The 72,089-nt window shown below is 46.0% G+C and overlaps 2 protein-coding genes across 2 annotated transcripts; one reads left to right on the forward strand and one right to left on the reverse strand.

The window, feature by feature from the left end:
• Window positions 1-12,785: 12,785 nt before the first annotated feature.
• On the reverse strand, window positions 12,786-17,977 carry LOC143781366 (uncharacterized). The gene is made up of 2 exons (XM_077267937.1): window positions 15,167-17,977; window positions 12,786-12,915 (listed from the first exon to the last, which is right to left on the reverse strand). The coding sequence occupies exon 1, from the start codon at window positions 17,013-17,015 to the stop codon at window positions 15,666-15,668; it is 1,350 nt and encodes a 449-aa protein (XP_077124052.1). The 5' UTR covers window positions 17,016-17,977; the 3' UTR covers window positions 12,786-12,915; window positions 15,167-15,665.
• Window positions 17,978-19,869: 1,892 nt separating this feature from the next.
• Window positions 19,870-47,954, forward strand: LOC143781367 (uncharacterized). Its single transcript, XM_077267938.1, has 2 exons — window positions 19,870-19,989; window positions 45,415-47,954. The coding sequence occupies exon 2, from the start codon at window positions 45,550-45,552 to the stop codon at window positions 46,657-46,659; it is 1,110 nt and encodes a 369-aa protein (XP_077124053.1). The 5' UTR covers window positions 19,870-19,989; window positions 45,415-45,549; the 3' UTR covers window positions 46,660-47,954.
• The last annotated feature ends 24,135 nt before the right edge of the window (window positions 47,955-72,089 follow it).

A 72,089-nucleotide genomic window follows, 5' to 3' on the forward strand; every position in this document is an offset into this window, starting at 1 on the left:
CTCTAGGCGTACGGAGAAGCTTGATAAGTCTGTTTCCATTGGCACCATTCAGTCTAAGTTTATTTTGTCTGTAACCCTGATTTGCTCTTTGTCATCCATTGCCACGGACGCCTATGTTGACTCTGGCGCCGCTCTGAGTCTTATGGATTGGTCCTTTGCCAATCGTTGTGGTTTTGATTTAGAGCCTTTGGAGACTCTTATTCCTCTGAAGGGGATTGACTCCACCCCATTGGCTAATAATAAACCACAATACTGGACACAAGTAACCATGCGTATCAATCCGGATCACCAGGAGATTATTCGTTTCCTGGTGCTGTATAATTTACATGACGATTTGGTACTGGGATTGCCATGGTTGCAGTCTCACAACCCAGTCTTGGACTGGAGAGCAATGTCTGTGTTGAGCTGGGGATGTAAGGGTATTCATGGGGACTTACCTTTGGTTTCTATTTCGTCGTCCATTCCCTCTGAAGTCCCTGAGTTCCTCTCTGATTATCAAGACGTCTTTGACGAACCCAAGCTTGGGTCGTTACCTCCGCACCGTGAGTGCGATTGTGCCATAGATTTGATACCGGGTTGTAAATATCCAAAGGGTCGTTTGTTTAATCTGTCTGTGCCGGAACATGCTGCTATGCGGGAATATATAAAGGAGTCTTTGGAAAAGGGACATATTCGTCCATCTTCTTCTCCCTTGGGAGCTGGGTTTTTCTTTGTCTCAAAAAAAGACGGCTCTTTGAGACCATGTATTGATTATCGGCTTCTGAATAAGATCACTGTTAAGTATCAATACCCATTGCCATTGCTTACTGATTTGTTTGCTCGTATAGAGGGTGCTAAGTGGTTCTCTAAAATTGATCTTCGTGGGGCGTATAATTTGGTGCGGATCAGGCAGGGGGATGAGTGGAAGACCGCATTTAATACGCCCGAGGGCCACTTTGAGTATTTGGTCATGCCTTTTGGTCTTTCTAATGCCCCTTCAGTTTTCCAGTCTTTTATGCATGATATTTTCCGCGATTTTCTGGATAAATTTATGATAATATATCTGGATGATATTCTGATTTTTTCTGATGACTGGGACTCTCATGTCCAGCAGGTCAGGAGAGTTTTTCAGGTTCTGCGGTCTAATTCTTTATGTGTGAAGGGGTCTAAGTGCGTTTTTGGGGTCCAGAGAATTTCCTTTTTGGGGTATATTTTTTCTCCCTCTTCCATTGAGATGGATCCCGTCAAGGTGCAAGCTATTTGTGACTGGACTCAGCCCTCCTCTCTTAAGGGTCTTCAGAGATTTTTGGGCTTTGCCAACTTTTACCGCCGATTTATTGCTGGTTTTTCGGATGTCGTTAAACCACTGACTGATTTGACCAGACAAGGCGCTGATGTTGCTAATTGGTCCCCTCATGCTGTAGAGGCCTTTCAGGAGCTTAAGCGCCGTTTTGCCTCTGCCCCTGTGTTGCGTCAGCCTGATGTGAATCTGCCTTTTCAGGTTGAGGTTGACGCTTCGGAGATCGGAGCTGGGGCAGTGTTGTCGCAGAAAGGTTCCGACTGCTCCGTCATTAGGCCTTGTGCCTTCTTTTCTCGCAAATTTTCGCCCGCAGAGCGGAATTATGATGTTGGGAATCGGGAGCTTTTGGCCATGAAGTGGGCGTTTGAGGAGTGGCGCCATTGGCTCGAGGGGGCTAGGCATCAGGTGGTGGTATTGACTGACCACAAAAATTTGATTTATCTTGAGACTGCCAGACGCCTGAATCCTAGACAGGCGCGCTGGTCTTTATTTTTTTCTCGCTTTAATTTTGTGGTGTCATACCTACCGGGTTCTAAGAATGTTAAGGCAGATGCCCTTTCTAGGAGTTTTGACCCGGACTCTCCTGGTAATTCTGAACCCACAGGTATCCTTAGGGAGGGAGTAATTTTGTCGGCCGTTTCTCCTGATCTGCGGCGGTCCTTGCAAGAGTTTCAGGCGGATAGACCGGATCGTTGTCCGCCTGATAGACTGTTTGTTCCGGATGATTGGACCAGCAGAGTCATCTCTGAGGTACATTCTTCTGCATTGGCAGGTCATCCCGGAATTTTTGGTACCAGGGATTTGGTGGCAAGATCCTTCTGGTGGCCTTCCCTGTCACGAGATGTGCGAGTCTTTGTGCAGTCATGTGACGTTTGTGCTCGGGCCAAGTCTTGTAGTTCTCGGGCTAGCGGACTACTGTTGCCCTTGCCTATTCCTAAGAGGCCTTGGACACACATCTCGATGGATTTTATTTCAGATCTGCCTGTTTCCCAGAAGATGTCTGTCATCTGGGTGGTCTGTGACCGTTTCTCTAAAATGGTCCATTTGGTTCCTCTGCCCAAGTTGCCTTCTTCTTCTGAGTTGGTTCCTCTGTTTTTTCAGAATGTTGTCCGATTGCACGGTATTCCTGAGAATATTGTTTCTGACAGAGGTACCCAATTTGTGTCTAGATTTTGGCGGGCATTCTGTGCTAGGATGGGCATAGATTTGTCTTTTTCATCTGCTTTTCACCCTCAGACTAATGGCCAGACCGAGCGGACTAATCAGACCCTGGAGACATATCTGAGGTGTTTTGTCTCTGCTGACCAGGATGATTGGGTTGCTTTTTTGCCATTGGCAGAGTTCGCCCTCAATAATCGGGCCAGCTCTTCCACCTTGGTGTCCCCGTTTTTCTGTAATTCGGGGTTTCACCCTCGATTTTCCTCCGGTCAGGTGGAATCCTCGGATTGTCCTGGAGTGGATGCGGTGGTGGAGAGATTGCATCACATCTGGGGGCAGGTTATGGACAATTTGAAGTTGTCCCAGGAGAAGACTCAGCGTTTTGCCAACCGTCATCGTCGTGTTGGTTCTCGGCTTTGTGTTGGAGATTTGGTGTGGTTGTCTTCTCGTTTTGTCCCTATGAGGGTCTCTTCTCCTAAGTTTAAACCTCGGTTCATCGGCCCTTATAGAATATTGGAGATTCTTAATCCTGTTTCTTTCCGTTTGGACCTCCCTGCGTCCTTTTCCATTCATAACGTTTTTCATCGGTCGTTATTGCGCAGGTATGAGGTACCTGTGGTACCTTCAGTTGAGCCTCCTGCTCCGGTGTTGGTTGAGGGTGAGTTGGAGTACGTTGTGGAGAAAATTTTGGACTCTCGTGTTTCCAGACGGAGACTCCAGTATCTGGTCAACTGGAAGGGTTACGGCCAGGAGGATAATTCTTGGGTCAATGCATCTGATGTTCATGCTTCTGATCTTGTTCGTGCCTTCCATAGGGCTCATCCTGGTCGCCCTGGTGGATCTGGTGAGGGTTCGGTGCCCCCTCCTTGAGGGGGGGGTACTGTTGTGAATTTGGATTCTGGGCTCCCCCGGTGGCCGCTTGTGGAATTGGACTTGTCATCCTCTTTCCTGTTTCACCTGGTTCCATCAGTAGTGGGTGTCGCTATTTAAGCTCATTTCTCTGGTGGTTTCTTGCCGGTCAACAATGTTATCTGATGCCTCTCAGTGCTTGTTCCTGCTTCTAGACTACTACTAGATTAGTTGGACTTTTGTCCATGTTTTGTTTTGCCTATTTGTTCCAGTTCACAGCTGAAGTTTTGTTACTGTGTCTGGAAAGCTCTCGTTGATCAGGGATTGCTACTCTGGCGTTATGAGTTAATGCCAGAGTTTAAGGTAATCTCTGGATGGTGTTTTGTTAGTGTTTTTCTGCTGACCATGAAAGTATACTATCTGTCTTCTGCTATCTAGTAAGCGGACCTCAAATTTGCTAAGACTATTTTCCTGCTGCGTTTGTTGTTTCATCTGAACTCACCGTCATTATATGTGGGGGGCTACTGTCTTCTTTGGAATATTTCTCTAGAGGTGAGCCAGGTCTTATATTTCCCTCTGCTAGCTATTTAGGTCTTAGGCCAGAGCTGGGCATCTAGCGATAAATAGGAAATGCTACCTGGCTATTTCTAGTTGCGCGGCAGGCTTAGTTCATGGTCAGTATAGTTCCATCTTCCGAGAGCTTGTCCCTCTATAGGCTTGCTATGATCTCTGCCTGCAGAGATCATGACACTAACCCTAATGGGAAAATGGAAATAAATACATTTTTTAATTTTTTTATTTTTCCCTAACTAAGGGGGTGATGAAGGGGGGTTTGATTTACTTTTATAGCGGGTTTTTTAGCGGATTTTTATGATTGGCAGCTGTCACACACTGAAAGACGCTTTTCATTGCAAAAAATATTTTTTGCGTTACCACATTTTGAGAGCTGTAATTTTTCCATATTTGAGTCCACAGAGTCATGTGAGATCTTGTTTTTTGCGGGATGCGTTGACGTTTTTATTGGTAACATTTTCGGACACGTGACATTTTTTGATCGCTTTTTATTCCGATTTTTGTGAGGCAGAGTGATCAAAAACCAGCTATTCATGAATTTCTTTTTGGGGAGGCGTTTATACCGTTCCGCGTTTGGTAAAATTGATAAAGCAGTTTTATTCGTCGGGTCAGTACGATTACAGCGATATCTCATTTATATCATTTTTTTTATGTTTTGGCGCTTTTATACGATAAAAACTATTTTATAGAAAAAATAATTATTTTGGTATCGCTTTATTCTCAGGACTATAACTTTTTTATTTTTTTGCTGATGATGCTGTATGGCAGCTCGTTTTTTGCGGGACAAGATGATGTTTTCAGCGGTACCATGGTTATTTATATCAGTCTTTTTGATCGCGTGTTATTCCACTTTTTGTTCGGCGGTATGATAATAAAGCGTTGTTTTTTGCCTCGTTTTTTTTTTTTTTTCTTACGGTGTTTACTGAAGGGGTTAACTAGTGGGCCAGTTTTATAGGTCGGGTCGTTACGGACGCGGCGATACTAAATATGTGTACTTTTATTGTTTTTTTTTATTTTATTTAGATAAAGAAATGTATTTATGGGAATAATATATATATATTTTTTTCATTATTTTGGAATTTTTTTTTTTTTTTTTCTTACACATTTGGAAATTTTTTTTTTAACTTTTTTACTTTGCCCCAGGGGGGGACAATACAGATCGGTGATCTGTCAGTTTGCATAGCACTCTGACAGATCACCGATCTGCGAGAAGTGCAGGCTGCTTCACAGTGCCTGCTCTGAGCAGGCTTCTGTGAAGCCACCCCCTCCCTGCAGGACCCGGATCCGCGGCCATCTTGGATCCGGGTCTGGAGCAGGCAGGGAGGGAGGTAAGACCCTCGCAGCAACGCGATCACATCGCGTTGCTGCTGGGGGCTCAGGGAAGCCCGCAGGGAGCCCCCTCCCTGCGCGATGCTTCCCTGCACCGCCGGCACATCGCGATCATGTTTGATCGCGGTGTGCCGGGGGTTAATGTGCCGGGGGCGGTCCGTGACCGCTCCTGGCACATAGTGCCGGATGTCAGCTGCGATATGCAGCTGACACCCGGCCGCGATCGGCCGCGCTCCCCCCGTGAGCGCGGCCGATCGCGTATGACGTACTATTCTGTCCTTGGGAAGTAGGGCCCACCCCACATGGACGGAATAGTACGTCTAATGACAGAAAGGGGTTAAATGAGAAGGTGTGTCCAAACTTTTGGTCTGTACTGTATATATTAGATAGAAAAAAAAGCATAAGAATAGAATACATAGAATAGATATATACACATATAGAATACATATATAGATGTCAGTGACACACACATATACTGTATGTACAGTCATGGCCAAAAGTATTCACACCCCTGCAATTCTGTCAGATAATACTCAGTTCCTTCCTGAAAATGATTGCAAACACATTCTTTGGTATTATTATCTTCATTTAATTTGTCTTAAATGAAAAAACACAAAAAGAATTGTCCTAAAGCCAAATTGGATATAATTCCACACCAAACATAAAAAAGGGGGTGGACAAAAGTATTGGCACTGTTGGAAAAATCATGTGATGCTTCTCTAATTAGTGTAATTAACAGCACCTGTAACTTACCTGTGGCACCTAACAGGTGTTGGCAATAACTAATCACACTTGCAGCCAGTTGACATGGATTAAAGTTGACTCAACCTCTGTCCTGTGTCCTTGTGTGTACCACATTGAGCATGGAGAAAAGAAAGAAGACCAAAGAACTGTCTGAGTACTTGAGAAACCAAATTGTAAGGAAGCATGAGCAATCTCAAGGCTACAAGTCCATCTCTAAAGACCTGAATGTTCCTGTGTATACCGTGCGCAGTGTCATCAAGAAGTGTAAAGCCCATGGCACTGTGGCTAACCTCCCTAGATGTGGACGGAAAAGAAAAATTGACAAGAGATTTCAACGCAAGATTGTGCGGATGTTGGATAAAGAACCTCGACTAACATCCAAACAAGTTCAAGCTGCCCTGCAGTCCGAGGGTACAACAGTGTCAACCCGTACTATCCGTCGGCGTCTGAATGAAAAGGGACTGTATGGTAGGAGACCCAGGCAGACCCCACTTCTTACCCCGAGACATAAAAAAGCCAGTCTGGAGTTTGCCAAAACTTAACTGAAAAAGCCTAAAACGTTTTGGAAGAATGTTCTCTGGTCAGATGAGACAAAAGTAGAGCTTTTTGGGCAAAGGCATCAACATAGAGTTTACAGGAGAAAAAAAGAGGCATTCAAAGAAAAGAACACGGTCCCTACAGTCAAACATGGCGGAAGTTCCCTGATGTTTTGGGGTTCCTTTGCTGCCTCTGGCACTGGACTGCTTGACCGTGTGCATGGCATTATGAAGTCTGAAGACTACCAACAAATTTTGCAGCATAATGTAGGGCCCAGTGTGAGAAAGCTGGGTCTCCCTCAGAGGTCATGGGTCTTCCAGCAGGACAATGACCCAAAACACACTTCAAAAAGCACTAGAAAATGGTTTGAGGGAAAGCACTGGAGACTTCTAAGGTGGCCAGCAATGAGTCCAGACCTGAATCCCATAGAACACCTGTGGAGAGATCTAAAAATGGCAGTTTGGAGAAGGCACCCTTCAAATATCAGGGACCTGGAGCAGTTTGCCAAAGAAGAATGGTCTAAAATTCCAGCAGAGCATTGTAAGAAACTCATTGATGGTTACCGGAAGCGGTTGGTCGCAGATATTTTGGCTAAAGTTTGTGCAACCAAGTATTAGGCTGAGGGTGCCAATACTTTTGTCTGGCCCATTTTTGGAGTTTTGTGTGAAATGATCAATGTTTTGCTTTTTGCTTCATTCTCTTTTGTGTTTTTTCATTTTAGACAAATTAAATGAAGATAATAATACCAAAGAATTTGTGTTTGCAATCATTTTCAGGAAGAAACTGAGTATTATCTGACAGAATTGCAGGGGTGTCAATACTTTTGGCCATGACTGTGTATATATTGCATACATAGATAGAAGAAAAGCCGGTAATTCATCTGCCGGCTTCTGTAAAATCACTGCAGGAGCCGACAGGATAGAAGAGATGGATTACATACAGTAATTACAAATAGAATAGTTAGATATATAGATGTCAGTGACAAATACAATTAGTACAGTGTGTGGAAATTACTAGACATGTATTAAATTAATAAAAGATTAGTTTTCGGGAAAAAAATGGCGTGGGCTCTCGAGCAAATTTTCATAACCAGCAGAAGGAAAGCAGACTGCTGGGGGACGATGTTTATAGCCTGGGAAGGGGGTAATACCCATGGAGCTTCCCAAGCTATTAATATCGGACAGGCTATTAAAATGTGGGACCCTAAACAAAATGACGTAGGGTGTCCCCCTATAATTAATAACCTGCAAAGGCTATGCAGACAGCTGCGGGCTGATATTGATAGCTTAGGAAGGGACCATTGATACTGCCCCCCAGGCTAAAAGCATCAGCTCTCGGCCACCCCAGAAAAGGCGCATCTCTAAGATGCGCCAATTCTGGCACTTAGCCTCTCTCTTCCCACTTGCCCTGTTGCAGTGGCAAGTGGGGTGATAGTTGTGGACAGGTACGGACTGGGGCTGAAATTCATTTGAAATCACACAGGCCCATGTTGTCCCCGTTCCCATGAACCAGATGGAATATATTACTAATATTACCCTGGAAGGAGGAAAGGAAGATTTTCTACAAGACCAATATTTCTAATGATACCTGTGGCCTGCTTGGGTAAGTGACGGAGTCAGCGACTTTGTGCTCCATCACAACTCTTAACACTATGGGTGTCTTGAGAACAGCGATTCTGTTAACAACGTAGCAGACAAGGCAGCCCATGACCAGACAGGCCAATCTGGCATTTGCCAGAATTGCCAGATGTCCAGTCCGGCCCTGGTTGTGGGGTTGATGTCACCTTTGTATTGTCAGGTGACATTAAGCCCAGAGGTTAGTAATGGAGAGTAGGGTTGAGCGACCTTGACCTTTTTAGGGTCGAGTCATGTTTTGCGAAACCCGACTTTTTGAAAAGTCGAGTCGGGCGAAATCGGCCGATTACTGCGAAAAGTCGAAGATCGTCTGGAACATGAAACCCTATGCACGTCAATGGGGATATTTTTTTTTTTTCTCTCCTCTCTCTCTCCCCTCCGTCCCATATTCCCCTCCGTCCCATATTCCCCTCCGTCCCAGCACAGAAAATCTCGTGTTACCCTTTGCAAATCCCTACTGCGCACAAGCGATAAAATGATGATAGCCGTGCACGCCCCTAACCCCTATGTCATCACTCTGCCCACACTCCTTCATTGGCTGAAAAAATGGCGCTAAACGCGTCATACGAAACGCAACTTTGGCGCCAAGATCGCGTACCGCATGGCCGACCCCACACAGGGATCGGGTCGGGTTTCATGAGACGCCGACTTTGCCAAAAGTCGGCGACTTATGAAAATGAACGATCCGTTTCGCTCAACCCTAATGGAGAGGCGTCAGCAAGATGCCCCCATTACTAACCCCATAGTCACATTGTAAGAAAATACAGACACACAGAAAAAAAGTCCTTTAATAAAAGTATCGCACAGACTCTTAATAATCTTAATTACACCATGCTTACTACCTTGCCTAATTCCACCGAAGCGCTATGGTATGTAGGGGGCTATGTGGTGGCTCATACTGTATACAGGGGGCAGTATGGGGGCTCATCGCATGTAGGGCGGCTGTGTGGGGGCTCATATTGTATGTAGGGGGCTCATACTGTATATAGGGGATGTCCGCACACTTTATTCTCAATAATAAGTCATACAATTAATATAAAAAAATGTTAATTTTTAGCAGAATTTCAGCCTATTGATTCGGCCTTCACAACAGTCACGGTCTCTCATGTGGTCGCTTGGGAAAATTAACCTCCCCCTGCTCTATGGTGTATAGCGCTATGTTATGTATAATAAGGGGGGCCACATCTTGTAAACTGCCTGGGGCCCCTGGCTGCATCTAATCAAATCCTGCAGAGCTAGGACTTAACCCCGTCCTACCTGGCTCTGCTGCAGCCTCCATAGCACGTGATGAAACAGAATGGTGATTTTATAGTTTTCACGCCTCATTGAGGACTTTGTGGTGAGAATGTCGTTGCGGCCTCTGCTGGATGTGAAATAAATCAGAGCAATTTCCACCAGTGTTTGATCAGTGTGTTGGGCTCCTACTCATTACAATGTAATCGCACCTCATACCAATGACATCCGTGGGTTGTGTTTTCGTGGACCCACAGGGTGATGGGTGATTTTGATTTGTGACTCTGAGTAAAAGCCAACATGTCCTGGGAATGAATTTTGCAGATGTGTTCATGTCCACCTAAGTATAAAAACAGGACGTGACCACGTCTGATGTGGAGAATCGTGAGCCCGCATCTGGTGTCGCCGTGGCCTCGTCTAGGGTTACCATGGCCATGTCTGATGTGGAGAATCGTGAGGCCGCATTTGTTGTTGCCATAACAACGTCTGGTGTTGCCATGGCCTCCTCTGGTGTGGAGAATTGTGAGCCTTCATCTGGTGTTGCCCTAACCCCGTCTGGTGTCGCCCTAACCCCGTCTGGTGTCACCCTAGCCCCGTCTGGTGTCACCCTAGCCGTGCCTAATGTTGTTGTCGCAGGTCTCGACCTACTCTCTGATGAGTCCACTGTAGAGATGAAGTCACGGCACCGGAGAGATAAGACACAGTACGCCAGGGCTGTATTTGAAATATCTCTAGTTTTTAATGAGCTTACACACACTTTTATGCATTCTTGTGTTGGAGGCGGATTCCCCATGTATTGGCTAAGCATCGGAGTGTTTTACTCCCTAATCTCCCTACACTTTTGCAGACATATCTTACACAGTACATCATTCTTTATCTTACCAAGGACATTCATTCCTTTAGCTACATTTGTAGGGGGGTAGCCCAGCGCCAGTGTGTCTGTCTGTATTTTGCGCTCCTTCCATTAGTTCTTAGGAATTCACGATAACAGCACAATGAAGAATAGTGAATTGTATCTTACTTTTCTGACCTCTAATAACACTTATACAAAATGGAGGCGAGCAAGGTAAAATGGATTCTGCTCTAACATTCCCCCATTTTATTCACTATTCTGAATAAGCTGTACCCCCTTTTTTTTTTTTTTTGTTAGTATATATCATCATCATCTATGTGAGTGCAGAATTTCCCAGTACATACAGAGATACACTTAAAAACTATTTTAAACACTATATATGCAATAAGGACAATCGCTACTATATGCAACAGGCTTTGCAAAACCCCAGCTACCCAGCCCCCGATCCCCTTAAACCAATTGGCTGGGTTTAGGAAAGAGAAGGTATCTGACCACCAGCTGTCCTTAGTGCGATCATTATCTTTGTCATATCGGTCTCTGAGTCTTTGAACATCTTCTAACTTTAGCTTCATCTTTAGAGTGCTATTTGGATCTATATAATGGCAGCAAGCAGGTCCAATAATCTGACACATACCACCCTGTGCTGCTGTTAGATAGTCTAGTACTATAGTATGCTGGTTGGTTACTATAATGAGTTGATTTTGGACAGCAATGGTGGTATTTAATATATCCAATATATCCCAAATTTGATCATCTAGATAATCTGTGGCCCTAACCAGTTTATCCCACATTTGTGTAATCATAGGGTAAATGAAAATAGAACTGACAATTTTATTGGCTATACCCATTTGCACTATGTGTGGTCTCCCTGAAGGGCGGGGCGTGTTATCCGCAGCTCTTTTATATAATGTATGTTTAGGTATTGCCTGTGTATCTAATTGCTTGTTTGGAATTACAAAGGTGGCCGGAGTCAAACGACACAGAGTGCAGGTGCCCGTTACCCCTACTGGTAGCCATTTATATGCATTGTTTCCACACACCCAGAACATATCAACAGGTAAATCCCATAAGGCTGAATGTTGCAGCACTAATCTATGTGCTAAGTCTATGAAGGCTGAGACACTCTGGAGCATGCACCAAGGTGGAGACTGTCCTAGAGGACTACAATAACCCACATCAGGATTCCCACAAGTGGGGGTTCCTGGAACATATTCAGAGGACTCATTACAAGGTATATTACCTGAAACACTAGCGCAAATATCTTTAGTACCTTGTAAAAACAGACTAGAAAATTTCCATGATGTGTTATGTATCATTCTTTCTAATAGTATTGGTTTGAAAGCATCAGTAGAGTATGAAGTCACATCAAAACTAATTTGCAAATCATAGGTTGGAACTCGCCCTAAATCTGTTAGTCCAGTCTTATTCCTAGGTACCCAGGCCCCACCCTCATAGGCCAAATATTGTAGATGCGTACTACTTCCTGAGAGATTACCTTGCCACCACGGGTATCCCACCCATCCTACAATCGGTATACCCACTGTAGTGTTCCATAACTTAACATTATTTGTGACATTGTTGGCGAGTGTGTCAGAACAATCAGTCCAGGCCAACAGTTCCTCAGGTGACACAGGGATAGCTAGGAAGGGGATACTTGTGGCTGACGTGGGTGAGTGCGTACAGATCCAACAGTCTGATAAGGGCTGGGAATTTTCCAACAAGTCATCTATCAATTTTCGGTGATGTTGCACAAACTTATTATTCAAGGATGTTGGAGAATTCAGACTGTCCCATGCGATTACGCATAATATCATGGAAATCGAAACCAGCCAAAACATTGTTTCCTTTATCGGCTGTCCGGTTCTTTAACTCGCTTGCAGTGTGATGCGTGGATCCAACTAGGTTTTCCTTCGAGCTTGACAGCTGTGGCTGTGGTCAGGAGCACTTGGTATGGTCCGTCAAATCTTGGATCCAGGCTCTTCCGGACGTGCCGCTTTATCACTACCCAGTCTCCTGGCTCTAAGGGATGGTGTCCAGGATCCTTGTCTGGGTCTGGAAGAGAACTGAAGACAGTTAGATGCACTTTGGCAAGGTGTCCATGTAAGGCCTGCACATAGCTAGTCAAGTCCTGGTACTTGAGCTGCAACTGTTGTGGAAAGAAACATCCAAGATTGGGGCCCCTGCCAAACAGAATCTCATACGGTGACAGTCCTGTCTTCCTGTTTGGGGTATATCTTACTGAAAACAAAGCTAAAGGAAGGCATTCTGTCCATGGTTTACCAGTCTCTGCCATTGCCTTCTGGATTTTAAGCTTAAGAGTTCCATTTAGTCTCTCCACTTTTCCACTGCTCTGCGGATGGTATGGAGTATGCAATGCTTGACTTACCCCCAGTGCTGCCATTACCTCTGACATGATCTCTCCAGTAAAATGGGAACCCCGATCGCTTTCAATGACTTCAGGAACTCCATACCTGCATATGATCTCAGCCATCAGTTTCTTCGCCGTTGTCTTAGCCGTAGCTTTGGCAACTGGGTAGGCTTCTGGCCAACCTGAAAATAAATCAATGCAGACCAACACATACTCATACGTCCCTACCCTAGGCAACTGAATATAATCAATCTGCAGTCTCTGGAATGGGTAAAGGGGCCGGGGAGTGTGTTTGGATGGGGTTTTCACTGTCCTACCCTGATTATGTGTGGCACATATCATGCAGCTCTGTACCTGCCTTTCTGCGCAGGTGGAAAACCCGGGGGCAATCCATTGTTTCTGTAGGGTGTCACACATGGCCGTCTTCGAGTGGTGCACATTCTCGTGCAGAACCTGTGCCATCATTGGGTACAGTACCTGTGGTAGGCAGACCTTTTCACCCCTCCCCCATAGTCCGGTAACGGTATCAGAGCAAGCCCCTATCTTTTGCCACCTATCTTTCTCCTCCTTACTTGCCTGTTCTTGTAACCGGGCTAAGATGTCTTTTGACACAAATGGAGATGGTGGGGTGTCTAGGTGATGTACTTGAGAGGCTACAGGAGTGCTTGCTGCTTTCTTAGCAGCCTGGTCTGCCAGTGCGTTACCCTTTGTCCGTCCATCAGTGCCTTTGGTATGTGCCTTTACCTTTATGATGCCTGCTTGGGCGGGAAGCTGTAGTGCATTCATAAGTTGCTGGACTGCCTCAGCATGTTTAATGGGGTGGCCATTTGCTGTCAGGAAAGCCCTGGCTCTCCAGATAGGCCCATAACCGTGTGCAATGCCAAAAGCATACCTGGAATCAGTGTAGATATTTACAGTCTTACCTTCTGCTAGTTTGCACGCTTCTGTAAGCGCCTTGAGCTCTGCTTCTTGTGCAGACATATGAGCTGGCATTGACTCTGCCTTGATTACCTCATGTTCTGAGACCACAGCATATCCGGTACGGAAGCGTCCTTGGTCATCTTGGTGACGGGATCCATCTACAAAAAGCTCAAAATCAGCATTAGGTATTGGCACACTAGAGACAGTAGGGAGACCAGCCGTCTCCTGAGACATCAATTCCAGACAATCATGTGGTTTAGATATCTGATCTTTTTCCTCTGGATCCATTCTGGAAAGAAAAAGAGTGTCCTTTTCCATGTCACCTACCCCTCCCCCATTTGGATCCATAGGAACTGGAAGAAGAGTAGCGGGGTTTAGGACAGTGCACCTTTTCAAAGTCACATTAGTAGGCATGAGAATAGCACACTGAAGTCGCAGCTGTCTGGCCATAGACAGGTGGCCAGGTTGTACTTGGTTAAGGATACTATGTACATCATGTGGGGTATGGACCGTCAGTGGGTGATCCAAAACAATCTCTGAAGACTTGTGTAGCAACAGCTGGACAGACAACACGGCCCGAACACAGGAGGGACTTCCTCTTGCCACCGTATCCAAGCGGCCGCTGTAATAAGCAACAGGTCTCTGTTTGTCTCCATGAAGCTGAGTCAGCACACCCGAAGCATGTCCTGCATTCTCATGAAGAAAAAGGTTAAAAGGAAGGGCATAATTGGGGATGCCCAAAGCTGGAGAAGAAACAATGCACAATTTCAGAGAGTAAAAACAGTCAAGTGCCTCTGGTGTAAGACAGAAGGGGACAGGTTGCATACGGTCATATAGAGGTTGCATTAAGATGGAGGCAGACCGAATCCATGGACGACAGTAGGAAGTTAGTCCTAGAAACACACGGAGGCCCTGCACATTCCGTGGGGGCTGCATGTCCATGATAGCCTGTTTTCGCTCAGGGGTGAGGTGCTTTTTCCCTGGAGAGAGACAATGTCCAAGAAACACAACAGTACTTAAGCAAAACTGTAATTTTTGTTTGGATACCTTGCACCCCTGTTCATGGAGGAAAAAGAGTAAAGAGATTGTGGCCATTTTACACAGAGAACGAGAAGGAGCACACAGCAATAGGTCATCAACATACTGAATGAGAACTACTCCTTTAACATCCCAGTCTTGTAGGACTTGTGCCATGCACTGTGAGAAGATAGTAGGGGAATTCTGGGCTCCCTGTGGTAGGACAGTCCAAGTATACTGCTTGTTGCGGAAGGTAAAAGCAAAAAGATACTGACAATCTGGGTGCAATGGAACACTGAAAAAGGCATTTGCTAAGTCAATCACTGAAAAACAAATACTGTTAACAGGTATGTGTGCCAACAAGGTGTGTGGGTTAGGAACCAAGGGAGCAAGCAGTTCTGTTGTGGCATTGACTGCTCTGAGGTCATGGACCATTCTATAATTCACCGGCTCCCCAGGCCTAACCTTCTTCTTTACTGGATATAGGGGAGTGTTGCAAACGGACTGTGTAGGCACAACAACCCCTGATTCCAGCAATTTTTGTAACTGTGCGTCTATTGCAGCCTCCTGAGCAGCACTCAGAGGGTACTGACGCAATAGGGTTGGTTCTGCCCCTGGTTTCAATTTGACTATTATGGGAGGAACTTTGAGTTTTCCCACATCAGTTTTGCCTTTTGCCCACAGATCAGTGGGGAGTTGATCCAAGGCAGGTGCAGTGAATGGATCACTTTCTGCAGTACTTGCAGCTGCATCCAGGGCCATAATCTTGCAGAGGGTACTGGGTTTAAGTCGAGGGGTCATAGTCACTGTTCCGTCATCATGGTAAGTAATAACCGCCTGTAGTTTCCGTAAAACATCAGCACCTAGCAAATTGCATTGTCCCCTGGGGGCTACCATTAACTGTGTCAGAATGGTCTTCCCACAAATAGAGAGGGGAATGGGTTCTGTCAGCCCCAAGGTTTGGGTCGGCGCATTGAAAGGTGTGGCCATGACAAAGTCGGTGGTGTCACGGAAGGGTAATGGACAGTCTGAAAGCGTGATAACTGAGTTGTCAGCTCCTGTGTCAACCTGAAAGTCTGCTGTAGTTCCTCCTGGCAGGCTCACCTGTACTGTACAGTCGGGGGTGGGAGGTAGAGTGACTAGAGGACACAGTTGCAGGCTGCCAGTTACCTATTCGTCGGTCTTGGGGGTAGCAGGGGTGGGAATCTTATCTGGGTATGGGTTTGTGCGACAATCTTTCCTAAAATGTCCTGGTTTCTTACATCCGTAACACAATCTAGGACCCGTAGTGGGTCCTCCACCTCTCTGTGAGGGTCCACTCCTCTGAAAGTGAACCTTAGTTTTCTGCGAGTCCAAACTGACTCCATGTGCAATCTTAGCAAGATCGCCTGGGGGGCAGGATCTCCAATCTGGTCTACTTGCCATCACCTTCTCTCTCACATGCTTATCAATCCCTTGCATATATGCATGACTTAACAAACGTGTCGCAGTTCTATCATCTTCACCATAACCCATATCAGACCACCGTTGTTGCAACCTGTAGAAATAATCAATGGGGAGCTCCTTCGGGTCCTGGACACAGTCTTCTAAATGCACCGATACTTCTTCCTGTCTAATCTTACAGGCTTTTTCCAGTGCCTCAACAAAGTCAGACCCTGACCTGGCATTATTAGGTTCTCCGTCTTGGGGACCATTTCCCCCTGGGTACATTTTATATGTCTCAGCTGTCAGTCGGGTGGAAGGTGCTTCCCCCAGGGCTGAACGCACTAACTGTTGCATGTCCTGTCTGGTTGCCTGGTAAGTGTGCTGTATCACCCCACACTGTCTGGCAAAAGTCATAGGTCGTTGGTTAATGTCTGGCAGCTGTGCAGTCAAAGACATCTGTTCGGTGGGAGACCATGGCTGATACCTGCTAGCAACATGGTAAGTCGGAGGTCCACTGTCAGCTGCACCATCCTCCACTTTGGATCGCATACCACTTGAGACTACTGTCTGTTTCATGGGAAACAGTTTGGGAATACCTGTATACAATGTGTGGGAACTGCTTGGCTGGGGACTGCCACAACTTACACAATAATCAGCAGTTGGTGGGTTCTGTTGACCACAATGTGGGCAAATCCATTGTTCTGATCCTGCCTGTTTTCCTGTGGGGACATAACTGGGGGACACTGGTGGGGGTGGAGCACATGGAGGTAAGCTGGGAACGATAGCGGCTTTACAGTTCCCATCTAGACATCGGTATACAAGATTTTTACCTTGGATGAATTTTTCCACTCCCTGCTCTTCATAGTGTCGGGAAGCGTCTGCCCACATTCTAGCTTGCCTCAAGAGTTTTTTATCTTTAAGCCACCCTGTGTGGTTTTTCATGAAGTCATACCATTTACCTGAATCTAATTCCCCTGAGGGGTGGAAGCCTCCTGCCTTCAAGAGCACACTAACCTGCTTCTGGGATTCCTTCCCTTCTTTTCTCTGGACTAATTCTCTAGCACTATGGAACCCTGTACTCTCTTGGTTCCCCATTCTATTGCTAGTATACGTGCAGGCTGAAAACTTATCAGACGGACCTTTCCTCCTCACCTAGAGTAGGCTATATCCTCCTACGTTAGTCCTAAACCTAAACTATAGGTTTACTGTGCTTACAGGTTATTGTATTAGCTTGCTTCCAAGATTGATAACACAGGTATATGAACAGACAAACTACAAACACTCCACAAGCACACCATACAAAGATCATGGGGTCAATCATTTTAGTCTAACAGTGGAGTCATCAGTATCCACACAATGAGGGTTAACATCTGGGTTCAAGGGTACCTGAGCCGGGCAAAACCCGTGATCTTACCTGGTCCTGGTCGACTAGAAGAAGGGGAAAACCCGTCCACAAGTGGAATGACGTAGGCAGAATATAATCAGTATTCTCACCCCAGCGCTGTGTGATGCCACTAGTCCCGGGAAGTCCCCTGGTCCATTACTGGAGTCGGCCGGGTCCCAGATGAAGCACTCAGGTCCCTGTTCGGGCGCCAGAATTGTTGTCGCAGGTCTCGACCTACTCTCTGATGAGTCCACTGTAGAGATGAAGTCACGGCACCGGAGAGATAAGACACAGTACGCCAGGGCTGTATTTGAAATATCTCTAGTTTTTAATGAGCTTACACACACTTTTATGCATTCTTGTGTTGGAGGCGGATTCCCCATGTATTGGCTAAGCATCGGAGTGTTTTACTCCCTAATCTCCCTACACTTTTGCAGACATATCTTACACAGTACATCATTCTTTATCTTACCAAGGACATTCATTCCTTTAGCTACATTTGTAGGGGGGTAGCCCAGCGCCAGTGTGTCTGTCTGTATTTTGCGCTCCTTCCATTAGTTCTTAGGAATTCACGATAACAGCACAATGAAGAATAGTGAATTGTATCTTACTTTTCTGACCTCTAATAACACTTATACAAAATGGAGGCGAGCAAGGTAAAATGGATTCTGCTCTAACAATGTCGTCCTAACCCCGCCTGGTGTGTATCTGCCCGTGTCTGGTGTCGCCCTAACCCCGTCTGGTGACACCCTAACCCCGCCTGGTGTGTCCCTGCCCGTGTCTGGTATCGCCTTAACTGCATCTGGTGTCGCCCTAACCCCGTCTGGTGACACCCTAACCGTGTCTGGTGTGTCCCTGCCCGTGTCTGGTGTCACCCTAGCCGTGCCTAATGTCTTCCTAACCCCGTCTGGTGTGTCCCTGCCCGTGTCTGGTGTCGCCCTAACCCCGTCTGGTGACACCCTAACCCCGCCTGGTGTGTCCCTGCCCGTGTCTGGTATCGCCTTAACTGCATCTGGTGTCGCCCTAACCCCGTCTGGTGTCGCCCTAACCCCGCCTGGTGACACCCTAACCGTGTCTGGTGTGTCCCTGCCCGTGTCTGGTGTCGCCCTTAACCCCGTCTGGTGACACCCTAACCGTGTCTGGTGTGTCCCTGCCCGTGTCTGGTGTCGCCTTAACTGCATCTGGTGTCGCCCTAACCCCGTCTGGTGTCGCCCTAACCCCGCCTGGTGTGTCCCTGCCCGTGTCTGGTGTCGCCCTAACCCCGTCTGGTGACACCCTAACCCCGCCTGGTGTGTCCCTGCCCGTGTCTGGTGTCGCCCTAACCCCGTCTGGTGACACCCTAACCCCGCCTGGTGTGTCCCTGCCCGTGTCTGGTGTCGCCCTAACCCCGTCTGGTGACACCCTAACCGTGTCTGGTGTGTCCCTGCCTGTGTCTGGTGTCGCCCTTAACCCCGTCTGGTGACACCCTAACCGTGTCTGGTGTGTCCCTGCCCGTGTCTGGTGTCGCCTTAACTGCATCTGGTGTCGCCCTAACCCCGTCTGGTGTCGCCCTAACCCCGCCTGGTGTGTCCCTGCCCGTGTCTGGTGTCGCCCTAACCCCGTCTGGTGACACCCTAACATCGCCTGGTGTGTCCCTGCCCGTGTCTGGTGTCGCCCTAACCCCGTCTGGTGTCGCCCTAACCGTGTCTGGTGTGTCCCTGCCCGTGTCTGGTGTCACCTTAACTGCATCTGGTGTCGCCCTTAACCCCGTCTGGTGACACCCTAACCGTGTCTGGTGTGTCCCTGCCTGTGTCTGGTGTCGCCCTTAACCCCGTCTGGTGACACCCTAACCGTGTCTGGTGTGTCCCTGCCCATGTCTGGTGTCGCCCTAACCCCGTCTGGTGACACCCTAACATCGCCTGGTGTGTCCCTGCCCGTGTCTGGTGTCGCCCTAATCGCGCCTGGTGTGAGGAATCATCAACCTGGATCATGAGAGCTGGAAACAGAAAACCACAGAAAACAATGGCTGAGAGGAGTTTTTTCACCATTTTATCCACTTGGGTTTTTCCCCAGTGTCTAGTACATTACATAAAACGAAGACCCCAAGCCTCATACAGCGAGACAGAAAAATATCAAAATCACATCCATTGGACGAAAAGAAAAAAATAAGGAAAAGCACAACAAGGAGAACCGTCGCCATCCTGCCTCCAGCGGAGCCGTCCTCCGCTCACTGTCTGCCCTCCGCTCACTGTCCGTCCTCCGCTCACTGTCCGCCGTCCGCTCACTGTCCGCACGGAGCTCACTGTCCGCCGTCCGCTCACTGTCCGCACGGAGCTCACTGTCCGCCGTCCGCTCACTGTCCGCACGGAGCTCACTGTCCGCACGGAGCTCACTGTCCGCCGTCCGCTCACTGTCCGCCGTCCGCTCACTGTCCGCACGGAGCTCACTGTCCGCACGGAGCTCACTGTCCGCACGGAGCTCACTGTCCGCACGGAGCTCACTGTCCGTCCTCCGCTCACTGTCCGCACGGAGCTGCCGCTACCACCAAACCTCACACAGCGCAGTCACAACCAATCATGATAGAAGCAGCCGTAAGCCCCTCCCCTCTCCAGTCCTATCACGTGACCTACGCGTCATCAGTCCTGCTCCATTGTGGCCCGGACCGTCCTGATCCTCGCAGTGCAGTCGGTGGACGCCGTTATCCAGGTGAGTGCTCGGTGCGGCCGCGCGGATCACACACAACCGGTGCTCTCAGGCCACTGACGCCGCAGTGAAGGAGATGCCACCCCGGACAGTGAGGTGGTGCAGAGGCTGCAGGAAGAGGAGGGATCTGCGCCCTCACACCCGGCCGGGAGGAAATAACACCGATACTCCGGAATATTCTGTCACCCTCATCGCTGCTGTGCAAATATCACCCCTCAGTAGTAGTGGTGCAGCCCTGGTGACGTCACACAGCTGCCCCCCAGCTATCACCGCAGAGGCCCCAGCACTGCTCCCCCGCCTGGTGATGCGGAGAACTGCCCCCCAGTGATTTCTGCCCCCCCAGTGATTTCTGCCCCCCAGTGATTTCTGCCCCCCCAGTGATTTCTGCCCCCCCAGTGATTTCTGCCCCCCCAGTGATTTCTGCCCCCCCCAGTGATTTCTGCCCCCCCAGTGATTTCTGCCCCCCCAGTGATTTCTGCCCCCCCAGTGATTTCTGCCCCCCCAGTGATTTCTGCCCCCCAGTGATTTCTGCCCCCCCAGTGACACCTGCCCCCCCAGTGATTTCTGCCCCCCCAGTGATTTCTGCCCCCCCAGTGATTTCTGCCCCCCAGTGATTTCTGCCCCCCCAGTGACACCTGCCCCCAATATACAGCTGTATAGAATGTTTTCTGTGTGCAGCAGCAGGGATAAACTGTATGTAATATACTGAGTGTGTGTATACGGGGTCTCACAGAAGGGAGCACACCCCCTGACATCTTTGTAACTGTTTTATTCTCTTTTTATGGGACAACACTGAAGATCTGACTGTGAGACAATGTACAGTAGTCAGTGTACGGCTGGTATAACAGGGTGAACCCCGCCACTAATGTCTAACCCGCTGGCAACTAAAGTGAGTTCTCCCCTAAGTGAAAAAGGCCAAAGTGTGCCCAATTAGCCATGTCCCCTCATGGGTGTCATGTGACTCGTTAGTGTTACCAGGGGCGTAACATTGGGTGTTATTGCTCTCATACCGGTCACCGGCTCCTCATGGCAAAGAGCTCTGAGGATCTGGAAAAAAAGAATTGTTGCTCTACTGTAAGAAGATCACCGACAGCCTGACACTGCGTTGCTGCCTGCCACCGCCACTCGGGTCCTGTCCTGTTGCTGCCTGCCACCGCCACTCGGGTCCTGTCCTGTTGCTGCCTGCCACCGCCGCTCGGCTCTAGTCCGGTTGCCGCCGCCGCTCGGCTCTAGTCCGGTTGCCGCCGCCGCTCGGCTCTAGTCCGGTTGCCGCCGCCGCTCGGCTCTAGTCCGGTTGCCGCCGCCGCTCGGCTCTAGTCCGGTTGCCGCCGCCGCTCGGCTCTAGTCCGGTTGCCGCCGCCGCTCGGCTCTAGTCCGGTTGCCGCCGCCGCTCGGCTCTAGTCCGGTTGCCGCCGCCGCTCGGCTCTAGTCCGGTTGCCGCCGACGCTCGGCTCCAGTCCGGTTGCCGCCGACGCTCGGCTCTAGTCCGGTTGCTGCCTGTGTTTCACAGTAGCAGCAAAGCCTGAGATTTCATAAATCTCATGCACACACCTTTTGGGTTTTTTTCCCTGACAGTTTTGTCAAAGAATTGAGTTTTTGCAAAATACAGCATATCACTTCTTTCAACATTTTTACTAGGATCAGGTTTTGCTGCGTTTTTCGTGACACAACCTGATACTTTAGTGCATTAAAAAATTAATCTGATTCAACTTCATCAGCATGCACAAGAGACTAATGTGCCTGGACAAAAACACAGCAAAAACTAAGAAAAACCTGCTCTTTGCAAGCGGCTTAAAGGGAACCTGTCACCCCCAAAATCGAGGGTGAGCTAAGCCCACCAGCATCAGGGGCTTATCTATAGCATTCAGTAATGCTGTAGCTAAGCCCCCCTGATGTATCCTAAAAGATAAGAAAAAGAGGTCAGATTATACTCACCCAGGGGCAGTCACGGTACGATAGGTGTTGCGGTCCGGTCCGGCGCCTCCTATCTTCATCAGATGACGTCCTCTTCTGGTCTTCACGCTCCGGCGCAGGCGTACTTTGTCCTGTTGAGGGCAGAGCAAAGTACTGCAGTGTGCAGGCGCTGGGCCTCTCTGACCTTTCCCCACGCCTGCGCACTGCAGTACTTTGCTCTGCCCTCAACAGGGCAGACAAAGTACGCCTGCGCCGGAGCCGCAGCATGAAGACCAGAAGAGGACGTCATCCTATGAAGATGGGAGGTCCCGGACCGCGAAGCCCACTGGATCGGACCGCCCGCCCAGGTGAGTATAATCTAACCTCTTTTTCTCCTCTTTTAGGATACATCAGGGGCTTATCTACAGCATTACAGAATGCTGATGCCGGTGGGCTTAGCTCACCCTTGATTTTGGGGGTGACAGGTTCCCTTTAAACTTTGCATAACAAAAACTAGGGAAACAGAAATCCAAACCTACAGGGCTCTGTGTAAAAAATGATTGCCCCCTAAACCTAATAACTGGTCAGACCACCCTTATCAGCAACAACTGCATTTGTGATAACTGGCAATGAGGCTTTTACAACGCTCTGGAGGAATTTTGGCCGCTCATCTCTGCAGAATTGTTTTAATTCAGCCACATTGGAGGTTTCCGAACATGAACCGCCTTTTTAGTCCATCCCACAGCATCTCAATTGTTTTAAGGTCAGCACTTTGACTAGGCCACTCCAAAGTCTTAATTTTGTCTCCCTTAAACCATTCAGAGGTGGAATTGCTGGTGTGATTTGGATCATTGTCCTGCTGCCTAACTCTAGTTTGCTTATGCTTGAAGTCACGGACAGATGGCCGGACATTCTCATCACTTTTTCAGACAGGACCCTGTAGGTTTGGATTTTTTTTCCCTTAATAATAAAGATCTCCATTTATAAACTGCATTGTGTGATTATTGTGTTTTGTCTAATATTTACATTTGTTTGGTGATTGGAAACAAGTGTGACAAACATGGGAAAGAATAGAAAATCAGGAAGGGGCAAGCATTTTTTCACACAACTGTGAATATACAGGAGCTTCTCACAAAATTAGAATATCATCAAAAAGTGAGTTTATTTCAGTTCAATTAAAAAAAAAAGTGAATCTCCTATATTTTATAGAGTCATTACACACAGAGTGATCTATTTCACGTGTTTATTTCTGTTAACGTTGATGATTACGGCTTACAGCCAATGAAAACCCAAAAGTCATTATCTCAGTAAATTAGAATAATTAACAAAAAAACACCTGTGAAGGCTCCTAAGTGTTCATATACAGTAGGTCAATAGTCTGTTTCAGTAGCTCCACAATCATGGGGAAGACTGCTGACCTGACAGATGTCCAGAAGGCGTCATTGACACACTCCACAAGGAGGGGAAGCCACAACATTTTATTGCTAAAGAAGCCGGCTGTTCAGAGTGCTGTATCCAAGCATATTAATGGTAAGTGGAGTGGAAGGAAAAAGTGTGGTATAAAAAGGTGCACAAGCAACCGGAATAACCGCAGCCTGGAAAAGATTAAGAAAGGCCATTAAAAAAATTTGTGGGAGATTCACAAGGAGCGGACTGCTGCTGGAGTCATTGCTTCACCACACACAGACGTGTCCAGGACATGGGCTACAAGTGTCACATTCCTTGTGTCAACCGCTCATGACCAATAGACAACGCCAGAAGCGTCTTACCTGGGCCAAGGAGACAAAGAACTGGACTGTGGTCAGTGGTCCAAGGTGTTGTGTTCAGATGAAAGTAATTTTTGCATTTCATTTGGAGATCAAGGTCCCAGAGTCTGGAGGAAGAGTGGAGAGGCCACAATCCAAGCTGCTGGAGGTCTAGTGTGAAGTCTCCACAATCAGTGATGGTTTGGGGAGCCATGTCATCTGCTGGTGTAGGTCCACTGTGTTTTATCAAGACCAAAGTCAGCGCAGCCGTCTACCAGGACATTTTAGAGCACTTCATGCTTCTGCTGACAAGCTTTTTGGAGATGGAAATGTTATTCTCCAGCAGGACTTGGCCCCTGTCCACACTACCAAAAGTACCAATACCTGGTGTAAAAACAACAGTATCACTGGGCTTGATTGGCAGCAAACTCGCCTGACCTTAACCCCATAGAGAATCTATGGAGAATTGTCAAGAGGAAGATGAGACACCAGACCCAGCAATGCAGACGAGCTAAAGGCTGCTATCAAAGCAACCTGGGCTTCCATAACCCCTCAGCAGTGCCACAGGCTGATCGCCTCCATGCCACGCCACATTGATGCAAAAGGAGCCCTGACCAAGTATTGAGTGCATTTACTGAACGTACATGTGATAACATCAAAGACAGTTTTGGTGAACAACCCCCAGAGCCCTTCCTCTGAACTACCCAGCCCTCCTCTTCCAAAACCAACTTCTCCACCAATACAGAAGATCGATTCTCCACTCTACTCTCAAGATCGCATCTCACCACCTGTGCACTTGACCCGATCCCTTCCCACTTCATCCCAAACCTCACCACAGTCTTCATCCCAACTCTAACCCATCTCTTCAACTTATCACTAACAACTGGTGTTTTCCCCCTCAAGCTTTAAACATGCCTCAATCACAACTATCCTCAAAAAGCCCTCTCTTGACCCATCCTCTGTATCTAGCTATCGCCCTATATCACTTCTCCCTTATGCCTCAAAACTACTGGAACAACAGGTCCATCTTGATCTGTCCTCCCATCTCTCTTCCTGCTCCCTCTTTGACCGCTTACAATCTGGCTTCCGGTCACACCACTCCACTGAAACTGCCCTAACTAAGGTCACCAATGACCTATTAACCGCCAAGAGCAAGTGACTCTACTCTGTCCTCCTCCTCCTGGACCTGTCCTTTGGCACAGTGGACCATTTCCTACTATCGGGCTATTTGCACACGTTGTGGATTTTGATGCAGATCTGCAGCGTTTTTGGATGCGCGGAATTGCATTAAATCCGCAGTGTAGTGCACAAGCAATGTTATTCTATGTGAAATGAAGAATTGTTGTGCACATGTTGCGGAAAATAAAACTCTGCAAATCTGTGTGGATTTTTCCACAGCATGTCAATTCTTTTTGCGGATCTGCAGCGTTTCTGCACCCATTGACTTCCATTGAGTCAGGCACATCCGCAGCAAAACTGCATGTGTAAAAAAGATCTGCGGATGTGGGTGTGAAAAAAGCTGCAGATCGGGAGGAGGGAAGTATGTGGGCGGAGACTATGTCTGTCTCGTGGGTCTGCGTGTCTGTGTGTGCGCGTGTCTGTGTGTGTCGTGGGTCTGCGTGTCTGTGTCGTGGGTCTGCGTGTCTGTGTCGTGGGTCTGCGTCTGTGTGTGCGCGTGTCTGTGTAGGCATCCATTGTCTAATGGGACTACTCCCATTCGGCAATGAATGCTCAGTGACAGCGTTGCATGTGTTCAGTAGTAAAAAAAGGAAAATAAAACAAAAATAAAAAAACATACAGCAGACATACATTAGACAGTACATCCTCACCAATCACCTAGTCCCTGAAGCCCTCGATCTAATAAAAATAACATAATAAACCAACCTATACTTAACTTTCCACCATAGTCCAGTTATTAACGAGGGTCCCACAACGATCTACCGTGTAGAACAGTGACATCGGGCGATGTCAGCACTCTAGAGGGCCTCCGCGATGAACTGACAGTGGAGGTAATCCTCCGCGATGTATCCCTCCTCCGCTGCCGGGACAGAGGTCACCCAAGTTAATTCTCTCACCGGTAACGTTGTGTGAGAAAACTCCCACGCAGCATTGCCGTAAAGTGAGCCTGAACTCGGGTAACCTCTTTAGCAATGCACTGCAGGAGCCATTATCTCCTGTCAGTGCATCGTGGGAGGCCCTGTAGAGCAGTCACATCTCCCGATGTCACTGTTCTATAGGGGAGATCATCTTGGGACACTCGTTATTAATTGGACTGCGTCAGAACAGGGAGTATACGGTTGGTTTATTATTTTTTGCAGGTGATCGAGGGCTTCGGGGAATTAGGCGTGGTTGTAAGTATGGTGAAATTAAGAATATTAAAATAGTTTTTTTGGCTGTGTCTTTAACTCTATCACTACTACAGGATTAGTAATAGGTGTCTTATTGACGCCTCTCCATTACTAACCGGGCTTACATACTGACATTAACACCCCCTATTACCCCATATCCCACCGCTACAGGGCAGTGGGAAGAGAGAGGCTAAGTGCCGGAATTGGCGCTTCTTACAGATACGCCATTTCTGGGGCGGCTGGGGTCTGCTATTTATAGCCGGGGGGCAATATCCATGGCCCCTCTCTAGGCTATGAATATCAGCCCGCAGCTGTCTGCCTAGCCTTTCTGGCTAATAAAAGGGGGACCCCTAGTTTAAAAGCCAGTAAAGGCTAAATATACAGCTGCGGGCTGAGATTCATAGCCTGGGAAGATCCATGGGTATTACCCCCTTCCCTGGCTAGAAACATTGGCCCCCAGCTGTTGGCTTTCCCTCTCTGGCACAGAAAATTGCATGTGGGCCCATGCCATTTTTTTCCTTTTTTTTTTTTTTTTTTTTTTTTTTAACCCCTTCATGACCCAGCCTATTTTGGCCTTAATGACCTTGCCGTTTTTTGCAATTCTGACCAGTGTCCCTTTATGAGGTAATAACTCAGGAACGCTTCAACGGATCCTAGCGATTCTGAGATTGTTTTTTCGTGACATATTGGGCTTCATGTTAGTGGTAAATTTAGGTCGATAATTTTTGAGTTTATTTGTGAAAAAAACGGAAATGTGGCAAAAAATTTGAAAATTTCGCAATTTTCACATTTTGAATTTTTATTCTGTTAAACCAGAGAGTTATGTGACACAAAATAGTTAATAAATAACGTTTCCCACATGTCTACTTTACATCAGCACAATTTTGGAAACAATTTTTTTTTTTGCTAGGAAGTTATAAGGGTTAAAATTTGACCAGTGATTTCTCATTTTTACAACAAAATTTACAAAACCATTTTTTTTAGGGACCACCTCACATTTGAAGTCATTTTGAGGGTTCTATATGGCTGAAAATACCCAAAAGTGACACCATTCTAAAAACTGCACCCCTCAAGGTGCTCAAAACCACATTCAAGAAGTTTATTAACCCTTCAGGTGTTTCACAGCAGCAGAAGCAACATGGAAGTAAAAAATGAACATTTAACTTTTTAGTCACAAAAATGATCTTTTAGCAACAATTTTTTTATTTTCCCAAGGGTAAAAGGAGAAACTGGACCAGGGACGTTGTTGTCCAATTTGTCCTGAGTACGCTGATACCTCATATGTGGGGGTAAACCACTGTTTGGGCGCACGGCAGGGCTCGGAAGGGAAGGAGCGCCATTTGACTTTTTTAATGAAAAATTGGCTCCAATCTTTAGCGGACACCATGTCGCGTTTGGAGAGCCCCCGTGTGCCTAAACATTGGAGCTCCTCCACAAGTGACCCCATTTTGGAAACTAGACCCCCCAAGGAACTCATCCAGAGGCATAGTGAGCACTTTAAACCCCCAGGTGCTTCACAAATTGATCCGCAAAAATGAAAAAGTACTTTTTTTTTCACACAAAATTTCTTTTAGCCTCAATTCTTTCATTTTCACATGGGCAACAGGATAAAATGGATCCTAAAATTTGTTGGGCAATTTCTCCTGAGTATGCCGATACCTCATATGTGGGGGTAAACCACTGTTTGGGTGCACGGCAAGGCTCGGAAGGGGAGGCGTGCCATTTGACTTTTTGAATGGAAAATTAGCTCCAATCGTTAGCGGACACCATGTCGCGTTTGGAGAGCCCCTGTGTGCCTAAACATTGGAGCTCCCCTACAAGTGACCCCATTTTGGAAACTAGACCCCCCAAGAAACTTATCTAGATGCATAGTGAGCACTTATAACCCCCAGGTGCTTCACAGAAGTTTATAACGCAGAGCCGTGAAAATAAAAAAATAATTTTTCTTTCCTCAAAAATGATTTTTAGCCCAGAATTTTTTATTTTCCCAAGGGTAATAGGAGAAATTGGACCCCAAATGTTTTTGTCCAGTTTGTTCTGAGTACGATGATACCCCATATGTGGGGGTAAACCACTGTTTGGGCGCACGGCAGGGCTCGGAAGGGAAGGCACGCCATTTGGCTTTTTGAATGGAAAATTAGCTCCAATCATTAGCGGACACCATGTCGCGTTTGGAGAGCCCCTGTGTGCCTAAACATTGGAGCTCCCGCACAAGTGACCCCATTTTTGAAACTAGACCTCCCAAGGAACTGATCTAGATGTGTGGTGAGCACTTTGAACCCCCAAGTGCTTCACAGAAGTTTATAACGCAGAGCCATGAAAATAAAAATTAATTTTTCTTTTCTCAAAAATGATTTTTTAGCCCACAATTTTTTATTTTCCCAAGGGTAACAGGAGAAATTGGACCCCAAAAGTTGTTGTCCAGTTTCTCCTGAGTACGCTGATACCCCATATGTGGGGGTAAACCACTGTTTTGGCACACGTCAGGGTTCGGAAGGGAAGTAGTGACGTTTTGAAATGCAGACTTTGATGGAATGCTCTGCGGGCGTCAGGTTGCGTTTGCAGAGCCCCTGATGTGCCTAAACAGTAGGAACTCCCCACAATTGACTCCATTTTGGAAACTAGACCCCCAAGGGAACTTATCTAGATGTGTAGTGAGCACTTTGAACCCCCAAGTGCTTCACAGAAGTTTATAACGCAGAGCCGTGAAAATAAAAAATGTGTTTCCTTTCCTCAAAAATATTTTTTTAGCCCAGAATTTTTTTATTTTTGCAAGAGTAACAGGAGAAATTGGACCCCAAAAGTTGTTGTCCAGTTTCTCCTGAGTACGCTGATACCCCATATGTGGGGGTAAACCACTGTTTTGGCACACGTCGGGGTTCGGAAGGGAAGTAGTGACGTTTTGAAATGCAGACTTTGATGGAATGCTCTGCGGGCGTCAGGTTGCGTTTGCAGAGCCCCTGATATGCCTAAACAGTAGAAACCCCCCACAAGTGACCCCATTTTGGAAACTAGACCCCCCAAGGAACTATCTAGATGTGTGGTGAGCACGTTCAACCCCCAAGTGCTTCACAGAAGTTTACAACGCAGAGCCGTGAAAATAAAAAATCATTTTTCTTTCCTCAAAAAAGATGTTTTAGCAAGCAATTTTTTATTTTCACAAGGGTAACAGGAGAATTTGGACCCCAATATTTGTTGCCCAGTTTGTTGTGAGTACGCTGATACCCCATATGTGGGGGTAAACCACTGTTTGGGCACACGTCAGGGCTCGGAAGGGAAGTAGTGACATTTGAAATGCAGACTTTGATGGAATGGTCTGCGGGCGTCACATTGCATTTGCAGAGCCCCTGATGTACCTAAACAGTAGAAACACCCCACAAGTGACCCCATTTTGGAAACTAGACCCCCGAAGGAACTTATCTAGATGTGTGGTGAGCACTTTCAACCCCCAAGTGCTTCACAGAAGTTTATAACGCAGAGCCGTGAAAATAAAAAATAATTGTTCTTTCCTCAAAAATTATGTTTTAGCAAGTAATTTTTTATTTTTGCAAGGGTAACAGGAGAAATTAGACCCCAGCAGTTGTTGCCCAGTTTGTCCTGAGTACGCTGGTACCCCAAATGTGGGGGTAAACCACTGTTTGGGCGCACGTCGGGGCTTGGAAGGGCGGGAGCACCATTTGACTTTTTGAACGCAAGATTGGCTGGAATCAATAGTGGCGCCATGTTGCGTTTGGAGACCCCTGATGTGCCTAAACAGTGGAAACCCCTCAATTCTAACTTCAACACTAACCCCAACACACCCCTAATCCTAATCCCAACTGTAGCCATAACCCTAATCACAACCTTAACCCCAACACACCCCTAACCACAACCCTAACCGCAACACACCCGTAACCCTAATTCCAACCCTAATCCTAACCCTAATCCCAACCGTAACCCTAATCCCAACCCTAACCACAACTGTAACCCCAACACACCCCTAACCCTATCCGTAACCCTAACCACAAGCCTAATCTTAACCCTATTTCAAACCCTAGCCCTAATTCCAACCCTAACTCTAATTCCAACCCTAACCCTAAGGCTATGTGCCCACGTTGCGGATTCGTGTGAGATTTTTCCTCATGATTTTTGAAAAATCTGCAGGTAAAAGGCACTGCGTTTTACCTGCGGATTTACAGCAGATTTCCAGTGTTTTTTTGTGCAGATTTCACCTGCGGATTCCTATTGAGGAACAGGTGTAATACGCTGCGGAATCCGCACAAAGAATTGACATGCTGCGGAAAATACAACGCAGCGTTTCTGCACGGAATTTTCCGCACCATGGGCACAGCGGATTTGGTTTTCCTTAGGTGTACATGGTACTGTAAACCTGATGGAAAACTGCTTCGAATTCGCAGCGGCCAATCCGCTGCGGATCCGCGGCCAATCCGCTGCGGATCCGCGGCCAATCCGCTGCGGATCCGCGGCCAATCCGCTGCGGATCCGCGGCCAATCCGCTGCGGATCCGCTGCCGATCCGCTGCGGATCCGCTGCCGATCCGCTGCGGATCCGCTGCCGATCCGCTGCGGATCCGCTGCCGATCCGCTGCCGATCCGCTGCGGATCCGCGGCCGATCCGCTGCCGATCCGCTGCGGATCCGCTGCCGATCCGCGGCCGATCCGCTGCGGATCCGCGGCCGATCCGCTCTGTGTGCACATGCCATAACCCTACCCGTAACCCTAACCCTACCCCTAGTTCTAACCCTAGTTCTAACCCTAACCCTAGTGGAAAAAGAAAAAAAAATATTTTCTTTATTTTATTATTGTCCCTACCTATGGGGGTGATAAAGGGGGGGGTTTATTTATTATTTTTTTATTTTGATCGCTGTGATAGAACCTACCACAGCGATCAAAATGTACCTCTAATGAATCTGCCGGCCGGCGGGCGCACTGAGCATGCGCCCGCCATTTTGGAAGATGGCGGCGCCCATGATGGAGGCGGACGGGGACCGGGAGCCTCGGTAAGTATAAGGGGGGGGAGATCGGGGCACGGGGGGGGGCGTCGGAGCACGGGGGGGTGACATAGGAGCAGGGGGGGAGCGGGCAGGAGGACGGGGGAGCGGACAGCAGGACGGGGGAGCCGGCAGGCGGACGGAGGGGACCGGACCCTATAACGGAGCACTGGGGGGGCGATCGGTGGGGTGGGGGGGGTCACATTAGTGTTTCCAGCCATGGCCGATGATATTGCAGCATCGGCCATGGCTGGATTGTAATATTTCACCAGTTTTTTAGGTGAAATATTACAAATCGCTCTGATTGGCAGTTTCACTTTCAACAGCCAATCAGAGCGATCGTAGCCACGGGGGGGTGAAGCCACCCCCCCTGGGCTGAAGTACCACTCCCCCTCTCCCTGCAGATCGGGTAAAATAGGAGTTAACCCCTTCACCCGATCTGCAGGGACGCGATCATTCCATGACGCCACATAGGCGTCATGGGTCGGATTGGCACGGGTTTTCATGACGCCTATGTGGCGTCATGGGTCGGGAAGGGGTTAATGAAAGGTATTGCATGCAGATTTTGTGTGTGTCTTTTAACTATTTATGTACCATTTTATTAGGTTCATTACTAAACATCGGCCTTGGTATTATCTATTATCTTTCTCCTATCATCTTTCTCGTGTGTGTGTGTGTGTAAAAACATTATTCTTCAATGGAGTATGTATCATAAGAGGTTGGACAAAGAAATTACATCACAATTCTTTAGTTTTTTTGTTAAATGATAGATTTTTATTTAGGTTTCAAAAACGCACAAAAAATGCATCAAAACCACAGCAAAAACGTGTTAAAAAGACGCTGATTTTTACCTGCATTTTCTGCCAAGAGATTCAGATTTTGTGCAGAAAATTCTGCAGACGAATCTGCAACGTGTGCACATAGCCTTACACACCCTCTCATCCCTTGGCATCACAGACTTGGCCCTATCCTAGATCTCGTCATACCTAACAGACCGGACATTCAGCGTCTCCCACTCACTCACCACCTCCTCACCTTGCCCCCTATCTGTCGGAGTCCCGCAAGGTTCACTCCTTGGGCCCCTGCTCTTCTCCATTTACACCTTTGGCCTGGGACAGCTCATAGAATCTCATGGCTTTCAGTATCACCTCTATGCTGATGACACACAGATCTACATCTCTGGACCAGATATCACCTCCCTACTAACCAGAATCCCTCAATGTCTGTCCGCTATATCATCCTCCGCTAGATTTCTAAAACTTAACATGGACAAAACAGAATTCATCATCTTTCCCCCATCTCACCCCCAATGAACCTATCCATTACAGTAAATGGCTGCCCACTCTCCCCAGTCCCACAAGCTCGCTGCCTCGGGGTTATCCTTGACGCTGATCTCTCCTTCAAACCACATATCCAAGCCCTTTCCACTTCCTGTCGACTTCACCTCAAAAATATTTCACAAATCCGTACATTCCTCAACCAAGAATCTGCAAAAACCCTAGTCCATGCCCTCATCATCTCTCGCCTTGACTACTGCAACCTCCTGCTCTGTGGCCTCCCCTCGAACACTCTCGCACCCCTCCAATCTATTCTAAACTCTGCTGCCCGACTAATCCACCTGTCCCCCCGCTATTCCCCGGCCTCTCCCCTCTGTCAATCCCTTCACTGGCTCCTCATTGCCCAGAGACTCCAGTACAAAACCCTAACCATGACGTACAAAGCCATCCACAACCTGTCTCCTCCTTACATCTGTGACCTCGTCTCCCGGTACTTTCCTACACGCAACCTCCGATCCTCACAAGATCTCCTTCTCTACTCCTCATCTCCTCTTCCCACAATCGTATACAAGATTTCTCTCGCGTACCCCCCCTAATCTGGAACCCTCTACCACAACACATCAGACTCTCGCCTACCATCGAAACCTTCAAAAAGAATCTGAAGACCCACCTCTTCCGACAAGCCTACAACCTGCAGTAACCACCTATCAACCAAACCGCTGCAAGACCAGCTCTATCCTCACCTACTGTATTCTCACCCATCCCTTGTAGATTGTGAGCCCTCGCGGGCAGGGTCCTCTCTCCTCCTGTACCAGTTATGACTTGTATTGTTTAAGATTATTGTACCTGTTTTTATTATGTATACCCCTCCTCACAATGAAAAGCGCCATGGAATAAATGGCTATAATAATAATACATTTCAGTAGGACAAAGTTTCGGATTTTAAAATCATTTTTCAAGCTGGTGTTATAAAGTATTCTAATTTACTGAGATAATGACTATTGGGGTTTCATTGGCTGTAAGCCATAATCATCGACATTAACAGAAATAAACACGTGAAATAGATCACTCTGTGTGTAATGACGCTATATAATGTGAGTTTATTTTATTTCACTTTTGTATTTAAGAACTGAAACAAATTAACTTTGATATTCTAATTTTGTTAGAAGCACGTGTGTGTGTGTGTGTGTGTGTGTGTGTGTGTGTGTGTATATCTATCTATATACAGTTAGGTCCATATATATTTGGACAGAGACAACATTTTTCTCATTTTGGTTATAGCCATTACCACAATTTAATTTTAAACAAAACAATTCAGATGCAGTTGAAGTTCAGACTTTTAGCTTTCATTTGAGGGTATCCATATTAAAATTGGATGAAGAGTTTAGGAGTTTCAGCTCCTTAACCTGTGCCACCCTGTTTTTTAAAGGGACCAAAAGTAATTGGACAATTGACTCCAAGGCTATTTCATGAACAGGTGTGGGCAATCCCTTCATTATGTCATTCTCAACTAAAGGCCCCGTCTCACATAGCGATTTACCAACGATCACGACCAGCGATACGACCTGGCCATGATCGTTGGTAAGTCGTTGTGTGGTCGCTGGGGAGCTGTCACACAGACAGCTCTTTCCAGCGACAAACGATCAGGGGAACGACTTCGGCATCGTTGAAACTGTCTTCAACGATGCCGAAGTCCCCCTGCAGCACCCGGGTAACCAGGGTAAACATCGGGTTACTAAGCGCAGGGCCGCGCTTAGTAACCCGATGTTTACCCTGGTTACCAAAAAAAAACAAACAGTACATACTCGCCTTTCGGTGTCCGTCAGGTCCCTTGCCGTCTGCTTCCTGCTCTGACTGAGCCGCCGTACAGTGAGAGCAGAGCGCAGCGGTGACGTCACTGCTGCGCTCTCACTTCTCACTGTACGGCCGGCAGTCAGTGAGAGCAGGAAGCAGCCGGCAAGGGACCTGACGGACACCGAAAGGCGAGTATGTACTGTTTGTTTTTTTTGGTAACCAGGGTAAACATCGGGTTACTAAGCGCGGCCCTGCGCTTAGTAACCCGATGTTTACCAGTGAAGACATCGCTGAATCCGTGTCACACACAACGATTCAGCGATGTCAGCGGGGCCTCAACGATCAAAAAACGGTCCAGGCCATTCTGACACGACCAGCGATCTCGCAGCAGGGGCCTGATCGCTGGTACGTGTCACACATAGCGAGATCGCTACTGAGGTCGCTGTTGCGTCACAAAACTTGTGACTCAGCAGCGATCTCGCTATGTGAGACGGGGCCTTAAGCAGATAAAAGGCCTGGAGTTGATTTGAGGTGTGGTGCTGGCAATTGGAAGGTTTTCCTATGAAGTAAACATGCGGTCAAAAGTGCTCTCCATGAAGGTGAAACAAGCCATCCTTAAGCTGTGAAAACAGAGAAAAAACCCATCTGAGAAATTGCTACAATATTAGGAGTGGCAAAATCTACAGTTTGGTACATCCTGAGAAGGAAAGAAAGCACTGGTGAACTCATGAATGCAAAAAGACCTGGGCGCCCACGGAAGACAACAGTGGTGGATGATCGCAGAATAATCTCCATGGTGAAGAGAAACCCCTTCACAACAGCCAACCAAGTGACCAACACTCCCCAGGAGGTCGGCGTATCAATATCCAAATCTACCATAAAGAGAAGACTGCATGAAAGTAACTACAGAGGGTTCACTGCACGGTGCAGCCACTCATAAGTGTCAAGAATAAAAAGGCTAAAAACATCTAAAAAAGCCGACACAGTTCTGGAAGAACATTCTGTGGACAGATGAAACCAAGATCAACCTCTACCAGAATGATGGAAAGAGAAAAGTATGGCGAAGGCGTGGTACAGCTCATGATCCAAAGCATACCACATCATCTGTAAAACACGGCGGAGGCAGTGTGGTGGCTTGGGCATGCATGGCTGCCAGTGGCACTGGGTCACTAGTGTTTATTGATGATGTGACACAGGAATGAATTCTGAGGTATTCAGAGCCGCCATACTGTGTGCTCAGATCCAGCCAAATGCAGCCAAACTGATTGGTCATCGTTTCATACTACAGATGGACAATGACCCAAAACATAAAGCCAAAGCAACCCAGGAGTTTATTAAAGCAAAGAAGTGGAATATTCCTGAATGGCCAAGTCAGTCACCTGATCTCAACCCAATTGAGCAGCATTTCACTTGTTAAAGACTAAACTTCAGACAGAAAGGCCACAAACAAACAGCAACTGAAAACCACCGCAGTGAAGGCCTGGAGAGCATCAAAAAGGAGGAAACACAGCGTCTGGTGATGTCCATGAGTTCAAGACTTCAGGCCGTCATTGCCAACAAAGGGTTTTTAACCAAGTACTAGAAATTAACATTTTATTTAAAATTATTGAATCTGTCCAATTACTTTTGGTCCCTTTAAAAACAGGGTGGCACATGTTAAGGAGCTGAAACTCCTAAACCCTTCATCCAATTTTAATGTGGATACCCTCAAATGAAAGCTGAAAGTCTGAACTTCAACTGCATCTGAATTGTTTTGTTTAAAATTCATTGTGGTAATGTCTATAACCAAAATGAGAAAAATGTTGTCTCTGTCCAAATATATATGGACCTAACTATATATATATATCACACACACAGTACAGACCAAAAGTTTGGACACACCTCATTTGAAGATTTTTCTGTATTTTCATGACTATGAAAATTTTACATTCACACTGAAGGCTTCAAAACTATGAATTAACACTAGTGATGAGCGAACATACCGTATTTTTTGGCATATAAGACGCTCTTTTTCCCCAAAAAAATTGTGAGGAAAATGGGGGGTGCGTCTTATATTCGGAACGCAGGCTTACCGGCATTGTGGCGGCGACAGAGGTGCGGGCATGATGTGGCGCGGTGAGCTGTATGGCGTGAGCAGGTCCCATCCATATTTGAGGTGAATCCGTGGCCCGGTATTGATGGAGAGCAGCAGCGCTGGTGAGTTACGGTATTTTCCGGTGGCGGCGGCCATCTTGCTGAGGCCGCGCGTGCGCAGATTCACTACTCTGCGTCCCAGGGCTTCAGGAAAATGGCCGCGGGAGGCCGCGCGTGCGCAGATGGAGATCGCGGCGGCCATTTTCCCAAAGCGAGATCTCAATCTGCGAACTCGGCTTCAGGAAAATGGCCGCCGCGATCTCCATCTGCGCACGCGCGGCCTCCCACGGCCATTTTCCTGAAGCCCTGAGACGCAGAGTAGTGAATCTGCGCACCCGCGGCCTCAGCAAGATGGCCGCCGCCACCGGAAAAATCCTTAACTCACCCTGCTCTGCTGCTCTCCATCAATACCGGGCCGCGGATTCACCTCAAATATGGATGGGACCTGCTCACGCCATACAGCTCACCGTGCCACATCATCCCCGCACCTCTGTCGCCGCCACAATGCCGGTAAGCCCGCCGCCACCAGGAAAACCACCCAGCTCTGCTGCTCTCCTTCACTACTGCTGTGGCGTCACCTCAAATGTGGAAGGGACCCTGGCCGCTGCCACCTGAGGAAGTGACCGCACGTCTGCCACCGCCACAGCAACCTCCCCATGGACACCAGGCTATGGCGTCGCCCACCTAAGCAGGATGGGACCCTGCTCAGGTGCACGCCGTTCCGCCCACCGCACCTCAGCATCACCTCACCTCTGCCACCACCATGCCTCCTATGACCCTGCTCTGCCACTGCCTGCCCTCAGGTAAGAGATCTTAAATTCGGACAATAAGACAGACCCCCATCTTATAAAAAATCTTTTTTTCTGCATTTTTCACCCCAAATTTGGGGTGCGTCTTATAGTACGGTGCGTCTTATATGCCAAAAAAATACGGTACTCGTTACTCGAGATTTCTCGAGCACGCTCGGGGGTCCTCCGAGTATTTTTTTTAGTGCTCGGAGAGTTAGTTTTTATTGCCGCAGCTGAATGATTTACATCTGTCAGCCAGCATAAGTACATGTGGGGGTTGCCTGGCTGCTAGGGACACACATGTACTTATGCTGGCTAACAGATGTAAATCATTCAGCTGCGGCAATAAAAACTAAATCTCCGAGCACTAAAAAATACTCGGAGGACCCCCCAGCGTGCTCGAGAAATCTCGAGTAACGAGTATATTCACTCATCACTAATTAATACGTGGAATTATATACTTAAAGGGAACTTGTCACCTGAATTTGGCGGGACCAGTTTTGGGTCATATGGGCGGGGTTTTCGGGTGTTTGATTCACCCTTTCCTTACCCGCTGGCTGCATGCTGGCCGCAATATTGGATTGAAGTTCATTCTCTGTCCTCCGGAGTACACGCCTGCGCAAGGCAATATTGCGGCCAGCATGCAGCCAGCGGGTAAGGAAAGGGTGAATCAAACACCAGAAAACCCCGCCCATATGACCCAAAACTGGTCCCGCCAAATTCAGGTGACAGGTTCTCTTTAACAAAAAAGTGTGAAACAATTGAAATTATGTCTTATATTCTAGGTTCTTCAAAGTAGCCACCTTTTGCTTTGATGACTGCTTTGCACACTCTTGGCATTCTCATGATGAGCTTCAAGAGGTAGTCACCGGGAATGGTCTTCCAACAATCATGAAGGAGTTCCCAGAGATGCTTAGCACTTGTTGACCCTTTTGCCTTCACTCTGCGGTCCGGCTCACCCCAAACCATCTCGATTGGGTTCAGGTCTGGTGACTGTGGAGGCCAGGTCATCTGGCGTAGCACCCCATCACTCTCCTTCTTGGTCAAATAGCCCTTACACAGCCTGGAGGTGTGTTTGGGGTCATTGTCCTGTTGAAAACTGAAGGTCCAACTAAACGCAAACCGGATGGAATAGCATGCCGCTGCAAGATGCTGTGGTAGCCATGCTGGTTCAGTATGCCTTCAATTTTGAATAAATCCCCAACAGTGTCACCAGGAAAGCCCCCCCACACCATCACACCTCCTCCTCCATGCTTCACGGTGGGAACCAGGCATGTAGAGTCCATCCGTTCACCTTTTCTGCGTCGCACAAAGACACGGTGGTTGGAACCAAAGATCTCAAATTTGGACTCATCAGACCAAAGCACAGATTTCCACTGGTCTAATCTCCATTCCTTGTGTTCTTTAGCCCAAACAAGTCTCTTCTGCTTGTTGCCTGTCCTTAGCAGTGGTTTCCTAGCAGCTATTTTACCATGAAGGCCTGCTGCACAAAGTCTCCTCTTAACAGTTGTTGTAGAGATGTGTCTGCTGCTAGAACTCTGTGTGGCATTGACCTGGTCTCTAATCTGAGCTGATGTTAACCTGCGATTTCTGAGGCTGGTGATTCGGATAAACTTCTCCTCAGAAGCAGAGGTGACTCTTGGTCTTCCTTTCCTGGGGCGGTCCTCATGTGAGCCAGTTTCTTTGTAGTGCCTGATGGTTTTTGCCACTGCACTTGGGGACACTTTCAAAGTTTTCCCAATTTTTCGGACTGACTGACCTTCATTTCTTAAAGTAATGATGGTCACTCGTTTTTCTTTACTTAGCTGCTTTTTTCTTGCATAATACAAATTCTAACAGTCTATTCAGTAGGACTATCAGCTGTGTATCCACCAGACTTCTGCACAACACAACTGATGGTCCCAACCCCATTTATAAGGCAAGAAATCCCACTTATTAAACCTGACAGGGCACACCTGTGAAATGAAAACCATTCCCGCTGACTACCTCTTGAAGCTCATCAAGAGAATGCCAAGAGTGTGCAAAGCAGTCATCACAGCAAAAGGTGGCTACTTTGAAGAACCTAGAATATAACACATAATTTCAGTTGTTTCACACTTTTTTGTTAAGTACCGTTTTTTTTGGCATATAAGACGTACCATACTATAAGACGCACCCCAAATTTGGGGTGAAAAATGCAGAAAAAAATATTTTTTATAAGATGGGGGTCTGTCTTATTGTCCGAATTTAAGATCTCTTACCTGAGGGCAGGCAGTGGCAGAGCAGGGTCACAGGAGGCATGGTGGTGGCAGAGGTGAGGTGATGCTGAGGTGCGGTGGGCAGAACGGCGTGCACCTGAGCAGGGTCCCATCCTGCTTAGGTGGGCGACGCCATAGCCTGGTGTCCATGGGGAGGTTGCTGTGGCGGTGGCAGACGTGCGGTCACTTCCTCAGGTGGCAGCGGCCAGGGTCCCTTCCACATTTGAGGTGACGCCACAGCAGTAGTGAAGGAGAGCAGCAGAGCTGGGTGGTTTTCCTGGTGGCGGCGGGCTTACCGGCATTGTGGTGGCGACAGAGGTACAGGCATGATGTGGCACGGTGAGCTGTATGGCGTGAGCAGGTCCCATCCATATTTGAGGTGAATCCGCGGCCCGGTATTGATGGAGAGCAGCAGAGCAGGGTGAGTTAAGGAGTTTTCCGGTGGCGGCGGCCGTCTTGCTGAGGCCGCGGGTGCGCAGATTCACTACTCTGCGTCCCAGGGCTTCAGGAAAATGGACGCGGCGGCCATTTTCCTGAAGTCGAGTTCGCAGATTGAGATCTCAGCTTCAGGAAAATGGCCGCCGCGATCTCCATCTGCGCACGTGCGGCCTCCTGCGGCCATTTTCCTGAAGCCCTGGGACGCAGAGTAGTGAATCTGCGCACGCGCGGCCTCAGCAAGATGGCCGCCGCCACCGGAAAATACCGTAACTCACCAGCGCTGCTGCTCTCCATCAATACCGGGCCGCGGATTCACCTCAAATATGGATGGGACCTGCTCACGCCATACAGCTCACCGCGCCACATCATGCCCGCACCTCTGTCGCCGCCACAGTGCCGGTAAGCCTGCGTTCCGAATATAAGACGCACCCCCCATTTTCCTAACAATTTTTTTGGGGAAAAAGTGCGTCTTATATGCCAAAAAATACCGGTATGTTCGCTCATCACTAGTGTTAATTCATAGTTTTGAAGCCTTCAGTGTGAATGTACAAGTTTCATAGTCATGAAAACACAGAAAAATCTTTAAGTGAGAAGGTGTGTCCAAACTTTTGGTCTGTACTGTACTGTAGCTTGAAGGGGTTAACACTTCACCCCTTCCTCCATAATGCTGTCAAAATAATCATGTCCACTTTAACCCCTTCACCACCTTGCAATTTTCCTTTTTTTGCACTGTGGTGTTTTGCTCCCCTTCTTCCCGGAGCCATAACTTTGTTATTTTTTCCATCCACATATGGGGTCTTGTTTTATTGTGGGAGGTGTTGCACTTCTGAACGACACCATTGATTTTACCATAGTGACCTGGAAAACTGGAAAAAAGTCAAAGTCCAGTGAGATTAAAAAAAATAAAAAATCCAATTCCACATTTTTTTTTATTTACCATGGTCATTAAATGTTAATCCTGAGCTGCCGTTATGGTTCTCCGGCCATTACAAGTACGCAGATAACAAACATGTATAGATTCTTTTTTTATTTAAGAGGTAAGAAAAAATATTTCCCTTGTGTCACCATTTTCCGAGACCCATAGCGTCTCCATTTTTCGTGATCAGGGGCTGCGTGAGAGTTTATTTTTTGCACCCCAAGCTGACTTTTTTTTATTGATCCTGTTTTGTGGCAGATACGATTTTCTTGGTTGTCTTTTATTGCAATGTTACAGCGGTATCAAAACTGTAATTCTGACTTCTTTTTTTTCTCGTGTCATTTACCGATCGGATTAACTTGTTTTGATCGAACATTTCTGAAGGCATCAATATCAAATGTGTATTTTTTTTTTGAATGGGAGAAAAGGGGGATGATGTGAACTTCTTTTATTTTGTTTATTTTTATAATCATCTGATCGCCTGTGCTACACATATTCGGGCTTCAGCAGGATAGCAGAAATCACCGGTGTTCATAGAGGCAATCAAGCACGGGGATCGTCTGCAGACCCCGGCTGTCATGACTTATGATACCCCTTTGGCGCCTCGCGACCACGTGAAGGGGGTGACGTTGGGTGGAACTTTTGATGCGCTTCCTGCCAGGGCAAATTAAATTCCGCTGTCAGTGATTGACAGCGGCTTTTAACTGATTAACAGCCACAGATGGAGCTCTGATTCACCTGATGCTCCTAGACATGACAGTTGATCAGATCAGTTGTCATGCTCAGGGAAAGATGCGGGCTCATTGCCGGAGCCCGCGTCAAAGGCAGGGACACGACTGATGATGTACCTATACGTCCAAGGTTTAAATTACACAGACCCTGCTAATAATAATAATAATAATAATAATTTTATTTATATAGCGCCAACATATTCCGCAGCGCTTTACAACTTATAGAGGGGACTTATACAGACAATAGACATTACAGCATAACAGAAATCACAGTTCAAAACAGATACCAGTAGGAATGAGGGCCCTGCTGCTCGCAAGCTACAATCTATGAGGAAAAGGGGAGACACGAGAGGTGGATGGTAACAATTGCTTTAGTTATTTGGACCAGCCATAGTGTAAGGCTCGGGTGTTCATGTAAAGCTGCATGAACCAGTTAACTACCTAAGTATGTAACAGTACAGACACAGAGGCTATTAACTGCATAAAGTGTATGTGTAATGCTCCACAGCTTCTAAAAAAGTGTAATATAGATTTCAGATCCCCAAAAAAAAACAGGTCCAGAATCAGCAGCAGGAAATATAGAGATAAAAGAACAGTGAAGTGTAAAGTGTGGAAGAGTCTGTTAGGAGATGTAATGTATGTACACAGTGACTGCACCAGCAGAATAGTGAGTGCAGCTCTGGGGTATAATACAGGATGTAACTCAGGATCAGTAATGTAATGTATGTACACAGTGACTGCACCAGCAGAATAGTGAGTGCAGCTCTGGAGTATAATACAGGATGTAACTCAGGATCATTAATGTATGTACACAGTGACTGCACCAGCAGAATAGTGAGTGCAGCTCTGGAGTATAATACAGGATGTAACTCAGGATCAGTAATGTAATGTATGTACACAGTGACTGCACCAGCAGAATAGTGAGTGCAGCTCTGGAGTATAATACAGGATGTAACTCAGGATCATTAATGTAATGTATGTACACAGTGACTGCACCAGCAGAATAGTGAGTGCAGCTCTGGGGTATAATACAGGATGTAACTCAGGATCATTAATGTAATGTATGTACACAGTGACTGCACCGGCAGAATAGTGAGTGCAGCTCTGGGGTATAATACAGGATGTAACTCAGGATCAGTAATGTAATGTATGTACACAGTGACTGCACCAGCAGAATAGTGAGTGCAGCTCTGGAGTATAATACAGGATGTAACTCAGGATCAGTAATGTAATGTATGTACACAGTGACTGCACCAGCAGAATAGTGAGTGCGGCTCTGGGGTATAATACAGGATGTAACTCAGGATCATTAATGTAATGTATGTACACAGTGACTGCACCGGCAGAATAGTGAGTGCAGCTCTGGTGTATAATACAGGATGTAACTCAGGATCAGTAATGTAATGTATGTACACAGTGACTGCACCGGCAGAATAGTGAGTGCGGCTCTGGGGTATAATACAGGAGGTAACTCAGGATCAGTAATGTATGTACACAGTGACTGCACCGGCAGAATAGTGAGTGCAGCTCTGGGGTATAATACAGGAGGTAACTCAGGATCAGTAATGTAATGTATGTACACAGTGACTGCACCAGCAGAATAGTGAGTGCAGCTCTGGGGTATAATACAGGAGGTAACTCAGGATCAGTAATGTAATGTATGTACACAGTGACTGCACCAGCAGAATAGTGAGTGCAGCTCTGGGGTATAATACAGGATGTAACTCAGGATCATTAATGTAATGTATGTACACAGTGACTGCGCCAGCAGAATAGTGAGTGCAGCTCTGGGGTATAATACAGGAGGTAACTCAGGATCAGTAATGTAATGTATGTACACAGTGACTGCACCAGCAGAATAGTGAGTGCAGCTCTGGGGTATAATACAGGAGGTAACTCAGGATCAGTAATGTAATGCATGTACACAGTGACTGCACCAGCAGAATAGTGAGTGCAGCTCTGGAGTATAATACAGGATGTAACTCCGGATCAGTAATGTAATGTATGTACACAGTGACTGCACCAGCAGAATAGTGAGTGCGGCTCTGGGGTATAATACAGGATGTAACTCAGGATCAGTAATGTAATGTATGTACACAGTGACTGCACCAGCAGAATAGTGAGTGCGGCTCTGGAGTATAATACAGGATGTAACTCAGGATCAGTAATGTAATGTATGTACACAGTGACTGCACCTGCAGAATAGTGAGTGCAGCTCTGGAGTATAATACAGGATGTAACTCAGGATCAGTAATGTAATGTATGTACACAGTGACTGCACCAGCAGAATAGTGAGTGCAGCTCTGGAGGATAATACAGGATGTAACCTAGGATCAGTAATGTAATGTATGTACACTGTGACTGTACCTGCAGAATAGTGAGTGCAGCTCTGGGGTATAATACAGGATGTAACTCATGATCAGTAATATAATGTATGTACACAGTGACTGCACCTGCAGAATAGTGAGTACAGCTCTGGAGTATAATACAGGATGTAACTCAGGATCAGTAATGTAATGTATGTACACAGTGACTGCACCTGCAGAATAGCGAGTACAGCTCTGGAGTATAATACAGGATGTAACTCAGGATCAGTAATGTAATGTATGTACACAGTGACTGCACCAGCAGAATAGTGAGTGCAGCTCTGGAGTATAATACAGGATGTAACTCCGGATCAGTAATGTTATGTATGTACACAGTGACTGCGCCAGCAGAATAGTGAGTGCAGCTCTGGGATATAATACAGGAGGTAACTCAGGATCAGTAATGTAATGTATGTACACAGTGACTGCACCAGCAGAATAGTGAGTGCAGCTCTGGGGTATAATACAGGATGTAACTCAGGATCAGTAATGTAATGTATGTACACAGTGACTGCACCAGCAGAATAGTGAGTGCGGCTCTGGGGTATAATACAGGATGTAACTCAGGATCAGTAATGTAATGTATGTACACAGTGACTGCACCAGCAGAATAGTGAGTGCAGCTCTGGAGGATAATACAGGATGTAACTCAGGATCAGTAATGTAATGTATGTACACTGTGACTGCACCTGCAGAATAGTGAGTGCAGCTCTGGAGTATAATACAGGATGTAACTCAGGATCAGTAATGTAATGTATGTACACAGTGACTGCACCTGCAGAATAGTGAGTGCAGCTCTGGAGTATAATACAGGATGTAACTCAGGATCAGTAATGTAATGTATGCACACAGTGACTGCACCAGCAGAATAGTGAGTGCAGCTCTGGAGTATAATACAGGATGTAACTCAGGATCAGTAATGTAATGTATGTACACAGTGACTGCTCCAGCAGAATAGTGAGTGCAGCTCTGGAGTATAATACAGGATGTAACTCAGGATCAGTAATGTAATGTATGTACACAGTGACTGCACCAGCAGAATAGTGAGTGCAGCTCTGGAGTATAATACAAGATGTAACTCAGGATCAGTAATATAATGTATGTACACAGTGACTGCACCTGCAGAATAGTGAGTGCAGCTCTGGAGTATAATACAGGAGGTAACTCAGGATCAGTAATGGTATGTACACAGTGACTGCACCAGCAGAATAGTGAGTGCAGCTCTGGGGTATAATACAGGAGGTAAGTCCGGATCAGTAATGTAATGTATGTACACAGTGACTGCACCAGCAGAATAGTGAGTGCAGCTCTGGAGTATAATACAGGAGGTAACTCAGCATCAGTACAGGATCAGTAATGGACGTACATGGTTCTCCTGTGGTATATTTTCTGTTATTCTATGCTCTGGGTATATTACACAATTGCACCATATTACAGGACCTTGCACTCATCATTCTCTACCTGTTATACATGCGTTATATCCCAGTAACCATTGGAATATATTTGCCATTGATCTTGAGCTTTTTGTCGCAGTGGGAAAATGTCCACGTTGCTTTGTACAGAATCTTACTTGTTAGATCTCTGGATGTGTGATGAAGAGTTGATGATTTTTAGTTTTTGATGTTTTCTTTCTGTACTATTTCTGCAATATTTTGTGCATGTAGAGTTTTCATCAATCTACTTCTGATCTTAATGTAATATATTAGGTTGCTGTTACATGATGTTTGTTACATTGGTATCTGACTATTTATTATGTGTTCTGTTTGTCACAGGAACAAAAATCTAAAAAATTTGTTGCGTTGGTGACTGAAGACCGCAACAGGTTTTTTTTATGACCGGAGGCTCATCCTGAGTTACTCTGAGAAGACAGCAAAATCGTCCTTAAAAAAACACCCAACAAGATAAACATGATGGAAACTAGAACTAGGAAGCCAGCAATCAAAACGAGAAGCCGAAGGACCCCGTCACTTCTCTTAGAGAATCAAGAAAAGGGCAAATGTTGCCCCCTATGCGGTAAATGTTATAAATACAACACGGCCCTAGAAACCCATATCAAGATCCATGGCGGAAGAAAACCCTTCAGTAATAAGACCTGCAGTCTAAAGTCAGGGGTGACAGTGACTAGACGGCAACGTACCCGAAGCTTGGGTGCAGAAAATGTGGTTCCATTGGAGACAACCAGCAAATCTTCATCCAAAAACTCCACTCCAAAATCCAGCAGTAATGCAAAAACTAACTCAAAAAAGAAAGCAAAAGGCAAGAAGGAAATCGCAAGAAACAAGGAGGGCACAAGAAACAAGAAGGCGAGCGCCAAAAAGAGAAAAACCAAGAAGGTGACGTGCAAAGCAAAATCAGCTGCCAAGAGGCGTAGAAATAATGAGGAAGCGGATAAGGATAAGCCGCTGAAATGTCGATATTGTGAGAAAAGGTTTAACAGCCAGTCCATCCTGGAAGCCCATCACCGAGTCCACACAGGTCAGCTAGCCTACCCATGCACGTTCTGTGACCAGAGCTTCTCCAGGGCATCGCTGCTTACAGCTCATAGCATCAATCACAAGTTTTGCAAACCTTACCAGTGCAGCCAGTGCGACAGAAACTTCAACGACAAGAAGCTGTTCTTAACTCATCAGAAGACACACGTCGGAGATGAACCCCAAGAATGCAGTGAGTGTAACAGCTGGTTCCCCAGTCGTAGCAGCTTGTTGGTCCATGAGCAAAGCCACCTAAAGCCCAAGCCCTATCAGTGCCGGCACTGTGAGAAGAGCTTCAACGACAAGTCCCTGCTCAACACTCACGAGGGAGTGCACACGGGGGACAAGCCGTTCAAGTGCGGCCAATGCAACGAGAGCTTCTTTCTGAAAACCCAAATGTTGGCCCATCAGGACGCACACACCCCAGAAAAACCCTTTGCCTGCAGCCAATGCGAGAGGAGCTTCAATAAGAAACAGACGCTCCTGGCGCACATCCGAGTCCACAATCTGTACAATATCCAGGCACTCAAATCTTATAGACAGTAAGGTGACCACAGGGCTACTGGCCTAGTGGCTCTAAGACATTGCCCGTCTACATGCAGACAGCACTACCTACGTCTCCATACATGCATGTCCTGCATTCATGAACATTAGTGGATAGCGGTGCAATGGGGTCTGTTGTAGCTGCCAAATGAGCCTGCCCCTGTCCGAACTGTTCTGTGTTCTCTGCATGGGTGGATCCAAGATGGAGATGATGGGATCCACAGCCGAGCTGTGTCACACGCTGAGACACTACATTGTAGTTCTCCACTTTGTATTAGCATATTAGCAAAATCTGCTTACTGTCACTGCAAAGCCTCTCTCCCCTCAACTAAGTGACAGATCGCCCATAAAGGGACTGTCTGGTGAATAAACTCATTTTAATGGCCATACAGGGTGTGTATACTTCTGTGTGTGGGGGACTCGGACGTACATTTGTTCCACAGACTTTCTATTGATAGTGAGATGTGTGTAGTGATGGTTTGTTTTTGTTTTTTGTGGTGGAAAGAAACACTTTCTGGGTTCTTAACCAGATCGTAGCTGATTGCTACAGGACAGCCTGTGATCGGCTTATTCTTGGGGAAACCTCTGAGCTCCCATTTCAGTTGAAGACCTGAACCCGGCTGGTTCTCAGAGCGTGGTATTTACTATGAACTGGATGAGCACTGCGCCGCCTGGGAAGAAAGCGGCTGATCAGTCGTCCCCCTCGTGCCGGGGTCCGTCTCAGACTGCCATATTAAGAAAAAGTAATCCTAGGTCGCTGTTGTGAGCTCTAGCTCTAGCTTGGCAATACTTGACTTTATGAGCTGCTTGGTGGCCATATTTACACTTTTCATAAAGGCTCATCCTCCGAACGTTAGCGTGGGGTAGTGACCCAGTGATGGATCGGCAGAAGAACTGAACATCTCGTGGTTTGTTTGTTTGTCTTTGAGACCACATAACTATCTGAATCCAATCTGTCGTTCCCATCTACTCATCTGGAGTTTTTATGTCCATATATTATTTTTATTAGGGTCCATTAAATGTTAGTTTTTCAGCTGCTCTGACATCACTTCCTCCTCTGTCCGCCTCCCACGTGCACACTGTACGTAATACTGGTAACGGTGAGGACTCTGCTCAATATTGGTAGCTACTTATGTATTTGAACCAGAAACCAGTGGAACATCCAGTACTGTGCAAAAATTTTAGGCAGATATGGTAAGAAATACCAGAAAATAAGAAGCTTTCTAAAATATCAATGTTAATAGTTAGCATTTTATTAATGGATACAAATAAAGTGAAATACCAAAGGGGGATGTAAATCCCATTAGTACCTGGTGATTCCTGTTGCCTCTGTCATCTTCAGTATCTGGTGACCGCCTGTCGCCTCCGTCATCTTCAGTATCTGGTGACCACCCGTCGCCTCCATCATCTTCAGTATCTGGTGACCGCCTGTCGCCTCCGTCATCTTCAGTATCTGGTGACCGCCCGTCGCCTCCGTCATCATCAGTATCTGGTGACCGCCAGTCGTCTCCGTCATCTTCAGTATCTGGTGACCGCCCACCGGCTCCGTCAACATCTGGTGATGGCTCACCACCTCCTCACATGGCGATATTGACAAAAAAATAAAAAAGTTTTAGCTCTGGGTAGATGGGGAGCAAAAATTGGAAATGCAAAAAACAACCCTAAGTTCATGAAGGGATTAATACTAGTGATGAGCGAGTGTACTCGTTGCTCAGGTTTTTCCGAGCACGCACGGGTGTCCTCCGAGTATTCGTTAGTGTTCGGAGATTTAGTTTTCATCACCTCAGCTGAGTTATTTACAGCTAATAGCCAGACTGAGTACATGTGGGGGTTGCCTGGTTGCTAGGGAACCCCCACATGTACTCAGGCTGGCTATTAGCCGTAAATCATTCAGCTGAGGTGATGAAAACTAAATCTCCGAGCAGTCATAAATACTCGGAGGACACCCGAGCGTGCTCCGGAAAACCCGAGCAATGAGTACACTCGCTCATCACTAAATAATAGTTAAAAATACCAGTTATCGTCCATCCCAGAAGTGGAACATGACATGATCTGCTCCAGTTCTGGAACATCACCTTCGCTCTTCCCGCTAGCCCTTTATGCTTTGGCAATCGGGATAATGGGGTTTGGGGTTGATGTCAGCTGGAGATTTTCCAAAAACACAGCTGGTGCTAGTATTGGAGAAGGGTCTACCAGACACCCCCATTACTAACCCAGTAATCAAAAATAAACACACAAAATACTTTCTTTGACTAAACACTTTCCCTGATTCACTACTTTATTAAAATAAAAAAAAAATCCAACGTAGTTCACCAAATCTGATGTAGTCCTATGAAAGAATTGATGTCATGCAGACTTGAATCTGCACCAGATCTGTAAATTCACAAATAAGCAACATGTGCCTGACACGTAAGGATTACCAATTGCTTTGCTGGCATCATGATTTCCATCAGGTTTTATACCAAATCCATGCGGCAAAAACACAACATGTGAACACAGCCTTAGAAGTACGATATGCAGAGTAGACAGGGTGGCGGGCAGAGCTGGAAGTCTGCAGAAGATGGCTGCATCCCGTTACTGAGCAGGAAGTGATGTCATAGGCGCGGATTTGACATCTGCTCCACCCAGTAGACTGCAGCGGGAGTCGGTGTCTTCAGTGGTTTTCTGTTTTGTTCTCTGCAGCTTTGACACTTACGGTATATTTATAGGATTAAAGGAAAATATTCCGGGGCCCCAATATGTCACCTGCATCTGGTAGTATTATGAGTTGTGAGCATTCATACGGAGTTTCATCTTATTGCACTTTATTTCTTTTAGGCTGGAGAAGAGGACGCGATGACTGTGGCTTCACAACTTATAGTTTATACCAAGTTGGTAGTTGTCTGTGTATCTGAACTAAAAAATACATAATAAAGCCATATACTTGTATGCATCAGTATTTCTTTATATGACTCTCCGAAAAGGAACATGTACAATGAGGGGAGCTGTAGCGGAACACTTGAAAGGGAATGAACACTTTTTGTACCTATTTTTTAATACTTTTGTCCACAGATTTAAAAATATGAAACTTTTGCAAGAGCCATAAAAAGAAAAAAAAAAACTTTAGATAAAAAAGGGGTAAAAATGTCAGCACTCAAATGCAGGAATATGAATAGTTTATTAATAACGAAGCAAAGCTGAAAAAGAATGTCAGACCCAAATATATATATATTGGTATACGAAAAAGATGGATGAACAAGAAAAATGAAAATGTATAAAAGAAAAAAATCACGACTGGTCATATAGAATTAAATTAACCCCTTTCCAATGTTGGGCGTAATAGTATGTTAATATCGGGCTCCCCCTGTTCAGTGCGGACTCCAGCACTGAGCCCGCACCTTTCCGGGCACATGGCAGCTGATCTATACAGCTGACATGTGCCCGGGTGGAATCGTGATCCACCCGTGGCTGTTAACTAGTTAAATGCTGCTTTCAATTTCTGACAGCAGCATTTAACTCGCGCTTACCGGAAGAGCATCCTTTATCCTGCCCATCGGTGACCCCGTCACATGATCATGGGTCAGCATGACAACTAGAGGTCTGCAGCAGACCTCTATGTTTGTCATAGCCAGATTGCTATGCTCATAGCAAGTGAGCGTTTCTGCTACACACAGGCGATCTGATCATCGCCTGTATGTAGCAGAGCCGATCGGATTTCGGCAAATTCTAGTCTCCCATGGAGACTATTGAAGCATGCAAAAAGAAAAAAAAAAAAAAAAGTTTCAATACAAAATATATAAGTTCAAATCCCCTTTTGCCCCATTCAAAATAAAACAAACAAAAAATCAAATATATACATTTTGTATTGCCACATTCAGAATCGCCCAATCTATCACTATAAAAAAGAATTAACCTGATCGCTAAACGGCGTAATGAGAAAAAAGTCAAAACGCCAAAATTACTTTTTTGGGTCACCGCAACATTGCATTAAAATGCAATAACGGGCGATCAAAAAGTTATATCTGCACCAAAATAATATTGTTTAAAATGTCAGCTTGGCGCACAAAAAATAAGCTCTCACCCAACCCCAGATCATGAAAAATGGTGAAGCTACAGATATCGGAAAATGGCGCTTTTTTTTTTTACAACAAATGTTGGTATTTTTTTACCACTTAAATAAAACAAAACCTAGACATGTTTGGTATTTAGACCTCGTAATGACCTCAGGAATTATAATGGCAGGTCAGTTTTAGCATTTAGTGAACATGGTAAAACAAAAAAAACCCTGTAGAATTGCACTTTTTTTTTTTGCAATTTCACCACATAATTTTTTTCCCGTTTTCCAGTGAACTTGTCCTGCAAAAAAACAAGCCCTCACATGGACACATTGACCGAAAAACAAAAAAGTTATAACTCTGAGAAGGGGAGCAAAAAACAAGAATTCAAAAACTGAAATGCCCCTGGTCGTTAAGGGGTTAAAAGGATATCAAATGCAGTGTACATAAGCGAATATAAGGTCATACATGCTATGCAGGAAAAGAAAAGAGGACTAGAACATAAATCCGCTAATTTAAAGAATATATGATAAATGTCAGGTCGCTATAGTCCGAGGGGTAAGTATCAAGGAGGTTTCCCTTATTTGCAGGAGAGTTTGCAAGCATGAGCTAATCAGTATACTTGTTAAAATACTAATCTGGACATCATTGGTGACTACTATGCGTTTCTTATGATGTACCATTTTAAACTAAATGTCCTAATGATTGGAGGAGCTTCTTTATCACATTTGTATGGGAATACAATAAAATTGTATAACTGTGATGAAATGGAAGAATAATAGGGATGAGTGAACTCTGATATCACTTGGTTGTCTGGGTGCTCACATGTGCTTGACATAAATGTATAGGTGTAATTAGAGATTATTTACCTAAAGAAGAAATGCCAGCTTCTCCTTTCGTCCCCGGAAGAAGCTGGCGGCGAAACGTGCGTCGGGGTGAGGGGACGCCTGGGCATCTCCAGCGGCAGTTTTCTATTTTTCAGATAAATAATCTGTACTTACACCTATACATTTATATCTAAATGTCTGGCCATTAGGAATGTGTTAGCAGCTTTGCTGCACCCATCCAAGATTTTTTGTCGGCATGTATTCAGGACATTGTTTAGATCATAGTGTTTACACCTGATGTTCATTTGTAGCCACAAATTAGTGGGGGTTTGGTACTGGGGTTAAATTGCATGGTAGGAGTTATTGTATGAGTATATATTCTCTTTTTTTGATTATTATCCCTCCATATATACATTAAAAAAATCACCATTTCTTTCTTTCATTTATGCCTTCTGCTTTTGCTCAGCGTCCCCTACAGCTATTCTACTTTTTTATATTGTATGGTTTTAAATTTCTTGAATAAAAATAACTTTTATTTAATATTCATTTTTTGGATCTGTTCCTTTCCCCATATTTATTTTCCATATGGGATTGTTGTTATAATCAGGGGTTATAAAAGTACAGGCGCAGTGACGCTCGGCTCACTGATGCCAATGCACAGCTCTGTGACAGTTGTTATTGGAGGTAGAGAGTGCTTGTCCAGGTGTGTGCTCAGTATAACGAATCCGCCCTGTAGTGTAGATACTGGTAGATACTGGTGCTGAAGCTCAGCCATCGTTCTAACAGCCCTTCTAAGGGCTAATCATTTGTATCACATACAATCTGCATTTAGCCTAGAGAGGGAGACAGAGTCACAGGACCAGGGAGAGTGACTGAATACATGCACTAGGTAGGGATTAGGGCTTTGCAGTCTGGTGCTAAATACACTGCTCAAAAAAATAAAGGGAACACTTAAACAACTGTTGTGAAATTGGATTTTGGGCTCCCCCGGTGGCCACTGGTGGAATTGAACTGGTGTGCATCATCCTCTCTGTTCACCTGTTTCCATCAGGATGTGGGCGTCGCTATTTAGCCTTGCTCCTCTGTCACTTCCATGCCGGTCAACATTGTAATCAGAAGCCTTTCTGTGCATGTTCCTGCTGCTAGACAACTCCCAGCTAAGTTGGACTTGTCCTTGTTTGTTTTTGCATTTTGTTCCAGTTCACAGCTGTAGTTTCGTTTCTGTGTCTGGAAAGCTCTTGTGATCTGAAATTGCCACTCTGATGTTATGAGTTAATACTAGAGTCTTAAAGTAATTTCAGGATGGTATTTTGATAGGGTTTTCAGCTGACCATGAAAGTGCCCTTTCTGTCTTCCTGCTATCTAGTAAGCGGACCTCAATTTTGCTAAACCTATTTTCATACTACGTTTGTCATTTCATCTAAAATCACCGCCAATATTTGTGGGGGCCTCTGTCTGCCTTTCGGGGAAATTTCTCTAGAGGTGAGCCAGGACTATATTTTCCTCTGCCAGGATTAGTTAGTCCTCCGGCCGGCGCTGGGCGTCTAGGGATAAAAACGCAGGCTACGCTACCCGGCTACTGTTAGTTGTGCGGCAGGTTTAGTTCATGGTCAGTTTAGTTTCCATCCTTCCAAGAGCTAGTTCGTATGTTTGCTGGGCTATGTTCTCTTGCCATTGAGAACCATAACAGTTTGACCGGCCTAAAAGGGTTAAATTAATTGACAGAGAAAGGAGAGAAAAGAGAAGTCTGCTGAAGATTTTATTTTTTTTTTTCTCAGTTCTGAGTGTGCTTGTAATTGAATCTCTTGCAAGTCTGCCTATATTGCAGCCTTTCTCTCTCTCTCTCCTTCTAATCCTGGAATGGCTCTGTGTTCACCTGTTTAAAATGGATATTCAGAGTTTAGCTGCAGGTTTGAATAATCTCACCACGAAAGTTCAAAACTTACAAGATTTTGTTGTTCATGTTCCTATATCTGAACCTAGAATTCCTTTGCCTGAATTTTTCTCGGGGAATAGATCTTGCTTTCAAAATTTCAAAAATAATTGCAAGTTGTTTTTGTCCCTGAAATCTCGCTCTGCTGGAGATCCTGCTCTGCAGGTCAGGATTGTGATTTCTCTGCTCCGGGGCGACCCTCAGGATTGGGCTTTTGCATTGGCTCCAGGGGATCCTGCGTTGCTCAATGTGGATGCGTTTTTTCTGGCCTTGGGGTTGCTTTATGAGGAACCTCAGTTAGAACTTCAGGCGGAAAAGGCCTTGATGTCCCTATCTCAGGGGCAAGACGAAGCTGAAATATACTGCCAGAAATTCCGTAAATGGGCTGTGCTTACTCAGTGGAATGAGTGCGCCCTGGCGGCGAATTTCAGAGAGGGTCTCTCTGATGCCATTAAGGATGTTATGGTGGGGTTCCCTGTGCCTGCGGGTCTGAATGAGTCCATGACAATGGCTATCCAGATCGATAGGCGTCTGCGGGAGCGCAAACCTGTGCACCATTTGGCGGTGTCTACTGAGAAGACGCCAGAGAATATGCAATGTGATAGAATTCTGTCCAGAAGTGAACGGCAGAATTTTAGACGAAAAAATGGGTTGTGCTTCTATTGCGGTGATTCAACTCATGTTATATCAGCATGCTCTAAGCGTACTAAGAAGCTTGATAAGTCTGTTTCAATTGGCACTTTACAGTCTAAGTTTATTCTATCTGTGACCCTGATTTGTTCTTTATCATCTATTACCGCGGATGCCTATGTCGACTCTGGCGCCGCTTTGAGTCTTATGGATTGGTCCTTTGCCAAACGCTGTGGGTATGATTTGGAGCCTCTTGAAACTCCTATACCCCTGAAGGGGATTGACTCCACCCCATTGGCTAGCAATAAACCACAATACTGGACACAAGTAACTATGCGGATTAATCCGGATCACCAGGAGATTATTCGCTTTCTTGTGCTGTATAACCTACATGATGTGTTGGTGCTTGGATTGCCATGGCTGCAATCTCATAACCCAGTCCTTGACTGGAAAGCTATGTCTGTGTTAAGCTGGGGATGTAAGGGGACGCATGGGGACGTACCTGTGGTTTCCATTTCATCATCTATTCCCTCTGAGATTCCTGAATTCTTGACTGAATATCGTGACGTTTTTGAAGAACCTAAGCTTGGTTCATTACCTCCGCACCGGGAGTGCGATTGTGCCATAGATTTGATTCCGGGTAGTAAATACCCTAAGGGTCGTTTATTTAATCTGTCTGTGCCTGAACATGCTGCTATGCGAGAATATATAAAGGAGTCCTTGGAAAAGGGACATATTCGTCCTTCGTCATCTCCCTTAGGAGCCGGTTTTTTCTTTGTGGCTAAGAAAGATGGCTCTTTGAGGCCGTGCATTGATTATCGGCTTTTAAATAAAATCACGGTTAAATATCAATATCCGTTGCCACTGCTGACTGATTTGTTTGCTCGCATAAAGGGGGCCAAGTGGTTCTCTAAGATAGATCTTCGTGGGGCGTATAATTTGGTGCGAATTAAGCAGGGGGATGAGTGGAAAACCGCATTTAATACGCCCGAGGGCCACTTTGAGTATTTGGTGATGCCTTTTGGTCTTTCAAATGCCCCTTCAGTCTTTCAGTCCTTTATGCATGACATTTTCCGTGATTATTTGGATAAATTTATGATTGTGTATCTGGATGATATTTTGATTTTTTCGGATGACTGGGACTCTCATGTCCAGCAGGTCAGGAGGGTTTTTCAGGTTTTGCGGTCTAATTCCTTGTGTGTGAAGGGTTCTAAGTGCGTTTTTGGGGTTCAAAAGATTTCCTTTTTGGGATATATTTTTTCCCCCTCTTCCATCGAGATGGATCCTGTCAAGGTTCAGGCTATTTGTGATTGGACGCAACCCTCTTCTCTTAAGAGTCTTCAGAAATTTTTGGGCTTTGCTAACTTTTATCGTCGATTTATTGCTGGTTTTTCTGATGTTGTTAAACCATTGACTGATTTGACTAAGAAGGGTGCTGATGTTGCTGATTGGTCCCCTGCTGCTGTGGAGGCCTTTCGGGAGCTTAAGCGCCGCTTTTCTTCCGCCCCTGTGTTGCGTCAGCCTGATGTTGCTCTTCCTTTTCAGGTTGAGGTCGACGCTTCTGAAATCGGAGCTGGGGCGGTTTTGTCGCAGAGAAGTTCCGATTGCTCCGTGATGAGACCTTGTGCTTTTTTCTCGCGTAAATTTTCGCCCGCCGAGCGGAATTATGATGTTGGGAATCGGGAGCTTTTGGCCATGAAGTGGGCTTTTGAGGAGTGGCGTCATTGGCTTGAGGGGGCTAGACATCAGGTGGTGGTATTGACTGACCACAAAAATCTAATTTATCTTGAGTCCGCCAGACGCCTGAATCCTAGACAGGCGCGCTGGTCGTTGTTTTTCTCTCGGTTTAATTTTGTGGTGTCCTACCTGCCGGGTTCTAAGAATGTTAAGGCGGATGCCCTTTCTAGGAGTTTTGAGCCTGACTCCCCTGGTAATTCTGAACCTACAGGTATCCTTAAGGATGGAGTGATATTGTCTGCCGTTTCTCCAGACCTGCGGCGGGCCTTGCAGGAGTTTCAGGCGGATAGACCTGATCGTTGCCCACCTGGTAGACTGTTTGTTCCTGATGATTGGACCAGTAAAGTCATTTCTGAGGTTCATTCTTCTGCGTTGGCAGGTCATCCTGGAATCTTTGGTACCAGGGATTTGGTGGCAAGGTCCTTCTGGTGGCCTTCCCTGTCTCGAGATGTGCGAGGCTTCGTGCAGTCTTGTGACGTTTGTGCTCGGGCCAAGCCTTGTTGTTCTCGGGCTAGTGGATTGTTGTTGCCCTTGCCTATCCCGAAGAGGCCCTGGACACACATCTCGATGGATTTTATTTCGGATCTTCCTGTTTCTCAGAAGATGTCTGTCATCTGGGTGGTGTGTGATCGTTTCTCTAAGATGGTCCATTTGGTTCCCCTGCCTAAGTTGCCTTCTTCTTCCGAGTTGGTTCCTCTGTTTTTTCAAAATGTGGTCCGTTTGCATGGTATTCCGGAGCATATCGTTTCTGACAGAGGTACCCAATTCGTGTCTAGATTTTGGCGAGCATTCTGTGCTAGGATGGGCATAGATTTGTCTTTCTCGTCTGCTTTCCATCCTCAGACTAATGGCCAGACCGAGCGGACGAATCAGACCTTGGAGACATATTTGAGGTGTTTTGTGTCTGCAGATCAGGATGATTGGGTTGCTTTTTTGCCTTTAGCGGAGTTTGCCCTCAATAATCGGGCCAGTTCTGCCACCTTGGTGTCTCCCTTTTTCTGTAATTCGGGGTTTCATCCTCGATTTTCTTCTGGTCAGGTGGAATCTTCGGATTGTCCTGGAGTGGATGCTGTGGTGGAGAGGTTGCATCAGATTTGGGGGCAGGTAGTGGACAATTTGAAGTTGTCCCAGGAGAAGACTCAGCTTTTTGCCAACCGCCGGCGTCGGGTTGGTCCTCGGCTTTGTGTTGGGGACTTGGTGTGGTTGTCTTCTCGTTTTGTCCCTATGAGGGTTTCTTCCCCCAAGTTTAAGCCTCGGTTCATCGGCCTGTACAAGATATTGGAGATTCTTAACCCTGTGTCCTTCCGTTTGGACCTCCCTGCATCTTTTTCTATTCATAATGTTTTTCATCGGTCATTATTGCGCAGGTATGAGGTACCGGTTGTGCCTTCCGTTGAGCCTCCTGCTCCGGTGTTGGTTGAGGGCGAGTTGGAGTACGTTGTGGAAAAAATCTTGGACTCCCGTGTTTCCAGACGGAAACTCCAGTATCTGGTCAAATGGAAGGGATACGGTCAGGAGGATAATTCTTGGGTGACTGCCTCTGATGTTCATGCCTCCGATTTGGTCCGTGCCTTTCATAGGGCTCATCCTGATCGCCCTGGTGGTTCTGGTGAGGGTTCGGTGCCCCCTCCTTGAGGGGGGGGTACTGTTGTGAAATTGGATTTTGGGCTCCCCCGGTGGCCACTGGTGGAATTGAACTGGTGTGCATCATCCTCTCTGTTCACCTGTTTCCATCAGGATGTGGGAGTCGCTATTTAGCCTTGCTCCTCTGTCACTTCCATGCCGGTCAACATTGTAATCAGAAGCCTTTCTGTGCATGTTCCTGCTGCTAGACAACTCCCAGCTAAGTTGGACTTGTCCTTGTTTGTTTTTGCATTTTGTTCCAGTTCACAGCTGTAGTTTCGTTTCTGTGTCTGGAAAGCTCTTGTGATCTGAAATTGCCACTCTGATGTTATGAGTTAATACTAGAGTCTTAAAGTAATTTCAGGATGGTATTTTGATAGGGTTTTCAGCTGACCATGAAAGTGCCCTTTCTGTCTTCCTGCTATCTAGTAAGCGGACCTCAATTTTGCTAAACCTATTTTCATACTACGTTTGTCATTTCATCTAAAATCACCACCAATATTTGTGGGGGCCTCTGTCTGCCTTTCGGGGAAATTTCTCTAGAGGTGAGCCAGGACTATATTTTCCTCTGCCAGGATTAGTTAGTCCTCCGGCCGGCGCTGGGCGTCTAGGGATAAAAACGCAGGCTACGCTACCCGGCTACTGTTAGTTGTGCGGCAGGTTTAGTTCATGGTCAGTTTAGTTTCCATCCTTCCAAGAGCTAGTTCGTATGTTTGCTGGGCTATGTTCTCTTGCCATTGAGAACCATAACAAACAACATAATATAACTCCAAGTAAATCAAACTTCTGTGAAATCAAACTGTCCACTTAGGAAGCAACACTGATTGACAATCAATTTCACATGCTGTTGTGCAAATGGAATAGACAGATGGAAATTATTGGCAATTATCAAGACACTCAATAAAGGAGTGGTTCTGCAGGTGGGGACCACAGACCACATCTCAGTACCAATGCTTTCTGGCTGATGTTTTGGTCACTTTTGAATGTTGGTTGTGCTTTCCCACTCGTGGTAGAATGAGACGGACTCTACAACCCACACAAGTGGCTCGGGTAGTGCAGCTCATCCAGGATGGCACATCAATGCGAGCTGTGGCAAGAAGGTTTGCTGTGTCTGTCAGTGTATCCAGAGGCTGGAGGTGTTACCAGGAGACAGGCCAGTACACCAGGAGACATGGAGGGGGCTGTAGGAGGGCAGCAACCCAGCAGCAGGACCGCTACCTCCGCCTTTGTGCAAGAAGCACTGCTAGAGCCCTGCAAAATGACCTCCAGCAGGCCACAAATGTGCATGTGTCTGCACAAACGGATAGAAACCGACTCCATGAGGATGGTCTGAGTGCTCGACATCCACAGATGGGGTTTGTGCTCACAGCCCAACACCGTGCAGGACACTTGGCATTTGCCACAGAACACCAAGATTGCCAAATTCGCCTCTGGCGCCCTGTGCTCTTCACAGATAAAAGCAGGTTGACACTGAGCATATGTGACAGAGTCTGGAGACGCCGTGGAGAGCGATCTGCTGCCTGCCACATCCATTAGCATGACTGGTTTGGAAGTGGGTCAGTAATGGTGTGGGGTGGCATTTCTTTGGAGGCCCGCACAGCCTTCCATGTGCTCGCCAGAGGTAGCCTGACTGCCATTAGGTACCGAGATGAGATCCTCAGACCCCTTGTGAGACCATATGCTGGTGCGGTTGGCCCTGGATTCCTCGTAATGCAGGACAATGCCAGAGCTCATGTGGCTGGAGTGTGTCAGCAGTTCCTGCAAGATGAAGGCATTGAAGCTATGGACTGGCCCACCCGTTCCCCACACCTGAATCTGATTGAGCAGATCTGGGACATCATGCTCGCGCCATCCACCATTGCACCACAGACTGTCCAGGAGCTGGCGGATGCTTTAGTCCAGGTCTGGTAGGAAATCCCTTAGAAAACCATCCGCCGCCTCATCAGGAGCATGCCCAGGCTTTGTAGGGAGGTCGTACTGGCACTTGGTGGCCACACACACTGAGCATCATTTCCTTGTCTTGAGGCATTTCCACTGAAGTTGGATCAGCCTGTAATTTGATTTTCCACTTTGATTTTGAGTATCATTCCAAATTCAGACCTACATGGAATATTAATTTGGATTTATATTGATTGTTTTATTCTTCTTAACGCATTCCACTATGTAATAAATAAAGATTTGCAACTGGAATATTTAATTCAGTGATATCTAGGATGTGTCATTTTAGTGTTCCTTTTATTTTTTTGAGCAGTGTATATAGATGCAGCAGCTGACCACTTTTATTTTTTGGGTGAAAAAATTGACTACATTGGTCGGTTGGATAGCAGATAATGCATCCAGAATGCTTTCAGCACCACCCAGTCTTCCACACGGTCCAGTCTCACCAGCCAACAGTCTGGATCACTTAATCATCACCCTGATCCTCCTTCCTCCCACCATGTTGTGTCCCAGGAGACTAGTGATCCCACACTATGACACTGTGAGGAGTGTTTTATAAGATCACTTCTTGATTTTGGCCTTTCACCCTGCATTTTCCAAGAGGGACAGCAGGAAATGCTGTTTAGTGATGCAGAAAACTTGGAGCAACCACAAGAAAATGACGGTGGGAAAAGGCAAATTTTGTCTGAGGAAGATGATGAGAGACAGTTGCTGATAAGTCAGGTTTTTGTTAAGTCAACAAGTCAGGTGGACCAGTGTTCAGTGGTGGAAGAAGAGGCGGTGGATTACAAAGTCACCGACCCAACCTGGGAATCTGGCATACAGAGCGAGGCCAGCATCGCTGAGGGGGAGGGATCGGCAGAAACGAAACAGGCAGAAAGAGGCAGTGTGGTGACCAGACTGAGAAGGCGGGCAACTGTTCCGCAGAGCAACAACACTCCTGAATTTCTCCGTCAAAGAGATGGGTGTACCCCAGTCTGGGACTTTTTTAAAGAGAGTTCTGAAACAAAAAAAATGGTCATTTGCAACCTGTGCAATGCCAAGGTCAGGAGGGGGCTGACCACTAAGAGCCTAACCACCACCAGCATGATCAGGCACAAGTCATCTAAGCATCTGATTCCGTGGGCCAAACGCCTGGGTCCACAATTGGTGCCAGCACTGCCAGCGGGTGACACCACTACCTCTTCCCCTGTGCTAGATGCTTTTCAATCCCCTGTCCGTGACACTGGCGCAGATGCCTCCCGACCTGCAGCTGTCCTTGCACATTCTGACACACCATCATTAGGCACTTCCAAATCCTTGTCCCAGCACAGCTTTCAGCTGTCCCTACCCCAGGCCTTGGAATGAAAAATCTCCAGCCACCCACACACAGGTCCAAAGCCTAAACGGGCACATTTTCAGGTTGCTTGCCATGAAAATCTAGCAACTTAGGCTTGGTGACAGAGGATTTCCATTGACTCATGGCGGCAGCCATCCCTCTAAACTCGGTCCCCAGCCGTCATTTTTTCTCTCGGTGTGGCGTCCCCGCCTTGTACCAGCACGTGTCAGGGCACATCACCCATTCCCTTACCTACACGGTTACTGGGATTGTTCACTTAACATGACATGTGGAAAAGCGCTTGTGGCCAGGGACGCTACATTTCTCTGACGGCACGATGAGTGAATATTGTGGAGGCTGGCTAGGCACATGCTCCCGACGTCGAGGATTGCTAGCCCTACTTCTATCAGGGTTTCCTCCACGTCATACATCAGTTCCTGCACTCCCTCCTGCTCCTCATCCTTCATCTCCGATGTGCTATCTCAGTCCACGTCATCCGCATCAGCTGGAAGCTGCAACACTGCTTCAGCAAAGGGGCAACAGGCCTAGGACACAAACCACACACCATGGCAGAGTTACTTAAAGGAATAACAGATCAGACAGATCTGTGGCTTTTGCCGCTGAACCTCCATCCAGACATGGTCATGTGTGATAATGGGCGTAGCCTGGTGGCGGCTGTGAAGCTTGGCAATCTCACACACATACTATGCTTGGCACACATGCTCAATTTGTTAAATCAGCAGTTTCCGACAGCATACCCACGTTTCCCATAACTTCTGGTCAAGGAACGCCACGTCAGTGCCCATTTCCGCAAGTTGGCTACAGCTGCCACCGCTTTGGCAATGCTGCAGCAGCATATGCAAGTGCCAGCTCACCGACTGATGTGCCCACAGGCTGGAACTGCACATCTCTTCTGAGGTGGAGTTCTTCTAAAATGGTGCTATACCAGAATGCCATTGTAGAAAACATGTTGAAACAATTCCCATCAGACAATGCTAGCAGCAGGGGGCAAGTTTCCTTGCTCAACCAAGGTGGAGAGGCAAGGGGCAATGGAGACAGCAGAGGCAGGGGTACACTGGCAACGGCCTGGGCCAATTTCATGACACCATCCCAGCATCGATGGCTGGGTATTTTTGATGCGGTTATTGTTACATTTTGGTGGTATATAAGGCTCTACCAGGGCTGTGAAGTCGGTAAGCCAAACCTCTGACTCCTCAATTTCCATGACACCGACTTCACCTCCCTCATACATGGCTTATGTTTAAGTTTAAGTGATAAATTTACTGTAGTAAAATGGTAACATCAGGCTTTTAATCATTATGATACAATAATCAAGCCATTTAGATAGAAAATAAAATATATTTATTGGAAATAACTTTAGAACACAAAAACTTTTACATACTTACAATTTATTATACACTATGCAGTAAGTGGAAAAAAACAGTTTTCAACAAAAACGTACTGAATAACATTTGTGCAGTCTGAATTTGTTCTGAGAAATACTATCGCCTCCATCAGATCCTCCTTCATAGATGACCTCACATCTGCCCTAATTATTTTAAGGCTAGAGAAGAACCTCTCTACACTAACTTGGGTTGGTGGCAAAGCAGTAACCACATGGGCAACATCTCTAAAAATGTCAGGGTATAAGGGAATTGCCTCGTGCACAGTCAGTTTTGATGAAAGATTGAACTCTTCTACTTCTTTGAGAGCAAATGAAAAATTTTGCTGAAATATGGTCAATCTGTTTTCTATTGGAGGGGAATCTTTCCCTGCTGCATGTCATCCAAATACTTGTCGAAATCAAACTCCTCATCTGATAATTATGAAAGAACGGCAGCAGCACTGGTAGGACCTGAGTCCTCTTGCTCTTGGCCATCCTGTAGCCCACTCATCCTAACTGCTACCTCAATCAGAGCTTCTTTTCCTTTAGTAAGCTGTTGATCAGCAATATATGATGACTCGGGTCCACATTATGACTCGGGTCCACATAAACAGCTGCCAGAATTTTATTTTCTTATAGCAGTCTCTCCGTTTCATTGAAGCAGCAATGCAATCTGCGATAAACCTCCTCTTTGTGACAGGCAAAACAACAAGTTATTCCACTCCATTATAAAAATGCCAGGAGTTAAATTCTCAGCTTGTAACTTCGTGTAGTGTTCCCTGAGGGTTGGCCATATCTACAAGGAAGGGTTTCAGCTCAAGCAATCGCTTTGTCATTAAATAGGTGCTGCCCCACCAAGTGGCTTGAACTACAATTGCCTCTTTTCCAGCACGTCTCTTCAAGATGGAATCAATTTTAGGGGTTCTGGCAGCAATAGCCAATTTCCTCACTTTGCTAATCAGAGTTCCAGCATGTCCCTCTTGCAGACTATCTCTTATTGCCAGCTGCAGCGTGTGCACAACACAGCGCCTGTGATGAATAAGAAGGAGGTGTGAAGCAGCTTCAACAAGATCATCTAATTGTAAAGAATAATTTTGCTGTTCTTCTGTAGTAATATCTGTTTGTTCCTCCGTTATGGGAACAGTACTGTGGCCTTCCATCTCCAACATACTGAATGTGCAATGTTCTTCTAGCTGCTGTTCCTCTTCGTTATTCTCATTTATCAGTTTAATTGTACTTATTATGTTTGAAGCATTATCAGTTACAATAGCAAGAACCTGTTCTTTTGTGAGTTCATAATCTTGCAGAACTTTTTCCGCTAAGGTCTGGAGAAACTGGTTGCTGTGATGAAATATAGTATATTTTACTGCCTGCATCTTAGTAACAATTTTTTTGTCGTCACAAATATCGAATGTGGATAGCAAAATAGTTCACTCTGTGATATGCAGGCATCCATTTTAGGAAACATAAAGCATCCCTTGAGAGTTTTTTTAAGATCTTCCTGTTGGTTAAGGGCTTCTTCAATCACTAATTTTCTAATACTTTCTCTTTCCAGAGAAACACCAATTTGCGGGCCATTTTTCCATTAAGAGCTGTAAAAGCTGTTCGTGCAAATAATGATAATGGAACACTGTCCTTCACAACAAGCTCGATGAGCTGTCTTTTAAACACATCTGCTGTCATTGTTACAGTAACTTTATTTACAAAATATCTTGTAACTGATGTCTGAAATGCTCTTTCCTCCTCCTTTGCCTGGCAGGAAGTGCTGGGCTCTGGTTTCTTGGTACTGCTGTGATATTTTTCAATCACAGCTCTGTAAACTTCTGGGTGGCAGCGTTGTAAATGTCTTTTTAGATTGGAATCTCTTGAAGGAACACTTTTATCACTGCCTGAGTATGCACTGATTTTGGCATCACAGCATTTATTTTCATCTGGGTCACTTATACAATGACACACAAAATGTTTATTATCTTGAGTCACTGTGAAATGCTCAAATACAGCTGACTCCATAAGATGCCTCTATTTTGTAATTATGTAAATTCGCTCTAAAAATAATTTTGTCCTGTAAAAAAAAAGGTATATTGAAATTCTTGCAGGAATAGGGAATCATGCACTGTATAATTTAGGATAGAAATAAAACAATCTTCGCATAAATCAATAGGACACATGATAAGTATAAAGTTTGTAAAATATTTTGTTAAGATAGCTTTACTCTGAACTTTCCATGTCAGGCTTGTCTCAGGGTATAGTTCACTAAATGCTTCACATCATATTTCTTCACAGTCTATGAAGAGGGGAGGAGGGAGGGAGTATGCTTGTGCTAAATCATATTCCAGAACACACACACAAATATATATGTCCTCATCAATACCGCTACTGTGCCCGCTCTCCCGGATAGTGATGGAGCCTCTGCCTCTGCTTCCGGGTCTCGGTGCGCTGTCCTCACTTGGCCTCGCTGTGCTCCTCCCCGGCTTCTGGTCTCTCGCTCTGCAGGAAGATCCCAGCGCCTGCGCATTCGCCCTGGGATTCTTAGAGGGCGCACGCTCACCTCTGCAGTTAATTTTGCCCTCAGATGCCCGGACCCGGAAATCCCCTACAGCCAATCCGGGTAAGGCGTACGTTATTTCAGGCTGCCTCCTCTAGGAGGTGCCTGGTTGTCATATAGCATTTCACTCGTCTCAGGCCGGTACTTGCTTCCCCGTTCTCCGTACCCTGCATGCTTGTGCCCTGTACGCGGTCCTGTACATTGTTCTGCAAGCACCCCATGCGGTCTTGCCAGGTCTTGCCGGTCTGCACGTTCATTACATTGTGCGCTGCCCTGGTCCCATATTCCTCTTCCTTCTAACATTCTCTCTCTCTCTGCAGTTACCTCCCGCCTCAGCGCTCCTGTAGTCCTGTCCAGATGTCCGCCTCCAGTGTCCTCTGCTCTTGGTTCTATATCCCTGGTTCCTGTACTACTGTGTCCACGTCCTCCCGCGGTTTTTTCCTATTTCTTGCCCCACTTACTATCTGAGCCACCCCTCTTGGTATCGGCCACTGTGGTCTAGTGACCTCTGGGCTTGCCCCTGACGGTTTCTGTATAGGGGTCGGTCTCCACTAGGTCAGCTCGCCCAGGGGTAGGTCTGTTCCATGGTCCAGAGTGTCCACTCTAGGTACTCGTCCCCAAGTGGCATCACATAGGCATTCCTTCCTGTGTGTTTGTTATTTTTTCCCCTTTTCTGTAGAGTAGGAGCTTCACTACTTATCATGAACATAAACTGTAGCACAGATTCATCTCATCTAAAAGTCTAGACCTTAGATCACAAATGAAACAGACATTTATAGGACATTTCATAGCTTTCCCAAATTCTTATGAAAAAAATATTCCCCACAAACTACATTGAACTACTGTACCCAATTTATTATATATTTTAGGAGTCGGTCCATTTTATACCATCTCCGACTCCACCAAAATGGCTCCGACTCCATCTCCACAGCCCTGGTTGAAACATTTTTCTAGATTCAGTTAGTTGTCCATAAAGTATCAGGTGCTTTCTGTGAAGTTTCAGTGGTATAGAAGACTCCAAAAAAGTATTTAAAAATGTGTCTGTATTCAATTAGTCATCTATAGAGCTTCAGGTGCTTTATGTCATATTTCGGTTGTATATAACACTCCAAAAAAAGCGTTAAACTTTTTTTCTGTATTCAATTACTCATCCATAGAGTATTACATCCTCTGGAGTACATTTTGGTGGTATGTAACCCTCAAAAAAAGTGTTTAAAAAATGTTATGGCATTATATTGCTTATCTATAGAGTATTACGTGCCCTGGAGTACATTTTGGTGGTATATAACCTTCAAAAAAGCATTAATAAATGTATCTGGATTCAATTACTCATCCATAGAGTATAACAGTATTATGTGCTTTCTGTTACATTTCGTTCGTATGTAACTAAAACTCTAAAAAAAAAAAATGTGTTCAAAATTTTTGGGGTACATATTACTCATCTATACAATATTTTGTGCTTTCTGTTATATTTCAGTGTATATGACACTTCAAAAAAAGCGTTACATTTTTTTTCTGTATTCAATTATTCATCCATAGAGTATTACCTCCTCTGGGGTACATTTGGCTGGTATATAACCATCCAAAAAAAGCATACATTTTTTTTTCTATAATATTGCTCATCTATAGAGCATTATATGCACTGGGGTACATTTCAGTGGTATATAACCCTTAAAAAAGGGTTCAAAATTTTTTTTCTGCATTTAATTACTCATCCATAGAGTATTATGCCCCTCTGAGGAATATTACAGTGGTATATAACACTCCAAAAAAAAAAGTTTACTATTTTTTTTCTGTATTATCTTTGTCATCCATAGAGTATTACATTCTCTGGGGTACATTTTGGTGGTATATAACCCTCCAAAAAAGCATTTACATTTTTTTCAGAATTCAATTACTCATCTATAGAGCATTACGTGCTCTAGGGCAGAGGTGTCAAACTGCATTCCTCGAGGGCCGCTAACAGGTCATGTTTTCAGGATTTCCTTGTATTGCACAGGTGATAATTTAATCACCTGCACAGAATGATTCCAGCACCTTGTGGAATGCTAAGGAAATCCTGAAAACATGACCTGTTGGCGGCTCTCGAGGAATGCAGTTTGACACCTCTGCTCTAAGGTATATTATGGTGGTATGTAAAACAAAAAAAAGCATTAAAAAATGTATTTGAATTCAATTACTCATCCACAGAGTATTACTTCCTTTCTGTTACATTACAGTGGTATATAACCCTCCAAAAGCGTTACATTTTTTTCAGTATTGCATTACTCATCCTTAGAGTATAATGTGCTCTGGGGTATATTTCGTTAGTATATAACCCTCCAAAAAAAGCATTGAAAATTTTGTCTAGATTCAATTAGTCATCCATACAATATTAGGTGTTTTCTCATAAATTTTGGTGGTATATAACCCTCCCCCAAATTTTTTTTAAATGTCAGTATTAAATTACTCATCCGTACGACCAGCAGTGCAGTTGGGGTCCATAGAAGAGTTTGGGACCCGTCATCACATCTCGTTTAACCAGCTTGTAGTAGAGACGGAACACTTGCCTTAAAGGCTGCAAGAGCTGACTGCTGGAGCCAAGGTCACGTTCCTCAAAATGGAGGGTAAACATCTCTGGTATGCGGTGGGTGTGCTCCGAGAAGGGGGCAGGATGAATCTTTCTTCAGAAATGAACGGGCCTGGGAGAAGCTCCTTGAGGCGTCTTGAGATAGGCCAACTACATCGGAGAGATTGTACTGTCCTTGGGGTTCCACACCTCCTATGCAGGAGCAGGTGATGGTGCAGGTGACAAAGGGGGCTGTCGCCCATTTCTACATGTCGGGGGCTCCGCCACTACTCAAAGCCAGGTCACTTACAGCCCAGGCAGTTGGGAATCGGGTTCCAGGAAGGAGGTGAAGGCTGTCCCCCCAGCCTCACGAGAAAGGAGAAGAAGCGGACACCTGAAGATGATTACTGTATCACCCTACTTATAATTTTTTCCAGTCTTTGCACTTTCTGCAAAGCATTTGAGTGTAGGAGTACATTAACTACACTTTCAAAATATTTACGTTCAAAACTTTTTTTCTTAATGCAATTAATTATCCATACAGTTTAATGTGCTTTGTGTAAAATTATGGTGAGTTAAAATTAAAAAAAAGTTTGGCCTGGTACAGTTCACAAGACACTTTTGTTCCAAAAATTGACGAATGTCATCCATACTGTAAAACTTGCTTTGCGTGAAATTTCGTTGGTTTGAAATAAAAATCTAAATTGGCCTGCTACAGGTATATAAATTTGGTCCACTCGGTGAACATTGTGGATGCCGGAGCTGAATCGCACCCTGGTAAGGCACATGTGCTACCGACGCCAAGGATTGCTAGCCTTACTTGTATCAGGGTTTCCTCCACTTCCTACCCCAGTTCCTGCACCCCCTCCTGCTCCTCCTCATCCTACATCTCCAATGTGCTATCTCAGAGCATGTCTTTTGCATTAGCAAAGCTCTGCTGAAGCAAATTTGCCTAGGAGACAAACCACACACCGTGGCATTTATTGAAAGGAATAACAGACCAGACAGATCTGTGGCTCTCCCCGCTGAACCTACAATCAGTCATGGTTGTGTGTGATAATGGGCATAACATGGTGGTGGCCGTGAAGCTTGGTAAGCGCACACACGTGCCATGCTTGGCCCACATGCTCAACTTGGTAGCTCAGCCGTTTCTGACAACCTAATTATATTTGCCGGAGTTTCTGGTCAAGATATGCCACCTCAGCGCCCAATTCCACAAGTCAGCTACTGCCGCCGCCGCTCTGGCAGTGCTGTAGTAGCACATGCAAGTGCTAGCTCACCGACTGGTGTGTGACATGACCATGTGCTGGAACTCCACACTGCACATGCTGGCAAGGCTTTGTGAGCAGCGAGGCCAGTTGTGGGATACCAGCTCCAACACGCCCGTCTGTATTCTGGTCAGCCTCCGCATTTAACAACTGAAGAGTGGGCATGGATATCTGACATTTGTGCAGTTCTCCAAGACTTTGAGGACTCCACAAAGGTGGCGAGCGGCGATGACGCCATCATCAGCGCAATGATCTAGCTTTTTGTGCCTACTTAAACAGTTGCTGCTGACAACTAAACATGAAGCTTTCAATGCGAACTAGGTAGAGATGGAAGACACGAGACAAAGAGATACAACCCATCCCTGCCTCATCTTATCTGCTCAGCGCAGATTGGGTAACAATGAGAAGCTGAAGGCTGAGGAAGAGAAACAGAGCTGGCTGGTGCAAAATAGGCTAGTACCCAGACAAACTTCATCCTGTTTCTCTTACGTGGATGGGCTGAGGACGTGGATGGGCTGAGGACGGGAATGAGGAGGAAGAAATAGAGGAGGAGATGGAGAGTAGTCATCATGGTGTAGACAGGGAAGTTTTGGCTGTAGGGACCTTGGCACATATGGCAGATTTTATGTACCGCTGCCTTTCCCTTGACCCTCTTGTCACATTCATCTTAGCCCCAAAAAATAGCACTGGCTGTTCATCCTGCTAGACCCACAGTACAAGCAGAACTTTGCATCTCTTCTTCCTGAGGCGGGGAGGTCTTGTAAAATGGTGCTATACCAGAATGCCATTGTGGAAAATATGTTGAAAAAATTCCCATCAGACAACGCTAGTGGCAGGGGGCAAGCCTCCTTGCCCAACCAAGGAGTAGAGGCTAGGGAGACACACAGCAGATGCAGCGGTACGCTGTGAAAGACCTGGGCCAATTTCATGACACCAGCCCGCGTCCAGGGCCTGATCACTAACTATTTTTGATAAGGAGGAAAACGTTTTTAAAGATGATCAAGCAATACATGGCCGACAAAACCAGAGTACTTTCTAATTCCGCTGTGACCTCAAGCTATTGGTTCTTAAAGCTGGACACCTGACATGAGCTGTCCCTCTATGCCTTGGAGGTGCTGTGCTGCCCTGCCACTAGCGTCTTGTCTGAGCGGGTTTTTAGTGCCACACATGGGGTCATAACAGACAGGTGCTTTCGCCTGTCAACAGAAAGTGCTGACAGGCTCACTCTGATAAAAATGAAAAAAGACTGTATAAGGCTAGGTTCACATTGCGTACCATGGCTTTGCGGACGGCTGCGTACTTCCTCCCTGAAGCTCCATCCACTTCTGCACTTTTTACGCTTAGGTCCGCGTACTTCTGCATGCGTCCTGCATACCTATTACATTGGGTACGCAGGACATGCAGATGTATGCGGATGCGTCGTTTTGATGAGCCTGCTGACTGCACGGGGATGCAACAAGTTGCGTTCCCGTGCGGTCGGCGGGCACGTCAAAACGACGCATCCGCACACATCCGTCTGTCCTAGGTACCCAATGTTATAGATAGGTACACAGGCCGCATGCAAAAGTAGGCGGACCTAAACTGTCCCCTAGCAATCGGCAGGCGCGTCAATACTACGCATCCACATATATCCGCATGTCCTGCATACCCAATGTTACAGATAGGACGCATGCAAAAGTAGGCGGACCTAAACGGAAGTGCGGAAGTGGGCGGAGCTTCAGGGAGGAAGTCGGCAGCCGTCCGCGAAGCCCCGGTACGCAAGTGTGAACCTAGCCTTAGACCTGACGTCTCCACACAACCAGAAGACAGCAGCAAAAGTGTTTTTAATGTTCAATATTTGAATGAGGCCCACCAGTTGTTTCCTTCTTGTGTCTATGGATGACACTTGTTATAATTTTTTCCTGGCTTTGCACTTTGTACAAAGCCTTTATGAGTGTAAAAATACTATAACTACACTTTCTTAATTTTTATATGAGGCACTTTAGTTGGTTTCTTCAAGGGTGTATGGATGACTGCTTGTAATTATTGTCAGGCTTTCCACTGTGTGCAGATCTTTTATGAGTAGGAGTACCAAAACTACATTTTGCTCACAATATTTGATGAGGCACTACAGTTGATGCCTTTAAGGGTATATGGATGACCCAGCTTGTACTTTTTGGCAGTATTTGTTCTTAGTGCATAGCCTTTATGAGTCTAGGAGTACCACTACATGACAAATTGAACAGAATGTGTATGAGGCCCACCTTTATTTCTAATACAGTGTGCATCTGTGTCCCTCTGATTCATTAATTTATGGCACTTCTTGCTTCATAAATTACACTGAAATTTTCATTTTTTTTTTAATAAAAAAAATTACATTTTGGTTTACTTTAATTATATACAGTACAGACCAAAAGTTTGGACACATCTTCTTATTTAAAGATGTTTCTGTATTTTCATGACTATGAAAATTGTACGTTCACACTGAAGGCATCAAAACTATGAATTAACACATGTGGAATTATATTCTTAACAAAAAAGTGTGAAACAACTGAAATTATGTCTTATATTCTAGGTTCTTCAAAGTAGCCACCTTTTGCTTTGATGACTGCTTTGCATACTCTTGGCATTCTCTTGATGAGCTTCAAGAGGTAGTCACCGGGAATGGTTTTCCCTTCACAGGTGTGCCCTGTCAGGTTTAATAAGTGGGATTTCTTGCCTTATAAATGGGGTTGGGACCATCAGTTGTGTTGTGCAGAAGTCTGGTGGATACACAGCTGATTGTCCTACTGAATAGACTGTTAACTGTTAAGACTCGAGGAGACTTTGTGCAGCAGGCTTTCATGGTAAAATAGCTACTAGGAAACCACTGCTAAGGACAGGCAACAAGCAGAAGAGACTTGTTTGGGCTAAAGAACACAAGGAATGGACATTAGACCAGTGGAAATCTGTGCTTTGGTCTGATAAGTCCAAATTGGAGATCTTTGGTTCCAACCACCGTGTCTTTGTGCGACGCAGAAAAGGTGAACGGATGGACTCTACATGCCTGGTTCCCACCGTGAAGCATGGAGGAGGAGGTGTGATGGTGTGGGGGTGCTTTGCTGGTGACACTGTTGGGGATTTATTCAAAATTGAAGGCATACTGAACCAGCATGGCTACCACACCATCTTGCAGCGGCATGCTATTCCATCCAGTTTGCGTTTAGTTGGACCATCATTTATTTTTCAACAGGACAATGACCCCAAACACACCTCCAGGAGAGTGATGGGGTGCTACGCTAGATGACCTGGCCTCCACAGTGACCAGACCTGAACCCAATCAAGTTGGTTTGGGGTGAGCTGGACTGCAGACTGAAGGCAAAAGGGTCAACAAGTGCTAAGCATCTGTGGGAACTCCTTCAAGATTGTTGGAAGACCATTCCTGGTGACTACCTCTTGAAGCTCATCAAGAGAATGCCAAGAGTGTACAAAGCAGTCATCGAAGCAAAAGGTGGCTACTTTGAAGAACCTAGAAAATAAGACATAATTTCAGTTGTTTCACACTTTTTTGTTAAGTATATAATTCCACATGTGTTAATTGATAGTTTTGATGCCTTCAGTGTGAATGTACAATGTTCATAGTCATGAAAATACAGAAAAATCTTTAAATGAGAAGGTGTGTCCAAACTT

The sequence above is a fragment of the Ranitomeya variabilis genome, chromosome 6, assembly GCF_051348905.1.
Source record: "Ranitomeya variabilis isolate aRanVar5 chromosome 6, aRanVar5.hap1, whole genome shotgun sequence".
NCBI classification, from domain to species: Eukaryota; Metazoa; Chordata; class Amphibia; order Anura; family Dendrobatidae; genus Ranitomeya; species Ranitomeya variabilis.

Excerpts from the sequence above, each read along its gene's own strand:
- LOC143781366 (XM_077267937.1), bottom strand. The coding sequence starts at position 17,015 with ATGGGGAACCAAGAGAGTACAGGGTTCCATAGTGCTAGAGAATTAGTC.
- LOC143781367 (XM_077267938.1), top strand. The coding sequence starts at position 45,550 with ATGATGGAAACTAGAACTAGGAAGCCAGCAATCAAAACGAGAAGCCGA.